Source organism: Pipistrellus kuhlii, unplaced genomic scaffold (assembly GCF_014108245.1).
Source record: "Pipistrellus kuhlii isolate mPipKuh1 unplaced genomic scaffold, mPipKuh1.p scaffold_m20_p_33, whole genome shotgun sequence".
In the NCBI taxonomy this organism is placed as follows: Eukaryota; Metazoa; Chordata; class Mammalia; order Chiroptera; family Vespertilionidae; genus Pipistrellus; species Pipistrellus kuhlii.
The window spans coordinates 106033-178121 of NW_023425533.1; the positions used below are offsets into that span (position 1 = coordinate 106033).

Sequence of the window (72089 nt, forward strand, 5' to 3'; positions counted from 1 at the left end):
AGTTCTTTTCTGTCAGCACTAAATAGTCAGAAGCTATGCAGTTGGCAACCCTAGCTCCTCCCTTCATGCTCCTTAGCAATATCTGCACTGAACTAGTAGCCTCACTACTTCTCCTCAGCTCCTCATCCTGAAAAGGGCCTGCAGATATGGTTGGATGATTCTATTAACTATGTGCAGACCCCCCAAAAAATCACAAGACACATCAACATAATACTGTTCTGCATTATCTGTGGGGAATATGTCCAAGACATCCATACTGAAATTGTGGATATCTATCTATCTACCTACCTACCTACCTATCTAACTATCTATCTATTTATCTATCATCTATCTATCTATAAAAACTGTTTTTCCCTATACATACATACTTTTTTTTTTTTCTTAAAGGAAGCACTTTTGCCAAATCTGAATTGCCAGCATGACTATTCCTGTACTTTGGGAACATTATTAAGTAAAATTAAGGGTTACTTGAAAACAAGCTCTAACAGTTGATCTGACAACCCAGGCAGCTACTAAGTGACTAAGGGGCTGAGAACATCTACAGCATGGAGATGCCGGACAAAGGGATTATTCACATCCCGGGTGGGACAGAGTGGGTTGGCATGAGATTTCATCATGTACTCAGAACAGCATGCAATTTAAAACTTATGAATTGTTTATTTCTGGAATTTTCCATTTAATATTTTGGGCCTTGGGTAACTGAAACTATGGGAAGAGAAACTGCAGATAAGGGGGGGGGCTACTTAGAGTGCTTCCCAACCAAACCACCTCCATACTCACAGACACACACAGATAAATTTTTATGAGTAAGGGTTCTATGCAACGTTAATGAGAGAATAATCAAGGTGGAGATGATATGCCAATATATCAACTAAGTTGCAACATATTGGAAAATAGAATTTTTTGGAGAATTGCCAAAAATCTAATAGAATCTCCCTTTAAAAGGCACTCTTTTGAAAGCAGCATGACATACCCCGAAGAATAAGTCCTGGGTTCTTGTGGGTTTCTCTGCTTATTAGCTGGGTAGTCTCAATTTTATTATTTGCAAAAGGGTGATGATTATGATTTCTTCCTTGTGGGATACAAGTGAAGTAATGTACATTATGTGGGTTCATGGAGCACTTCTGGATGGCGACTTAAGGGATTTTGGAGTTTAATGAAACGGAGCTTTGCATTGAATTGGATGTTGTCAGAAACCAGGAATAATTCTATAATTGGGTACCTCAATACATCTTATCTAAAAAGGAAGTATTAGACCAAAGATAAAGATGTAATTAAAGAAACAGTCACTCATATTGGGCAGAATAGAGGAAGTTTGGTCATTTCTATGGTTTAGATAATGTTCATGTTTTGTCTGTGTTCATATTTGATTACATAGTGATTTTTTCAGCCTGACACTCTCCCAGCTGAGCTATTTCAGCCCAAAGAGTGGTCATTTTTGGTATTGATCCATTACAGTCAAAGAGTGGCCTTGTCTAATGTTATATTTTCTTCTTTTTTCTTTTTTTTATTATTTAAGACCTTTATTAACAGGTGCTTGCAGTTTGTTGACTTTTTTGAAAAAATCAAGCTGTAAACTTTTATTACAAATTAAAAATGAGGTTCTTAAAAATCTCAACTTGACCAGATATGAAACAATTTAAAAACCTTTAAAGGTGTATTGAGAAAAACTAGGCTTTTTTTTCCCCTTAAAAAACACGTTTGTCATTACCAAAAAGAGATATCTTTAGATAAAAATAATAAAAACCCCATGCTGCATAGATAATGCAGATAGTTCTAGTTATCTGGTCAATGGGCAAAAAGCAAGCACTTAAGTTCTTCAGCTCCAATCTTTTGTTCATTTCTTATTGCTGGAATTTCTTATTTCTTCTTAAAGATGGTAAGCCGGCACTTTTTACTCAGCCCCGCCCTGCTCAGCCTCGGGAGCGGACGAATTCTCAGCTGGTGGATCCGCTGCTTTTGTCTCTGCCATCTTGTGGTTTAGGGTTTTCTGGGCATCTGCGGCGTTACTGACGTTGAGGTGGCTGCTGACCTTGGGTCTCATCTTCTTGATTTTCCTTATCTTCTTCGTTGCTGTCTTCTCTAGGCTGTCTTTGGCAAGGAGAGTCCCTGCGGAATTGTGGCCTATAGCCTCGATACATATTCTGTCTTACTGGTCTGCCTTGTTCTCCTGCACCCTCGTTGTCAGCACCCTCCATCACTTCTCCCTGTACAGGAGGGTTGGAATACTGTGGTCGATGCCCATAGGGTCTCCGCATGTAGTAAGGTGGGAACCATCGCCTGCGATAGGGCCGGCGCTGTTGGCCCTGGCCTTCAGGAGCACTCTGTGATCCCTCATTCTTTTCCCCACTCTCACTATTCTGGTAATTCTGCTGGTAATTGCGTGGAGGACCCCTGCGATGTGGAGAGTGTCTATAATGGTTAAGGTCTGCTGCGTATGTACTGGAACTCCACCAGGACCTGTAACATTTGCTGCCTCCGCACCGTTTTCTCCTTCGACATCAAACTCCACCGTCTCTCCATCTCCTACACTGTGAAGGTACTTCCTGGGGTTATTCTTCTTTATGGCAGTCTGGTGTACAAATACATCTTCCTTGGTGTCATTCCTGTTGATGAAACCATATCCGTTCCTTACATTGAACTATTTTACTGTTCCCAAAACCTTCGTTGCGATGACCTTCTTGTCCCCGCTGGCGGCGGGCGCTGCCGATGTGATCCCCCCCCCCCCCCCCCCCCCCGGGCCGCTGTTCCCTGCACTGCTGCCCCTGCATGGCTTGGTGTCGGCGGCGCTGAGGGTGGGGGTGCTGTGTGGGGGGGAGAGGGGCGGTGGGCCGCTGCTGGGTTTCGGCCTCGCTGCTCATGGTTGCAGTGATGGTGACTGGGGCCGGCTGTGGCAGCTGCGGCTCCTCCCGGGGTGTGATGGTAACTAGGCCGGTGGTGGCGGTGGGACTGCTCAGGGCTCTCTGGGGTCCGCTCTCCGCTCCCGCTACCGATAGAACTCTAATGTTATATTTTCTGAAACTTTAGTACCAGGCCATGTTTCAGCTGTCAGGCACTGATTCCTAGTTTCTTTCTTAGTGTTTCCCTATGGCCAAAGGTATACAAAGTCAGGCTGTAGGACATTAATCAATGATGTCCAGATTTTCACCATTGCCAAGATTCTGCTGATTAGGAATTTGTAGTCTATAGTAGGACTAGGGTTAGTCTGTTCTGATCATTATGAGTTGTTGAGTCCTCTGATGTAATAATGGCTGGGCAGCAGCATTTGAAACACAAAACAGGATACTATAATACTAACAATTATCAGAAACAAAATAAATGATTAGTCCAGGAAACAAATGACTTCTCCCCACCCCAACTATTTTACTTATCTTGTAGTATACAGACATAGCAAGAAGTATTTGTTACAGTATAAATTCCCCTTGATTAATTGAGAGGGGTAATGTGATTATCTGTAACAGCCCTGGTTACTGAATTTAGACTAGTTTGTCAGGCTTTCAGAATAGAGGTTATTGTTATTTATTACTTTTTGTAGGGCCAGAGACAAGATTTAGACCATATTTGCCAGCTGTATTATTCCTAATCAGGGGAATCACAGTTGGATGGTATAGGTACATGAAGAGGCAATCAGAACTCCTCTGGGAGTTCTCCAAAGTATCATTTGTATGCCCTGTTTAAAAAAATATATTTTATTGTTGTTTGTTGTTTCTTTTTTTTACAGAGAGGAAGGGAGAGGGATAGAGACTTAGAAACATCAATGAGAGAGAAATATTGATCAGCTGCCTCCTGCATACTCACTACTGGGTATGTGCCTGCAACCAAGATACATGCCCTAGACTGGAATCAAACCTGGGACCCTTGAGTCCACAGGCCAACTCTCTATCCACTGAGACAAACTGGTTAGGACTATATGCCTCATTTTGGAGATAATTGAGTAATTTGGGGGTAATTTAAAAATTATTTCCAGAGAAACAGGATCCTCTAGTATAAAATGGTAATTCTAAACATCTAGAAATTATCCTGAACACACATCCTATCTAATAAAGAGAGAATATGCTAATTGACCCTCATGCCATTGCAAAGATGGCAACACCCACAGCCAATAAGAAGGGAATATGCTAATTGACTGCCCCACTTTCAAAGATGGTGGCACCCACAGCCAATAAGGAGGGAATATGCTAATTTATTGCCATGTCCTCAAATATGGCAGTGCCCATAACCACAAGATGGCAGCACCCAGTCCCCTCAGCCTCGCCGTGGCAACAGGTTCACGGCAAGGCCACGCCTGCCCATAGGTGGGCCTGGCCACTCTATGCACCTGCCTCCAGAGTCTCCCAGTCCCCTCAGCCCCTCCCCTCCCCCCAGCCACCTAGGGCAGGCCTGAGGCACAGGCAAGCCTTGGATGGTGGTTGCCCAGCCACCCTAGGCTGGCCTGAGGTACAGGCAAGCCTCAGATGGTGGCTTCCCAGCTGCCCAGAGCCACCCAAGGCTCAGGTAACCAGGGCCAGCCGAGGCTTGTGCTGCTGGCAGTGGCAGCAGCAGAGGTGTAATGGGTCGTTGCTGTCCCCTGATTGCCGGGTTGTCTCCCAGACCTGAGGGTTTTCGTACTGCAAGAGGGGGCAGGCCGGGGTGAGGAACGCCCCCCTCTTCCAGTGTATGAATTTTCATTTACCAGACCTGTAGTGATAGATAAGTTAGTGTGTGACATTGATGTGTGATATATAGACATGAAGTAGTACCCTAGCGGGGCACATATGAGCAAAAGTGTCATTTGTAACAACACCAGTGAGCCAATTTTGTGTACTTCTAAGTTAACAGAGTTTTTGAGTCATGTTAAACAATTTTTACAAAGTAGGCTGAAATGTCTCTAATATGAAAAATTCCCCAACAGAAGTAAGAATAGGGAATGGGTTCAGTGAGCATCTGCACAGTTTCTGCCGCTCTGATCCCATACTCTGTAGTGCAATCCACCAAAGTATCAGCTCTGTTGAGTATTAGCTTGTGACTTTGACTTAGCCTCTGTGCCTCCATTTCTTCATGTATAGATGGAAGAGACCAGTAGTATTTGCTTTATGTAATGAGGATTATCTGATGATTAATACATGTAAAGCACTTAGCACAGTGGCTGCCGGTGGTCTTAATTCCACATCTAGAAGGGTTCAGCAATCTGAAGAAGGGGCTATGCATAAATTAAATAAGAGTCCAGAGATGAAACATAATTTTGAAAGGCATCATGGGGAGTCAGAGAAGACTTAGCTAAAGGAACTAAGTTCTCCTTGTCTCAGGACCCCTTGCTTTTTATTAACACAATTTGTCCTAAGGCAAGGTAGATATACACATCAAAGGGTAGGGTTTCATATACACAATCCATTGTCAGATTGGGGAAAATTACCTTATGCTGTTCAGGTATTTGGCCAGTAGGAGACAATAACATGTAGATTAAGATGCCCTTAGCCACCTGGCAGCAAGTGATCATTTTATGCATCCTTTTCAGGTTTGGGAAAATACACCCAGCCATCTCCAGATAATTCAGCTCTGCTGACATGCTGGAATTGGCTTCTGGCAAGTGGCAACTTATTTAACTCATAAAGCAAGTGTAGGAAATTTAGGAAGTTTGAATTATGAGAAATTTAAATCTGGTCTTGACACTAAACAAAGTAGTGTGCTAAAGACCCTGAATAACACCCAAATTCTTTAAAATATATATATGTTTTATTTACTTTCAAGAGAGAGGAAGGGAGAGGGAGGAGATAGAAACATCAATGATGAGAGAGAAACATTGATCAGCTGCTTCCTGCACATTCCCTACTGGGGATCAAGCCTGAAACCCTGGCACGTGCCCTGACAGGGAATTGAACTGTGACCTCTTGGTTCATGGGGTCGATGCTCAACCACTGAGGCACATCAGCTGGGCAAGCCTCTTATTTTCTTACAGCTATAGTAAAAGGCTATTTTATAAATACACTTTCAGTGCATATAAAAATTAACACAGTTAAATAAAATATTTTAGACAAATTTGACATCTTGTCTAAAGTGTATACAAAATAACTAAATTATATTTTAATAAGTTAATATTTAAAATTTCACAAAAGAGGGGACAAAAGAGAAAATGGAACAGGAATAATGAAAATTAAAGAGAGAGTTACTTATAGTCAAATATGTAATTATCACTGTAAAGGACTATATTTTTTTTCTGCAAGGAGAAAGAAGAAAGTAAACATGCAAAAATACAGATTTTAAGCTGTACACACCAAAGAGAGTAGCATATAACTGGTTTTGATAAAATATGGACCTTTGACAAATCTTTCAAGCTATATAATTAAAAAGCCAGCATTAATTAATCCCACAAATATGGAAACCAGGAAATGATATTTCCTAAGTTTAACAAACTGATCTCTCTTTTAGACAAACAAGACAATCTCATAAGGCTTCTTTTGCTTTTTGTTAAGTACTCCTCTTGTTTAGTCCCAAAGGGGTCATTGTGATTTTATTTTAATTTTTGTTGTGTATAAATATATATTTATTTAAAAATTTTTAATCTTTACCCAAAGACATTTTTTAATTGAGTTTTTTAGAGAGAGAGAAAAGGAGAGGAAGACAGAGAAATATCAATCAATTGCCTCCTGAACTCACCCCAACCAGGGATCCAACCTGAAACCTAAGTTTGTATGTTGATTTGGTATTGAATCTGTGACCCTTTGGTGCACAGGATGACATTCAAACCAAATGAGCCATACCAGTCAGTGCTGTATATATTTTAATGTAGCTGTGAACACATGGAATATCAAAATGGAAATATCAATATTTTAAAAATTAACATCTTATTTTAAAAGGAAAGCATACACATTATAGAAAACTTGGAAAATACTGAAATGTATAAAGTAAATTATATCACCTAGAATTCTATTAGCCAAAATAATCGTAGTTAATATTTTCGTATATTTTCTTAGACTTTTTTTTTAAACATACTCTTATTTTTTTTAAAATATATTTTATTGATTTTGTGCAGAGAGGAAGGGTGAGAGATAGAGAGTTAGAAACATCGATGAGAGAGAGTCATCGATCAGCTGCCTGTTGCACACTCCCTACTGGGGATATGCCCGCAACCAAGGTACATGCCCTTGACTGGAATCGAACCCGGGACCCTTTAGTCCCCAAGCCGACGCTCTATCCATTGAGCCAAACCGGTTTCGGCTCTTAGTCTTTTTCTACTATTTTTCTTCTTTACATAGGTAAGCTCATACTATACAAGGTTTTTAGTATGGTTAACAAAGACCTACATGGATGATGACAAAAAAATGCCACTGCATTTTTAAATAGTCTCTGCTGAACTGTTCTAATCAGAGAGATAAACATACAAGTTAGCATAATGGGGATAAGACATGAAAGAAGCAGGTGTTTAGTCTGAAATAGGTGCATTTTTTTAGATAGAGAAAACATCATCAGAACTCAATGGTCTGTGAAGATGATTATGGCAAACTTTGTGTCTCCAGAATTTGGCTAAAGGACAATCGTCAACAATTAGGGGCCAAACAAGTCTCAGGGAGAAAAAAAAAGATTGAGAAGTCTTTATAAGATTTTGAAATGATAACCTGAAATAAATTTTGTCTGAGAAAACTGTCTGAACTTCAGCCAGCTCAAGAACAAGTTTATTGAATTTATGCCATCTTCTCCCTAAAGACTTTTCCTCTTATAAACAAATAACATTAAAGACACTAGACAAGCAGACAGACTATAGGGGCATGTGTCAAAAGGCTAGAAAACAATTTCATCAAAGAATAGTGCAAATCCGAACAGATAACCAAAATTAGCTCAAAGGATCTCATTCCTAGGAAAGCTAAATCCTAAGCCAAAGGACTACAGTGAAATATCAGAACTCACTTCAGTATGAACTTACCTCCCATATATGGGCAAGTTGGCACCTCAAACAGGTAGACATAAGGAGTCTCACATGTGATTACTATTACTAAGTGGCCAATCTGGGTTGAAGGCACTGGAAGCTTCAGCTGAATCTCAGTGAGCCTCCATTTCTGTCAATGCCCTTCAGCCAAAGACCATCAGGAGCACACCTGGGGCTGAGCAAGTTGGGCTTATTGCTCATTGCTGCAAGAGAGACCAAGCACCTTTGGGGACAGTAGAGTGTTGGGGTGTCTCCCTTTGCTGTCATGAGCAATAAACCCAATTTGATCAATGTCATATTTATTTATGATAGTCTTTCGCTGAAGGTATTGACAGTACCTGAAGTCAGAGAGCCTGCATTTTGGCTTCTGCCACTTACTAGCTTGTGTCCTTGGACAAGTCACTTGAGTTTCCTGATACTAAGTTTGCTTGTCTGTAGATTGGACATAGTAACAGTATTCACTTCCTTGGGCTGCTGTAAAACATGGAAGTAAAATTTGTTTTAAAAGCAAAACAAACGTGTGATAGTTAGATCGTGTCTAAAGTGGCTCCTAGACTGAACAACTCAGGAATCCAGTGGCCTAGTGAAACTTCATGTCTGTGATTTTGCTGTAGACAGAGAGCACTGTTCTGCTGGCCCTAGAGCTAGCTTGAGGGTGAAGCTGAGAACTGGCAGGACACTCTTGACAAAGTTTTAATTTCTAAAATATATAAAGAATTCATAAAACTCAACTTCAAACAAACAACCCAATCAAAAAGTGGGCAGAGAATCTGAAAATACACCTCTCCCCAGAAGACATGCAAACAGTCAATAGATATATGAAAGGATGTTATACCTCACTGGCAATTAGGGAAATACAAGTAAAAACTAAAATGAGATACCACCTCTCACCTGTTAGAGTGGCCATTATCATCAACAAGACAAGTAATAACAAGTGTTGGAGAGGTTGTAGAAAAAAGGGAACCTTCATCCACTGCTGGTGGGAATATGGATTGGTATAATCACTATGGAAAGCAGTCTGGCAATTCCTCAAAAAATTTAAAATAGATCTACCATACAACCCAGCAATTTCTCTCCTGTGTGTATGCCTGAAAACCTCAAAATCACGTATTCACAAAGACATATGCACCCCTATGTTCATTGCACCCCTATATTCACAGTGGCCAAGACATGGAAATAACCTAAGGGTCCTGCAGTAGAGATCTGGATAAAGAAGATGTGGTACATATACACAAATTCAGCCACAAGAAAGGATGAAATACTGCCATTTGCAACAACATGGATGGATCTTGAGAACATTACGCTAAGTGAAAAAAGTCAGTCATAAAAAGCTAAGAACTATATGATTTCAATCATCTATGACAGTGTTTTTCAACCTTTTTTGGGCAAAGGCACACTTGTTTCATGAAAAAAATCACGAGGCACACCACCATTAGAAATGTTAAAAAATTTAACTCTGTGCCTATATTGACTATATATAAAGTAATTCTCTTTAATAGGAATCAAATAAACACAAAGAAAGTATTTTATAATTACTTTATTATGAAATATTAAGTAAACAAAATAGTGAAAAATTATAAAATTCTTGTCTTGTCTGCACCTACGGCACACCAGGCAACATCTCAGTGTGCCGCGGAACAGCGGTTGAAAAACGCTGATCTATGAGATACAAAATGCATTAACACAAACAGTAGTGTGGTGGTTTCCAGAGGGAAGGGGGTGGAAATGGGTCCTAATATATAGTGACAGGAGATTTGACTTTGGGTGGTGGGAACATGGTACAATATTAGTATATAGATCTTGTAACATAGAAACTCACAACTGAAACCTATATGTTCATGTTTCTAATCTGGGCCTCCTGTTTAGTTTGAGAAGTGCAGGGAGTTGGAAAGTCAGGCCATAGTAGTCTGAAGCTTGTCTATCCTCCCTCTGACTCTTCAGGCTCAGGGCAGAGATTCTCTGTTCAACGTTCTTTTGGAGCAGAACAAGCTTCCAAGCAACTTCCAAGCAATGCGAATCTGGAAAGAGGTATTCTTTGGAGGTGGCTCTGTTCCTTGCCTGCTGGATTGGCACTGGGAAAGCTGCCTTTGTACCCCATCAGGAAAATGGAATATATAACTTTGGTCCTCAGGAGTTAAGTATTTGACAGCCAAGGATAGTAGTAATGATAGATTAAATAGAGAAGGGAATCGGAGATCGGGATGGCAGGACACAGGCTTTATTGGAGGGAAGAGTACCGCTGTCGGCTGCTTCCAGAAAGAGGGGCGGAAGAGAGAGAGGGCCAGGGTACAATCACTTTTAAGGCTTAGGGCACTCAGCACATGCTGATTGATGATTAGGGACCTAGGGACTTAGGAATTGGGGGCTTAGGGTATTTGGCAGGTGCTGATTGGTGGTTCAGAGCTCAGAAATGTCTGGCCGCAGGTGAGGTTTATGTCTGTCCATCATCTGGAGGAAGGGAGGATCTATCATTCCAAGCTACTCGTAATATTTTTTTAAAAATTGAGAGTCTGGGAAAGGTCAGTGGGAGAAGGTCAGTCTTCTGTAGCTACTTCCAGCTGTGAGGGGGCATTGTCTTTTTAGGGGCATCTACCCGGGGTCTCAAAGATTCTGGTGTTCGATTCTGAATTCAGTACTAGATAGATCTCTCCCACCTTCTAGTTGGCGAACGCTTGCATTCTGTTCTGCAAGAGACTAGTAAAACAGTGCATGAAACAGGTGCCAAAGAGCAAAATTAAGAGTATAAATACCAGTGGGCCTAATAGTGGGAGGAGCCATGGGGTACGTGAGCAAAAAACAGGCAGCGTTTTTCTGTGCTGGTCGAGGGTTGTGCAGCAGCATGATTTCCCTAAGAGACTGGTTGGTGACATCTTGAGAGTGATCCTCTTGAGTCACTTGGGAGGTAAAAGCTGGTCATGAGGCTGCCATGGCATCATTTGTCTGGTTTTGCTGCTTTTCTGGGCCTGGAGCTGAAATACAACCTGGGGGGTAAGATTCCTGGGGAGGTAAAAAGGTGGGGCTCCTTGGTGTAGCCTGGATTCCAGTCAGGACCATGGGCAGAAGGTCTGGCTAGGAGCTGCGAATTTCTAGAGAGAAAGAGTTTAGTTAGATGGTCTTTAAGGAAGCCATTGCTCTTCTGGATCTTACCCGATGAATGTGGGTTTAGCCAGCAGGGGTCCTCAAACTTTTTAAAGTGGGGGCCAGATCACGGTCCCTCAGAGAGCTGGAGGGCCGGACTATATGAACTACTAATTCCTACTGTAACACCTCGGCTGCGCTCACTGCCCAAAAAACCTGGCGGGCCGGATCAGACTCCTCTGCGGGCCGCATGTGGCCTGCGGGCCATAGTTTGAAGACCCCTGGTTTAGGGTATATGCAGTTTCCAGGAGATGCCAGAGATTATGTGTGTTATAAAGATCTCAGCCACAACCTCAGCAGTTTTCTTGCAGGTAGGGAAGGCCTCTGTCCACCCTGTCAGGGTGTCTACCATGGTGAGTAGATATTTGGTCTTCTTGTGGGGAGGCATATGGGTGAAGTCTATCTGCCAGTCCTGCCCTCAGAGGTGTCCCCTTCATTTGATGGGTAGGAAAGTTGGGGTGCATTCCTCCCTGGGGTGAGGCAACTGCACACGTGGAACAGGAGGAGCAGGAACTCATGACTGCCTCTCGCAGTGTGGGAGAGGTGAAGAGGGATGAAGGCCATCTCCAGGAGTGTTACAATCACGTAGGAGGCTTTTCGACGTTCCTGGGGGTCTAGACACAAGCTTTCATCCACAAACAGAGTTAAATCAGGATTAGAGAGAGGAAGATCTGAGAATCCCACCTGAGGTTGAGTGAGGCCCTCTGAAAACCTCGGGGCAAGAGTGCTTTGCTGCAGTTTGGGTGGAGGCAGCAGAAAGGAAAGTGGCTGGGTTCAGGGCTGGGGACTGGGTTAAGGAGACATCAGGACTCTCGAGGAACAGGAGATGGAGTTCCTGTATGCGAGAGGAGGCAAGGAGTGATAAGTATCTTCTGTGACAGAAGATCCTGTGGTCTATGGGTGGAGAAGACCTGTAAGGGTTGCTGGAGGTAGATATTCTTGGCCTCCTTGATGAGAACAGCAGCTGCAGCCAGAGCCCAGAGGAAGGGCTGCAGTCCCAAACTGTGGGATCAAGCTGTCAGGACAGGTAGGCTATGGGGGTGAAGGCTGGCCCTAAGGGCCGGGTGAGGACCCCCATGGACAGAGAGAGACAGACACTAGAGGGGTGTCCCGGAGTTAGAAAAAGCTTGGCGAATGAGGGAAGGTGAGGAGACCTGGTATAAGGGCTTAGCTAGGAGAGAAAAATTTGGGATCCAATGATGGAGAAATCCTACCAGTGGACACCAGCTGTATGCCTCTGAGACGTGTAGTGCATTCTCTGGGTAAGGACTGGCCAAACAGATGACTGTCTCTGAACCCCTGGGGCAGAATTGTCCAGGTGAGTGGGTCCTTTAAAAATTCTTGTGAACAGTTAACTTTAGAACTTCTTTCTTTCTTCTTCCATTATTGTATGCTATTGAAAATATTTAGAAAAGGCAGAGGGAGGAGGGAACGCTGAGAGGCAGAGGACCCGTCACTTTTCCAAGGGCAGTTTTGACCGCACGCTAGGTGAGCAGTGGTTAAGCTCCCTATGGCAGTTCAAACTCCTGCTGTGATGTCAAGGGTTAGAAAGAGAGGGATGATCTGGACTCCTCTTTTGTCAGATATGATGGGTTACGGCGACAGGTAAATACTGATTATTGAGACTTCATCTATGTTGGGTGAGAGATAGATGAGAGTACAGGTTCCTGTCCAGCTGATGGGGAGACGGATGTATGAGTTTTCCCTACAGAGGGAGAAAAATCCCTGATGATGGAGACAAGCTGATAGGTGTAAGGAGAAGAGGCAGACTAAAGGGTATGATATTCCTTTTTCTAGTTCGTACTCCAAGCTGAGAGAGTAGTCACATGGCGCTACCAATAAGAGATGGCAAATGAGTGACTGAGACTGTGTTGCAGTGAAAGTCGGAGGGAAAAGGGAAGGAAAGGAGTAGTGAAAGCCAGGGACCTGGATAGTTGGATAAGAGGTGAGAGAGCTTAAGAAGTATCCAGCAACCTTGTCCTGTCAGGCTTGGAGACTGAAGCCTCACTTTCTTGCTTAGAAAAGGGGTAGGGGTCGGGGGAGGGAACAGGCTTGGCAGCTCTTCCCAGGCTAGCCAGGCCTCTAGCGCTTAAGTTCCAAAGGGCACATTCTTCCTACAGATAAGAGATAGGGTATTTATAATTTACAGCCCCAGGAATGGCTCAGCCTTGTGGGAGGAGAGTGAAACTGAGGTAGATGACTGTGATTTGAAACAACTGGGTTTTATGAGGGGATGCACAGTAGCCCTGGCGGGGTACCAGGGTACCGAGGTAGAATGAGAAAAGAGTGAATGGGGGAATTTGAGGTGGCTAATGGCTGTGAGACTGATCTGTTAATCCCCATAATAGAGACTGAGAAGGGGACAAGCAAGGGTCCCAGCGAATTCAGAGGGCAGAATGAGTGGCCTTAATGTCAATTAAAAAGGAGATGGCATACCTGCCACCACAGTCATTACCTGAGGCTATGTCCTGGTGATGTAAGTCTGTGGGGCCCTGTCAGGGCCTGGGCAGTTTCTTCGGTCTGGAGCTCCAAACTGGATCCAAAGGGTGACCATGCTGGACTGGCTGAGGTCAGACTGCAGGGCCAGATGACAGTCTGATTTCCAGTGGCCTTCCCTTCCGTACCTTGGACAGGGCCCAGGCAGGGATCTTGGGTTTGAGCAGGACTTGGCTCAGTGTCCTTCCTTGCTGCATTTGAAGCATGGCCTGGAGGAGGCTTAGTCCCTGACTTACCCGAGGGAGGACTGGCACTTCGTTTGGGGTTCGTGAGAGTGGTGGCTAGGAGCTGGAAGGCCTCCTAATGGGCCTCAGCCTTGGCCTGATCTCACCTTGTTATTGGATTTGGGTCTTCTTGTCTCTATTATTAAAGACCTTACAGGTCAGGTTAATGAGGTCTTTTTGAGGGGTTTGGGGACCTGAAGTTGTGGCCTATGTCGGAGACTAAAGGTGGTCAGTCAGTGGAAAAAAGAAACCTGAGATGTCTCTCAGTCTGTGAGGCTGGACATAGAGAATGGAATGTAGACTCAGGAGGAGGAAGAGGAGGAGGAGGGGGAGGGTGGAGGTGGGTGGCCACACCAAGCAGAGCCTGTGGAGGCAGGACTTACTGGTTTAAAATGGCGGCCATCTACCTGAGACCAGGTGGTTAGAGAGGGGCGGGACTTGTCGTGCCAAGATGGCAGCGGCCACATGGAAATCACATTTAGCTGTTTGGAGCTCAGGTTCTCAGGATTTGAGCTCTCAAGGACTGGAGAGAAGGCAGCTGCTGGTTAAATTTGAGAAAGATCAGAGAGTGAGAAGGGAATTCAACCACCTGTGAATTCCTTTGCTGGAGGCCACAAGAGCAGAGATTAGGCTGGAGAGCACAGAGGAAGGCGGAGAGCACGGGAAGGTGGACGCAGTTAGAATTCTCAGGTAGGAATGCCCCACCCTACAAGGGCGGGACTAGGAGGAGCTGCGCAGGGAGGGGCCTGCAAACGCCAGCTGCCGCTTTCTGGCTCCGTGGCCACCGCAGCTGAAGGGAAAAAAAATGAAAACTACTCCCTGAGTCTGCCAAGGACTCCCACACTCCGGCGCCGCACCAACCTGGGAAAAAGTGCTTAGTTAGAGAGGGACAGGTTTAAGGTTGTAAGGAGGTGGCAGGAGTGAGCCACGTGGAGAGAAAGAGCAGTCAGAAGACAGGGAAAGGGGTTTGAGAGTGCAGAGAGGATTTCCAGCTGATAGAAGAACATGAGGAGTAAAGCGAGGTGGGGAGAGCAGGAGTGAGAGGGGGAGGGGAAGCATGTTCGTAGGAATCTCTGAGGCTTCCTTGTCCGGTGGCAAAATTATCTAGATCAGGATATCAGAATGCCCATTTACAAGGAATCGAAAGTGCAGTTTTAAATGAGCTTTTTTGGTTCGATGTAGACAGAAAGACCAAGGGTCGAGAGATTGGCGAGAAGACACCTCAGGGGCGTCTGGATTGAGAGGTTCCCATGACGGGAGGGGAAAGGGCCACCGAGAAGTTGGGGAGGGAATAAGAAGTGACGAGAAAAGGTCCCAAAGTCGTCACCCTGAAACCTTTCCCGTGGAGTAGAGCAGAGTTTTCCCAGTCAGGCACCTTGGCTTTTATAGAATGTGAATGGAGAATGTGTAGCCGAGTAGACAAGAAAACTCTGAGGCCCTTCCAGGTCAAGGGAACCAGGGTGGGGAGGGGGGAGGTCTCTGAGGCCTACCGGTAAGAAAGCAACGAGATTCCCACGTGTCCTGGTATGGCAGGGTTCCAGAGGTGTTTTGAACAGACCAATCAACTCAGGTCCATGCCACCGAGCAGGGCCAGAGGATTTTCCATGTTCACCCAGGTTTGGCCCCATCATGATAGATTAAATAAAGAAGGGGACCAGAGACCGGGATGGCAGGACACAGGCTTTATTGGAGGGAAGGAGTACCCCTGTTGGCTGTTTCCAGAAAGAGGGGTGGAAGAGAGAGAGGGCCAGGGTACAAGCACCTTTAAGGAAAGGGGACTGGGCTTAGGGCACTCAGCACACGCTGATTGGTGATTAGGGACCTAGGGATTTAGGAATCGGGGGCTTAGGGTATTTGGCAGGTGCTGATTGGTGGTTCAGAGCTCAGGAATGTCTGGCCACAGGTGAGGTTTATGTCTGTCCATCAACTGGAGGAAGGGAGGATCTATTAAGTAGTATTTCTGCTGTGCTCAGAGATCGTATCAAACATGTCACCTTTCTTCATGGGCTACTGTGCCATACCTAGCCATGCTTTCATGTCGGTGAAGATAGATTATGTGGACATCTGTTTTCTTCACATTGCTAATAGCTGTTTGGTTACCCCCCCCACTCCCGGCACTTCTTTTCTGAGTATATTAATCTGATTATTTTGCTTTCTTCTCTACCCTTCACTCTACCACAAGCCATGGGCATCTCCCCCTCTCAAATAGTCAACTCATAACTAGCCTCCATCTGTCCTTGTACTTCTCCCTGAATCTTCAGTAGAGGAGAAGACCAGCCTCCACTTTCCCTGCTAGTACCAGCTTAAAGTATTTGACATCTCTGGCCCTCAGCGCTTTTCTTGTCCAGAAAGACATGATCAAGCCTATTGGTATGAAGTTGGGTGTGAAAAGTTTTATCGGCAAGTACATAGGGCATAATATATTGCCTGCTTACCAGCCAACCAGTCTTCTGTGCCCAGGCTCAAAAAGTTTTAAGTTTGTTCTGAGAGGACATTATCTTATGGAGGAGAAGCAAAGCCTCAGCTCTAGAAACCCAAATGCTAGCAGGTGACCCCTGGCTTTTATTGATACCATGTCTTCTCCATTCACCTTTATGATCTATGTGGACATAGAGAAATAGATCATGCCCTCAAGTGCTCAAATTGGTCACTTGAGATCTTATTTAGTTTTCTAGGAGAAATTCACTAGAATTCCTTGAGTTTCAGAATTTAGGGTATATATGGAGCAAAGAGAGTCTCCTTGCCTAGGGCCTTTTACGAATCAGGTACTATGGGATAACAGAGCAGAGAATGGAAGTAATATCCAAGTGTTTTGGAGTTGTTTGCAAGAAAACTATACAATTAAAGCAAGTTATGATCAAGGGGGCCCAGATCCTCTGAGAACCCTGAGAATTGCATACATCAATCTGTTTACTGGTTTCTTACAATCCTGCATTGTTCCCAAAGGCACAAAGTGCAGGCAGGAGGCTGCCACCAAGAAAGCTGGTAGTGCCCTCTTGAGGAATCCTTGGGCACTGCCAGGGACCCAGCTGGACTCAAGGACATTTTGCTAACAACACCCAGCAAAACCATTGGAAACAGAATCACAGAAATTGTAGGGGTGGGTGGATTAAAACACCCTTGTGGGCCTGGAAAGAAACCCTATGAGGGTTGTGGGAAAGGATCAGGAAAGGGGTTATTAGTGGTGCTGAGGCAGAGTGTTAGGACTACAGAGTGACTGCAACACACTACATTCTGGGGAGCTGGGAATCTTAAGGCACTGGGGAAGTGAGCATGACACAATCATCTGGCCGAGCCCCTTTCTCATCCCTGGGCTTAAGAACAGGAAGACATGCTCTGTAAAGAAGTGCAGAGAGAAAAAAAAAAGAAAGAGAAACAAATACATAGAGAGAAACATAGACAGAGATGGAGAAACAGAGACGTGAAGAGATTGATCCTTGGGAAGAAGACAAAATGTGTAATAAGGCAATAGAGATGGAGGAAAGGAAGAGATACAGTATGTGCGTTAGGTGAATGTGGTTGAAAATTTGGTATCTTTGGGTTTATTTGGAACACATTTTTTTCTTCTGAGTAGTTCCAAGAGCTGCTGCTGAGAGTCCAGGGCAGATTTATGAGAAGGCTCAGCCTGAGCAATCTCTCTTGCATGCAGGGCTATCTCATCTACTCAAGCTGTGAAAATCCATCTCTCTCATCCCTAAATCAGAAGCCCCAAAGTTTGGACTCCTTTCTTTCTGTCATCTGAGGAGCTGAGGGCACACATTTGGGGACTTCTTGCTCTTGATCCTCCCTCTCCTCCAGGGTCATTTTGACAAGAACCATTCAGAAAGTAACCTTTGTCACAATGCTATGTATGACTCAGCTTCCTCAGCAGGCAGAGTCTATGGCTGAAAAGCAGGGCTGGTGTAAGGTCAGGGGTCCTGGGACCTTCTACCTTAGTCTCATCTGTTTTGGAAAGCTACTTTTATACTGTTCTATAGTAGGAGCAGCACTTACAAGGGATCCTTTCTCATTGGGGCTGGTATAAGAGCAAAGGATCTATGGTTCTAAAATTCTGAACAAGCCTCAAACACTACAGGACACAGGACACAGGTGAACCCACAAGGGCATCTGTAGAAGACTCATCCTTCTAACAGCAAAGCCCAAGCCAGAAACAAGTCCAAGGTCACAGCTCAGAGAGAGAACTCTGAGACACAATCTTGCCTTGCTCTCTCCAGAAAAAGAGTCTAGGCTCTGCTCTGCACCTCCTGCCTCTCCTCTCTGACTACAAGGCAAAGCCATAGGAAACATTCTGGTAGCCTGTACCTTCTTTCCATGAAGTCTTCCAACAGGTACTCCTCCAGTTACATGCCAACCAACTTCTTTACAGGCCATCAACGGGAGGATGTAGGCCTCAAATACAAGAGAACTATGCCTTTCTGAGGCTCCTGAAAGGATAAAGAACAATAACAAAGAGCCTATATAGACACTGATTAAGATTCATCTTGTTTAGAAAACCTTCCTATGCTAATCTAACTTGGCACTCAAATATCCTGATAGTCTTTTTAAAAAACCTATTTTTATAAGGCATATTTAATATATTAGTCCCATATTTTTGCTGCTTTGCCATTTTTTCTTAGTATTTCTTTCCCTGAGGCAAGCATGATATTTTCTTTCTCTTTCTCTTCATTCTCATTGGCATCCACTGCTTCGACCCAACCCACACCCTCCCTAGGCTAGTCTCAGCTCTCACCAGGCTAGTCTCAGCTCTCTGATGATACTATATTCTCAGGATGGGATATTGACTATCTGGTTCTCAGATCATATTCCTAACTTTTCTCAAAATCAATTATCCTCCTTGGAAATCACCCACATACCTAACTGACCTTTTTTTTTTTGTCTATTCTGTGAATCTGAACTGGTCTTGTCCCCTCTCTGGGTCTCCGTTATCCCTTCAATAAAATTATACAATCCTAGCCTCCCCCTGCTTGGTCACAGTCTGTTTATGGAATCAATAGCTTGTATTTTGTCCTCATTCAGCTGGAGGATTTGGAGGATATTATTTAAAAGACAAATTTTTTCCCCCTCTATTGTGTTTCTAAAGCTGAGTGGAGGGGAGAGGGTGCTTATTTGCCAAGGAGTAGGGAGAGGGGAAATGTGGACAGAGTCAAAGGAAGCTATGAGTGAGGGTTGCGGTTGGGGTTAGAGTTGGAAGGACTCTAGAAGATAGCATCTAAGTTTTTTACCTTGACCCCTCACCAAAGCTACCATTTTCATGACTTCTGACACTGGTGCTGCCACATCCTATAGCAAATAGATCCAAGTATCAGTTGTAGGCTTCCAGGACCTCTTTATTTTATTTTTTTAATTTCTAGCCCCAAGCCACATTTCCAGATGTCTCTGCAGCAAAGTAAAATTCCACATAGGCAAGTCTTAGAAAAATAAAAAGAAAAGAGAAAGAAAAAATTGGAAGTGAAAGGCAGAAAAGAGAAGATGGAATCCTTAAAGAAGGGAGTATCCCTGAGGAGGTGGGGACAAGAAGAGGAAAAGGGGAGGAGGAGAGGAGGAGGAAAGTGGGCCTGTCCCTTTAAGGGGGTTGGCTGTCAATCAGAAAGCCCTTTTCATTGCTGGAGAAGAGGACAAAGATACTCAGAGAGAAAAAGTAAAGGAACGAAGAAGGAGAAGGAGACCGGAGAGACCAGGATTCTTCCAACTGAACAAAGACGCAAAGCAGACTAGCCAGCCGGGTGCAGTTGGAGTCAGAGTCCAAAAGTCATGGGTGAGTTTAAAAAACTTTAGCATGGAAGATTTAAGCAGGCACAGGAATATGCAATAGTATTTATGAGTTTGGGTTTTGGGGTTTTTCAATGGTTTAAATGAGTTGTGCTTTGGCACTTTTTTTTTTTTTTTAATTCCTTAGTACCCAATTTGATAAACTCTGTTTCTACTGTATTGAGATCGATGCTTTATTGCCAAATAATTCCAGCAGCACGTGGACAGTTCCACAGATCCATAGAGAGAGTGCCCAGTGGGCTGGATGTGATCATGTGTATTCTTACCCTCCCACTTCCTTCTACCTTCTTTTTTCCCCTGGTTTCTGGGCTCTGGTAATGGCCAGGTCAGCTGACATCCTGGCTCTTCTGGAGGCAACGGATTGTTGGGTACCCCTCAGATGTACTAAATAACTGCTTGCTTCATACAAAATTTGAACCACATTTGGCTATAGTGGGAAATTGGAGAACAAGGCAAGATGGATTCAGGATTGGCCATGGCCAAGGAGGTAAATCTTAAGTTCAGAAAATGAAAATAAAGTCTTCAATGGCTTTACCATGGGGAATGGATATGAGTAAGTGTGTATGTATGTGTGTGTGAATGTATGAACATGTATGGTTGCCCATGTTTTGCAAATATAACAGCGTTAGCCTTCCTGAAGGCATAGTCCAAACTCTAAATTCCTCTATGATAAGGAGGCTTCTGGGTTCTTAGGACTCTTGTTGATTTGGTTGAGTACCAAGGGCTTCTACAGGTTTCATAAATAAAGAGATAAGCTAGGAGGTCTTGTCTCTAGTAGTGTCCACTCTGAGCAAATTGTGACACAGGGTGCCACAGATACATGTAGACATTGCTTATATGTGGCAAAAGCTTGAATGCAGCCTACATAAAATGAGAATCAATTTCTCTGTGTATTCACCATCTAATGTAGTAGTATCCAGAAGATTCCAGCAACATCCAGGAAGATAGGTTTTCAACTCTATTAAGCTGTGCCAGCTTTTAGGTTATTTTATCCTGAAACATGCTCTTTTCATCATGTATTCAGGTAAGATTATTAAGAGGGCAGAGCACTGAGTTAGAGACAATACAATTAAGTTTAAATCCCAGATCTGTCATGTATAAACTTCATGACCTTGGGTGGGTCATTGTGAATTATCACTTTTTCATCTGGAAAATGGGGATCACAATAACTGTTTTGTATACTTTCAAGGTTGTGAAAATCATGTAATACTGATGTGAAAGTCCTTTGAAAATGGTCAAGCTGTATATCCATTATAAATCATGATGATACCCATTATTATACAATAGCTCATGTACAGGATGACTTGTATTTTCTAAAGTGTTTGGTTTTTCTTTTTCTGTACTTTGTGCAGTTGAGTAAGAATTATTTGATCAATTGAATGTGGCCAGGTAAAAGGTGAATGTTCAAGAAACTCAATTCTTGCCCACGGTAATATTGGAAAACCTACCTGATATCATGGAAGCTGTTTGGGTAGGTTGTGATTTAAAAATGGAGAGGGAGCAAAGAAGGGTACTGAATATTATTTCCTCTGGGGATGAAAGTGTGTGGCTATTTAACAATTTTGAAAGTAAATTGTTAAATTTACTTTGTCAGTGCTAGTAGATGAATTATATCATGAAATCTGTGGTTAGAAGGAACTTTAGAAGCTGTCTGAGCCAAATCTTAATGCAATAGTCCCTTTTACAACAGCCAATTAAATATTCCCACAGCCTTTTGACTTAATTACCTCCAGAAATAGTGACCTCAATACCTCAACCATATAGAATCCTGTAGGATTGGAAGCTTTCTTTCAAGATTTAAGAGGAACACTGAATTCAGTAGTGTCTGCACAAAAGGTTTATGGGGGAAATGGTAGTTCTTTAAAACTTGTCCCAATTTTGGAGGAGGATATTCCAAATGAATTTTTGGGATGACAATGGAACCAGAAAAGAGTCGAAGAGCAGTAGCTGATTATTCTCTGCTCAGTAATACAATGCCATTACTGAACAGCAAAACATTGGCTATTGTACATCTGTTGTCTGAGAACAGTGGCTGTCACCCTGGTAACAGCCTGTGATGTTTCCCTCCAAAGGTGGCTGTTTGCTGAGCAGTGTAGTTTTGGCTGGCTCGGAGTGAGTGGGTGTAGCTTAAGCAAAAAGAGTGGAGGCAGAGCAGTGGTCCAGTTTTACAAAATGCCTGAAGACTAACTGAATCCCACCCTGATTCCAAGAATGCTACAAGAATGCCAGGAGCTAAAAAGAAACCAGATCCAAACCAGCATATTCACTTACTCTTCTTAGAGACACTTACTGAAATGATCGTGGATAGCCTTACACACCCCATTCCTCACCTTGGTCCTACAGAGCCAGAGGAACTCTTAGAGAGCCAGACAGATGTAAAAATCTGCTCTGCTTCAAGGGGCTTTCATCTTGGCTCTGCACTATGAAAGCCAGTTTACTCAATAGTCTGACAATTAGACCTATTCTTTCAAAGCTATCTAACTAGTAACAAAGCTCAAGAAACCCCTGGGAGATGGATTGGAGGGGAAATAAAGTCTTCAAAACCATCAAGGCAGACCCCCAAGTCAGAGGCATCTTTTTTCTCTTGTTGCATTTTTGTGTAATATCCTGAAGCCCTGAAAACTATCATCAGGGTATAGTTCTAATCTTGACAGAAAGCAACAGTAAAAACACCGTCCTTGCCCATAGATATTCAGGTCCAGGGAAGATCTAGTCAGGGTAGTGACATGATCAGGAAAGGTCACATCAATAATGGCAGGCAAACATAGCAGCTTTTCCTTCCTTTTCACTGTCAGGGCCTAACCAGTGCTAAACTTACATCAAAAGCTCAGCAAGTACTGCTGGATTAATTCCTCGTTGGCTATTTTAAATGGTCCTAAGAGTGATCTCTTACTCTGTGCTGGCCTCTGAGCTCTCTTCCAGGATTGACTCTGAAAAAGAGTCAGTGATATCCCAAGGAAGACAACAAAGTTCCCCAGATCAGATTTGCAATACAACCAATAATAGAGGAAAAATTAGTATGAGACTGACCTAAGGAATAAGGTGTGGAAACTATAGTCTCTTAGCTTAGTGTCAGTTGCTTCCTTTTCACCTTTCCATATGTGGGCAAGTTGAAGACAGTGCATGGATAGAGTTTAACAATAAAGCTTCTACTCCAGTCTCCCAAAGTTTGGATATAAATGGTGTGTGTGTGTGTGTGTGTGTGTGTGTGTGTGTGTGTGTGTGTGTGTGTTGGGAAGGAGCAGGGAGTATAGGAAACAAGGTGCTCCAGTTGCTGTTGCCATGGTAATAGTAATACCCGTTCAAAGAGGAGGCTGAGATTCCTTTTGATTTAACTCTATCCATATGACTTGTTTATTTAGCAGGCTTGTATTGTCATGTCCCGTGACTATAGGGCCCTTTTCCAGCCTTTAAATGTTGTATAAGTGCTGATTTCACGTAGGAAAGACAAGGTTATAGGCAGAGCCTTGTCTGACCAGGATAAGACCAGAAGCAAATGTCTTTGCCACTAGTACCTCCTGCTGATTGTTGCTTTATTCCTAGTACCCACCCCCCATCCCCATTCATCCCCAGTACCAGTCACGGCTGCTCTAGCATCTTGGCCCTGTCAACTGGTTATAGACCCTGATCAAGGAGGCCTCTGTTCATGGGGTGAGGTTAAGGGGTGGGTTCTGGGAGGAGGATAAGTGCAGATTAGAGACCTAGGGAGATAGGGCCAGTTTTTTACTCAATAAGTCTGCCTGTTGTTTAGTTCAATTGTATAGGGTTCTATCTCTCCCTTTGTCAGCTGGATTAAAGGGACAGGCTGGGCCTGTGCAAAGCACAATCGGTCTCTTTCTACCATCCCTTTCAATGAGGCCCTTCCTCTCCTCCCTTTGATGAGTTCCCAGATTCACACAGAATTACCATCATGGAGCTGGTCCTTGAGGCATGCCCAGTGCATGGGAAAGAATGGAGGGCTTGTCTGATTAAAGAGACAGCATCAGGGTCAACACAGTCTCTTGGATGGACATGGACCTGAGTAAGAGTCACAATAATGCTGTCAACCTTTTTCAGACTCCTGTGAAGAACATTGGTGAGAAAGGCTTAAAGTCCTATCACAGATCGACTATACTAGTTTTGGGAGTTTGCAGATAAATCTAGCCAACCATGAATATTTCCCCTTTGCTTGCATTTTGCCCACAGGGTTTGGTTATATACATTTTAACATAAGATGATAAGTAGCTTTGGTCTTTGAATCACAGACATAAGTTTGTTTTCTCTAACAAGACTGAAAGAAAATTGAAGAAAATGACTGGGCCTTATAATTAATTCCCTTTTGTATCTTATAGGATCTAGGTAACTGCTAATGTGCTTTTAATGACTGTACTGAATCTACATAAATAGAAATGAAAGGAAAACACTGGATGTGGGTCATTATTTTTCTCTATGACCTCTAGTCAAACTTGATTGGTTTAATTGAACTGAGTTACATTGGATAATATTATTACTATATATATTTTTATGCTAACTCTATTATGTTGCAGACTGTACTTAGCCTTGAAAATGTAAGACTGTCTCTTGAGAGAGATAAGGAACTTCTCCAAAATTCCTCCAAAATAGCCTTCCTGAATCACACTAGTACCCTTCCAGCCATGAAGGATTCTGAAATGGAGAGCCTATGGCTTTAGGCTCTTGTTCCCACATTCCCATGGACATTTCTTGGGCTGTGAAAAATGAAAGTATACCAATGGACCCTTCTCAGAATATTTTGATTGTCAACTACTTTGATTAAGACACAATTTCTTGCATGTTCTGAGTTTTTCCAAGTTGGAACTCCAAATTTGATTTTATTTCAATTGGATTGACAAATTCTTCACTTCTGATTAATTTAAATGCCCACAGAACAAACACTTCATTTCAATTGTGAAGAGATGAACATCTGATGCTTATGCCAATATTGTTGAACTGTTCATAGCTCAACAATGATAGATTTATCCAGGGTCATTTATATTTTTGACTTCATGTTAGAGAATCATTAAAACCTATGTCCTTCTTGTCCCTTGCTTTGAGTGCCAGTAGATCAGAAAGGAACTTACTAAATTATTTGAGCTCTAAGAAAATAGATGAAAAACGGACATGAAAAGGAAGAGTATCAGTTGGTGATTCAGAGTTGCTTCCAAGATTTAGCCTTTTATCACCCAGTAAGAACAATACATATGATACTCTCTGGTTAGGTGGAGATGATCAAGGGATCAGATACACTAAGAGAATTTTCCTTCATCTTTACAACACTGGAGTGGGCATTAGCTAAAACTTAGAGTGGAATTCTCTGGTTAGCAAGTGTTCAAGTTATTCCATCCCTGATTACACCTGCACCACCATTTAGCCATTCGCAGGGTGAAAAAGCTGGGGTGAGTGAGTGGGCACAGGATAGTCACTTGCTAGGGTGAATGGCTCTCCTTACTCTAAACAAACAGTTCTGCCATTGTTCTCTGGGCATGACCCCACCCCACCCCCAGGCCTGTGGGCCCCTACAGAATACCAATGAGGCTCCTGAGATCTCTGGGAGAAACAAGGCTTCTTTGTTTGGGGGAGCTATGGAGGGCTCTGTCCAAGCCCTGACCCTGTGCTAGGGAGAGAGGGAACAGTGGGGTCACTGACCTTCCCCTCCCCTAAACCCAGGCTTCAGAGAACTTCTTTACTAGGAGAGTCTAAGAGTTTGGGGGCGGGGAAGACTTGGAGAGACAGAGAAGGAAGATGGCAGCACTATTTATTTCAAAGCTCCTTTTCTTGACTTACAATATGTATTTAGTATGTTTCTTAAGAATAATGATCAACTTCAAATGTGTTTTCTTTTGGTATACACATGCATATGTATTCATATTTGCATGTATGGGCGCGCACGCGCGCGCGTGTGTGTGTGTGTGTGTGTGTGTGTGTGTGCGCCACAATCTCACTTTGATGAGACACTCTTACCAGGAACTGTTGTAAAATTCATGCTAAGCAAACTCTGCATTCACTTATTGTATCACAGCTACATATTGCTTCCAATAGAGGCCAAGTTTTCTGACAACAATTCTTGGGGGAAAATTCAGTTCTGCTACAAATGTCAACTACTTACTTTTCTTGGCTTGAGCTTCCATGCTTAATCTCTGCTATGATATATAAGAATCTTTGAGGAAGAGACTCTTTGAGGACTAAGGAAGGACTGTCATTTTAGGGGATGGTGGGTGTAGGACTCACTCATTTTGGGAACAAACAAATGCATCTATCTCAATTTTCCATGATAGAGATAATTTGGTCCTTCAGAAAATGTTCACATTGATGTAATTCTGACATGAAAATCACCAGAGGTTAAGCACTCAGAGATAAAAGGAAGCTGTACTGATATGAATAGGGTTGGGCAAAGGAGTCCTCTAGTCCCCGCTACCCTGGTATAGACAAGTGAGCTTTGGATGAAAATCCAAACCTAAAAATTAACACAATTTACTTTCTTTTGTAAGAAGTCCCAACATGTTCTTCTAAAATAGCACTTTTCAACACACTTGCTGATTATTTGTGTGTATGTACTAGTATATATGTACAAATAATTCATATATCATATACACATATATATCATATATACATATATGATATATGAATATATATATATATAAAATCTGTGTATATATTTGTATATTGTGTATGTATATATACAAATAACTTTTCTAAAGAGATTAACATTTTTATTTCTTGAACCTTTTGGGGATCAGGCCAAGAGACCAGAGGGAGCTATCCTCTACCAAACTCATTCTTCTCAGTAAACAAGATTCCCATATGACTGAATCTGTTGTTTATGTCTTCACATCTCATATAACACCTAGCACAATGCTAGGCACATAGTAGGTACTCCATAAGAGTTGATGGATGACTAAAACAAACAAATAAGAATGATAAGACATGAGGGAATGATTGCATAATCTCTTTGGCTTGCTACTTGAATTATTGATTATTAATATCCCCCCCTCCCATACACACACAAATTCTGGGAATTAAAAGAAAGGACTAATTTTCAAGAATAGAACAAAGTATGGTTCTGGGGTCAGTCTCACATTGCAGTAGCCTAAAGTTCTAGACTCTCCTGATTTTGGGCTCTGGGGTGAGACTTCATTCATGCATGCTAGCACAAGTCTGGCAGAGAGGTAAGAATGGCATTACCTTCCTTTTGTGCATTCCTGATTGTTTCCCCTTCTTCTTCCCCAGGTTTGTTAGAGTGCTGTGCAAGATGTCTCGTAGGGGCCCCCTTTGCCTCCCTGGTGGCCACTGGATTGTGTTTCTTTGGGGTGGCACTGTTCTGTGGCTGTGGACATGAAGCCCTCACTGGTACAGAAAAACTAATTGAAACCTATTTCTCCAAAAACTACCAGGACTATGAGTATCTCATTAATGTGTAAGTACCTGTCATTCCATAAAAATCCCTCTCTTTTTCTTTCTATCTTGGAGATACAGAACTCAAACTTAGTGACAAGCAGGGGATTGATGTGGCACTGGAAAGGATTCCTGAGTCTTTCCTCTGGGTGCAGATTCCACCTATGCCACAACTCCACATCTGAGCCCCCAAATAAGAAAAATGTGCCAAGTTCAGAAAGTAGAGGTCTACCTGCTAGCCAATCTCTTACCCTTTGTTTTCTTCTATGCATTATAAATTTTGCTCAGTAGGGTTAATATTGACTGAGTTGGAGACTCCAAAGTGATAGATTTAGAGAACTCTGGGGGAGGTAAAATGCCTGGACAAAGTAGGGCCACTGTTCTTGGTTTGATACCCCACTTGAGTCTGCACATACCCAGTCCTAGCTTCTCTTATTCCTAGTGCTAGTTAGATTCCTGTTTCCTCATCACTTTAAAAAAAAAAAAAAATATATATATATATATATATATATATATATATATATATATACCCAGTTTTAGCTTCTCTTATTCCTAGTGCTAGTTAGATTCCTGTTTCCTCATCACTTTAAAAAAAAAAAAAAAATATATATATATATATATATATATATATATATATATATATATATATATGTGTGTGTGTGTGTGTGTGTGTGTGTGTGTGTATGTATATATATATATATATATATATTTGTTTATTAATTTCAGAGAGGAAGGGAATGGGAGAGAGAGAGAGAGATAAAAACATCAGTGATGAGAGAGAATCTTTGATTGGCTGCCTCCTGCATGCCCTTCACTGGGGACCAGCCCACAACCTGGGCATGTACCCCTGACCGGAACCGAACCAGGGACCCTTCAGTCCGCAGGCTAATGCTCTGTCCACTGAGCCAAACCAGCCAGGGTCCTCATCACTTTTCTTGTCCAACTCCTCTCTCCTCTGAAGGAGCATCTTTAAAAGGTCAGGCGAAGGAGACTAGGGCTCGGGTTGTTCAGGTCATAGGGTGAGTAAGGTGTGGATTGAGGAGCATGTGTTTCTGGCTGCCCATTCCCTATCTTCTTTTACTTCAATCCAGACAAGGTGGAAGCATGGAGATAGAGATTTGTGATCCCTCTAAAGACTTCCTAATCTTGTTTAAGTGCTCACTTAAATGTCCATCTCACTTACGCAGGAAGGGAACTGGTTCCTCAATTAATAAGATTTTTCTGGTCTCATTTGTTTATCTGTTAATGCAGGATCCATGCCTTCCAGTATGTCATCTATGGAACTGCCTCTTTCTTCTTCCTTTATGGGGCCCTCCTGCTGGCTGAGGGCTTCTACACCACCGGTGCAGTCAGGCAGATCTTTGGCGACTACAAGACCACCATCTGCGGCAAGGGCCTCAGTGCAACGGTAACAGGGGGCCAGAAGGGGAGGGGTTCCAGAGGCCAACATCAAGCTCATTCTTTGGAGCGGGTGTGTCATTGTTTGGGAAAATGGCTAGGACATCCCGACAAGGTGATCATCCTCAGGATTTTGTGGCAATAACAAGGGGTGGGGGACAATTGGGTGTGAGTCTGTGGCCTCACCCTCACCCAAGACTAGGCCCTTTCTAGGTGCCTGGCCTTTCAGTGAGGAAGTGATGGCTGCAGCCGAACGAGGTCAGGAAGAACGTGGTGCCTAGCTGGCTTAGCCTCACCCTTGAAAAGTTCCCTAGAAAATTTCATCTCAAAATGAAAAGCATGAGTTTTGTAGGTTACTTTGTACAATCAGACCATTTCTAAGCCATCTGTTGATCCCTTTACTCCCCTTCTAGGAGGGACCAAAACAAGAGATATGACTACCCAAGAATCTAAAATGCTACCCATAGGACTGAAATGTAGGTAGCTAATCTTAGAGGGAAGATGGATCATGGAAATTAAATAATTGACTCCAAGGTGGAATTCACAATATTCTGGGATTCTATACTGTTGAAGGTCCCAGGGGAACTAGGATAAATCTACATATTTAATGCTTCATCTTTGACTGGGGCTATTTATGTTTCTACTGAGGCACACATTGGTTTTCAGCCTCTAGAGTTAAAGGTTCCTTTGGGGGCTAAACTTCTGTGGGTTGTGGTGATGTCTTTTGTGGTCAGCAGTTGGCTTAGAAAAGTGTTGGTTTTTTAATCTGAAATTTAAATTTCCTATTGGCTTTGTTTAATGACTAGGGATCAAAAGTTCTGTGACAAGAAACATTTTCTAAGCTCAGCCTAAGGCAAGAAATGGCACGACTTTCTTTCAAGATCTGTTTTGATTTTTTCACACTTTATCTGCCCAACAAATCTCCTGAAACCTCTCTAACCCAGGGATCCTTCTCACTCCAATCCCCACCCATTCCTGCCACCCGCTGTCACACCCAGGGCCAGCTCTCTAGTAGAAACTGCCAATGACATTTGGCAGAGATGCCCTGCTTACTAATTTCATGTGGTAGAGATCTCTGGAATTTGGTTCAATTTCTGACACATACCATTCCAGGATCTCCCAGTTTGTGTTTCCATGTCTACAGGCTAATGCTCATTTCTAATCACACCATGTCAATTGTTTTAGTTTGTTGGCATCACCTATGCCCTGACCATTGTGTGGCTACTGGTGTTTGCCTGTTCTGCTGTGCCTGTGTACATTTACTTCAACACCTGGACCACCTGCCAGTCTATTGCCTTCCCCAGCAAGACCTCTGCCAGTATAGGCAGTCTCTGTGCTGATGCCAGAATGTATGGTGAGTTAGTGCATGGGTGTCTTGGCTTCTCAATCCTCTTATGGAAGCATATTAATTTAGTTCTTTATTTGGGGTAAGGGGGGGTGATAATTATGGGGGAAAGAAGAGGGATGCTTGGGACCTTCATTTATTAAACCCTCACCACTCAAACTGGAGAGATTTCTTCCCTTTGAAAGAAACTTCTTGGAAGGGGGGGTATTTCTTGACTGTATACACTGCTCTACCCTATTTGACTGCTGTTCCAAGCAGTAAATTTCAATAACAAATATAAGATTTCACAACTGTTCAATACCACTTTCTATTTTTTGGTAAATCCTTAGAAAAGAGAATCCTGATTGTTAGTAGGATCAAATTTTCAGCCAGGATGATTAAAGTTGGAAGAAAGACTCTGAAGGAAAGTAGCCATGTAGCCCTACAAGTCCATGAAGCTCACCTTAGTTTATTTGGGCATTTTACTTAGGTGTTCTCCCATGGAATGCTTTTCCTGGCAAGGTGTGTGGCTCTAACCTTCTGTCCATCTGCAAAACAGCTGAGGTGAGTGAGCCGTTTGGGTTACTTTACAGTGGAATGGCTAGTACCATACAAGTTCCTCCCCATGGCCTTTAATTTTAAGGACCACAGTTTCTCTTTGCTCGATTTTGAGTTGGCAGATTGTTTTCTACAAAAATATTGATTCAGTGTGCCTGATCCAATGAGCATAGGTATTAAAATATGTATGTTCCCTAGAGCTGCATAGAATGCTTTCCATTTTAAGACTTTGTGCCTTAAAAAAGAAATTTGTAGCATTAAGTATAGACAGAGCTTAATGGTAAAATCCCCCAAATGGAAATTTTTATTCTTTTAGTTAAAACCTTTATGAAGAAAATGGGTTGTGCACAGAAATATTTATGGGTTTTACAAAAACACTTTCAGTTTGGAATTTCTCAATCTCCAATGTGAAGTAAAAACAGTACATTTGAAGAATGAAAACATTGTATTGAGACAGGATCTTGTACACAAATGAATCAAAGGATTAAAAGTAATCCTGAGGAAGAAGGCGGTGAATAATTTCTTTGAAAACAAGATGCTGAATTTAAATTTTGGGACCCTGGGCACAATTATAAGAAACCAGTTGATTAAATATTTTATATGTATTTTATGAGTATTTTGTGTTCTGAGTATTATGATGTACACTTAGGAATGGAAGGCCTACACTTAAGGGAGTGACAATTTAGAGATGCATAATTAGCACGTAGAAAGATATCAGCATTTATTCAGAAAGCTGTGTTTGTGTATTCAGCAGAGCATATTTTTACTGTTGCAAGAAATAGTTCTTCCTTTTGCATTTCCTTGTAGTTCCAAATGACCTTCCACCTGTTTATTGCTGCATTTGTGGGGGCTGCAGCCACATTGGTTTCACTGGTAAGTTGCCTTTGAATTATCTTGGGCAATAAATGGTCTTGGGATAGCTGGTGTTCAGCTATGCTGCAAGGCAAAAAGGTAGACTCCTTCTAACCTTGAAATGCTGGAGAGAAGCTACTGGGAAGAGACAGCAAAGTGTAGAGACTGTATACCTCTATTTCGGTTGGCAGGGCATAAAAACTTCAGAAATTAGGCAGGGACAAGAAAAGTGGTATGAAGAAAGGGGAGGTAAGAGATTCACAGACAAGAATGAAAATATTTGGCATTTATAGAGCATGTAATATTGCCAAATGCTTTGCAATCTACATTACAGTTAATTCCCAACCCATCCTGGTCAGATCAGTTTCAAGAACACTGAAATATTACTAAACATAATATTCCAAAGCTTGAAATTCTATATACTGTAAATATGACTCTATCTTGTACACTTTCCAAGGGATTTAGTTACTCTCCTGAAAAGATGGGAAAGACTCCCTAACAGTATGAGAACTGTTATTGCTATAATGTGATTCTATGTCCCAAGTTCGTTGTTGGTGTTACTACAACACAGTGTCAATGTAGTGCATTCACAGTTCACATTAAAAACCTAGTGCAATGAAGGGTGAGACAATTTATCTGAAGTCATTGAATAAGTGGTGGATGTGCAAGGATAATCTCACAGAATTCTGGGCCCTTACTGCTGAGGTTTTTTATTTTTTTATTTTTTTTAAGAGAATGTTCCCTTTTTTTTCTTTTTTTTAAAATATATTTTATTGATTTTGTACAGAGAGGAAGGGAGAAAGATAGAGAGTTAGAAACATCGATGAGAGAGAGTCATCGATCAGTTGCCTCCTGCACACCCCCTACTGGGGATATGCCCGCAACCAAGGTATATGCCCTTGACCGGAATCGAACCCGGGTCCTTTCAGTCCCCAAGCCAACGCTCTATCCATTGAGCTAAACCGGTTTCGGCACTGCTGAGGTTTTTATAAAGTCTAATTGTTTCTCGTTTTGTAAAATAAATTGATGCACTGGAGGGCTGTGTTGCACAGTGTGGCTGTGTGTCTGCAGCAAGCACTCTATGATTCCAGGCTACTCAGACATGAAAGTAAGATGATGGCAAACCTATGTATTATTTACATTTCCCTCAGGAAAAGTCAGTGCTAGGCCAAGTGTAATATGGAATAAATCAGGCTGAGTTGTTCTCTGGACCTGCGACATTGGAAGAAAATATTTCAGAAAGGACTTCTAGTCAAGTATATAGGACAAAAACCTGGGACATGCTGCATTTTATAGAACAGGGATTTTTCCTTTATTTAAATAGCTATGATTTTATTTCATCACTTCTTTTTTAAAAATGTATTTCAATTGATTTTAGAGAGGAAGGGAGAGGGAGAGAAAGATAGAAACATCAATAATGAGAGAGAATCACTGATCAGCTGCCTCCTGCACTCTTCCCACTGGGGATCTAACCCACAACCGGGACATGTGCCCTGACCGGGAATTGAACACATGACCTCCTGGTTTATATGTTGACAGTCAACCATTGAGCCACTATGGCTGTGCTATTTTATCACTTCTTCATTCCCAAAAGGACTGGAGGAGAGAGAAAGCTTCCTTTTCTACTCTTACTCATATTCTCTCTCTGTTTCTTACAGCTCACCTTCATGATTGCTGCCACTTACAACTTTGCTGTCCTTAAACTCATGGGCCGAGGCACCAAGTTCTGATCGTCTGTAGGAACTTCCCTTTTTCTAACAGCAAGGCTCTAACCACACAGCCTACTTTGCTGCATCTCCCATGTTAACTCTTTGCCTTTACCACTGACTGGCCCTCTTCTTACTTGATGAGTGTAACAAGAAAGGAGAATCTTGTGGTGATTGATGTCTCTCTGTGGACTCTCCCCTCTTATATTCCTCTTTTAGTCATTTTGCTTCACAGCTGTTTCCTGCTAGAAATGGGAAATGCTTAAGATGGTGACTCCACCACTGAAAGTCACAAAGAAACAGAGGCTCTACTTCAACTTACAAGCATCTCCTGAGGACCAAGAAGTGTTTTCTTCTCAATGGGCACTTCCACTGATGGAAACAAAGTGGAAAGAAAGATGCTCAAGTAGAGAGAAGGAATGTACCTAGCACCATTATCATCTATAGGAACCAAATATCTTTTTGGTGTGCAAAACAGAGAGCTCAGTCCTGTCTCCCTATTACCGCTGAAAATAGAAGGGGGGAAAAAGAATGCCAGTAAAACAATAAGAGCATTTGCCCAAATCTACCTATTGCAGCTGGGAGAAGGGGGTCAAAGCAAGGATCTTTCACCCATAGAAAGAGAGCACTGACCCCAATGGCAAAGGACTATTTAAGCCCTAACTCAGCCAACCTTACTTACAGCATAAGGGAGCATAGTGTCTGTGTAGACAGAGGGGGCACCTTGCCTTACACCTCGTTAAAGAAGAGAAACGGTGTTGTCAGCATTGTCTCATTCCTTTCTACTTGAGAACAACTACCAATGACAACCCTGTGATTTCCAAGGAGCTGAGAATAGAGGAAAACTAGCTCAGATGAAAAAAGACTGGCTTAAGTAACAGCAGTTGTTAGTGGCTAATGGTGTAAATGGAGCCAGCCCTCTGGTATACACAAGATAGATAACTCTTTGGATAGCATGCGTTTTTGTTTTTTCTTTTCTGTTAATTACTTGTGTACTCTGGCCGCTGTCATATCTTCACAATGGTGCTCTTCTCATAGGGTATTATCTATTCAGTCATTGTAGATGATTTGAAGATCTTGATTTGTTTCAGATTGATGTATATTTCACATTTTCCAGTTTTATCACTTGGTCAGGGCTGTATCAGAAAGGTCTGGAGAATGACCCTTTGAATATGATTCTTTAATGAAAATTGGACATTAAACATCACAAATGATATGTAAAATTGGCTAGTTCCGTACATCTACTGGAATTTTCTGTAAATTATTCTGCCTTTTGCAGAAACAGATTTGGTGAATTTTAATCTCAATTTGAATAACCTTTTTATTTTAATAATTAATTGATTGTTCTTTCTAGCTAGTGAGGGATGATTTAATTTAATGATGTTACCTTGGTGTGTTAAAGAGTCAGATTTAACATGCAGGTTATTCTCTCCTGGTATAGATCACTAAACGGAATACACCAGCTGTTAGTTATTCATCTGGCAAGCTTCCACAGAAAAGGAAAGGTGGAAAGATTTTGAAACCTGAATATCTCCCAGGCTTTAGTCTTCTCTTTCTTGTTTATTAACTTTGGGTTAAAATATAAAAGGCTGATTGGTCATTGTTGAAGGAAAGGTTTTATGGGTATGACAGTAGACAGCTCTTTTGTTGTAAAGAGTTGCATATTTTTCTCCCAAAGTGGTTTCAGCAATGTTTAAGGAGGTGTAAGGTCTTTTAAAAAAGACACTTGATATTTGTTTTTAGACCAGTATACCAGATAAGCTTCTAGGCTGCATAGAGGGAGGAGATGGGAAAAGTTCTGTAAGAAACCAATCAAGATCAAGGAAAGTGAAATAATCCATACCTTGTGTTTTGTTTTGATTTAATAGCATAACAAATAACCAACTCTTCCCTAAAAACCTCCCGGGCATATATACACACATACACACACACAAAGAGGGTTAATCAACTGCAAGAGTTTCCTTCATTTCTGATATAGAATTTCAATTTTAACACACATAAAGGATAAACTTTTAGAAACTTATCTTACAAAATGTATTTTATAAAATTAAAGAAAATAAAATTAAGAATATTCTCAATCAAACATTGTGTCCTCTGAGTGAATTGTTCTGTTTAACCCATGATTTGATTTGAATAATTGTATCTTTATTGTGCTGTGTTCAAGGATTTCATTCATTTTTTTTTTTCTTCAGTTCATCCAAGTCATTCTCACAATTCTCTAAAATAAAGTTGATAGCCAAAAACTGGTTTGGCTCAGTGGATAGAGTATTGACTTGCGGACTGAAAGGTCCCAGGTTCAATTCCAGTCAATGGCATGTATCTTGGTTGTGGGCACATCCCCAGTAGGGGTTGTGCAAGAGGCAGCTGATCGATGATTCTCTCTCATCGATGTTTCTAACTCTCTATCCCTCTCTCTTCCTGTCTGTAAAAAAATCAATAAAATATATTAAAAAAATAAAAAGGAGTTGATAAATTACTTCTGTTTTTATAGCTGGTGACACTAAGAAATAGAGGAAAAATAAGTTAACCTCAAAAATACATTTCTGAGCTTGGACTAGAATTCAGATCTTGATACCAATTCATTGCCTATTATAGGATTTATTTTCTCCTAAGTTGGGTTTTAGAGTGGTCTGATAATTTGAACTCAAACATGGTTTCTTTAATAGAATAATAGTGCCCATCTCCAGTGTCTTTAGAATTATGTTATTGTTAGCTCTTTGAATTTTTCAATAGTGAGCCCTTAATGTTTCATACATGAGTAATTCTCATGTATCTGGAAAGTATTGAATGAAAGGCTTAATGTCAAAGCAGAGTAAATATGGTAAGAGCAATATAAATTTAGTTCATGGCAGGACAGTATTAAAATGATTAGTGACATCTCCCCTAACCAGTTTGGCTTAGTGGATAGAGCGTCGGCCTGTGGACTGAAGGGTCCCAGGTTCAATTCTGGTCAAGAGCATGTACATTAGTTGCAGACACATCCCCAATAGGGGGTGTGCAGGGTGCAGCTGATTGATGTTTCTCTCTCATCGATGTTTCTAATTCTCTATCTTCCCTTCCTCTCAGTAAAAAATCAATAAAATATATTTTAAAAAATAAAATGATTAGTGACATATAGTACTATGATTGGCCAACCCACTAGTCATTGGGACATAGCATTAAATGCCCAGCTAGCATTTGGTACTTTTGGGTAGTACTCTAATGACCAGCCTAAAGAAAACTCGCTTAAAATTCATTATAGATTCATTGTCTCATAGTTGCAGCTGGCAAGGAACATGACTAGAGATCAAGGAGACTTCAGCTGGGGGCAACAAGTCAATCATCACCTAAGGAGCTCTGTTCAAAAATAGTTTCAATTTAATCTCCTGATTTCTGCTTCACTACAATTAATATTCTGCAAGCAAGTCTGGTTGGATGACTTTAAGACTAAAAGAATAAAAATATGACAAGGACTTATTTTTATACACTAGCAAAGACACAGCACTGTATTTTAAAGAATTGATTCAGAATGTTATAGAGTGAATATATTTTTGCCTCAGAACAGCAGAAAGCCAGTTCCCAAGAAAGCTGTGTTTGTCTATCCTTATTTGGCTCTGCCCTCTGGGACTGATCTATAGATGAAGTTTACAGGCTCTCAGAAGCTGAGAGCATCTCCAGTGTATCAATTGAGCCCATTGTTCTTAGCTCTCCCACACATCATAAACGTCCTTTCTCTAAATTGAAAGAGCTTTCTTTGTGCTTAGATCAGCCAAAGATCGAGATGCAGCCCTATAAACAAGAAACATTTTCTTACAACATTGGTTATGTTGCTTTTCCTATCTTCATGGTCAGCACTGCATGCAATTATGCAGGGTGTGGAAGCTGCAGGTTTGGCCAGAGCAATATTGGTTCATTCATTAATTCAGTCTACAAACATTTATGGAGCATGTACTAAATTTTGTACTATCAATAAATCCTGGGAGTCTCAAGTTTTGGGGTGGTGTGGGTAGAAAGACGATAAAGATATGATCTTACATTCAAGGATTTCATTCAGCCTTAATAAGAACAGAGAGGTCTACTAGGGTAGAGCGAAGTGGAGGCAAGAAACAATCTGACCAGAAGACTGCAATGGGCTTCTGAATTCTCTTCTCAGTATGTGGGTGAGGGGTGGTTAAGGGCCATGACTTCACGTGGGTTTGGTTCTCTTGGGCCCTGATTAAAACAAAACTTCAATTTAGAGTCCTGACAACTTGTATGTAACTTGCCTTCTCTATGTAACTTGCTTCTGGCCTTACACGTGACAGTATTTATGCACACACTGTCACAATCCATGCGCATGCTTCCACCCACTCAGTCATTTGTGGAGTCAGAGGGCACATGGATCAGGATTTACACAAACATGGGCTATTTATCATTGCTTTTTCTCTCCATCAAGGCTAAATATAGAAGCTGTGGAAAGGTATGTGGTAATGACACAAGGTACTTCTCTCTGAATTTCCTTACTGTGAGCACACAGAGTGTGTCTATTTTGCAATTAACTTTTGAATATTAAGTAACAAATGGAACAAGAATTGATTCTTATATAAACAAAATCAAATGAAAACTACAAATTGGGAAAGATTTTCCTTGTTCACTCACTTGCATTGAAATAAGCAACCATGCTTTTCACAATTTTTGTTGTCCTGCAAAGTTTGTTGTATGTGTTCCTGCTCTGAGACTCCTTGAACTGATTTACTTTATTCCAAAGGAAAAAAAAAATAGATAAAGGAATAAATATTTTCCAGATTATGAGATAACCAAAGGAAATCCAACTGTAACATTTTATTCAAACCTCCAACAAATATTTATTTAATAAATTTTCTGTGTCAAGTATTATGTTAGGTGCTAGTAATACAACAGTGAATAAAACAAAACACAGTCTCTGTTCTCATAGAACTCAACTAGACACACACACAAAAAAAGGCTAGGGAGTGTCCCAATTATTCCATAAGGGACTTATGCACAGGTGACCTAGGATGCCTCAGCCAGTAATCTGAAACGTATGACCCAAGGTACTTAATAATCCACCAAGCATAAATTACACAGGAGACAAACATGCAATTCACGAATCACACATGGTTTATTTACCAGAGTCCTGATGGATTCCAGACCTCGGCAGGCCACCCGGGCATCTGCACTCTCTCTCTCTCTCTCTCTCTCTCTCTCACACACACACACACACACACACACACTCACACACACATGCACACACACACGGTTGACGGAGGACGTTGCAGCTGTGGCTCGGCTTCAGTTGAGGCCTCTCGCGATGGCTCACGGTCTGTGGCTCATGGTTCGGGGCTCGTGGCTCCGGCAGAGCTTGACAGGTGCAGGCAGGGAAAGTGGAGAGCGACCGTCTGTGGAGGAGCAGAACAAGAGTCTCTAATTTTCTCTGGGGCTTGCTCTTTTTATATGCTCAGCTGTGTCTTCAGTGCTCAGATGTGTTATCAAGCGGGTCCCAGGAGCCTTGCTATCTGATCTTACATATAGGGTACAGATCACTTTATCTATTTTTTACATACAGGCCACTCAAGGGTGCTTATCAATTTGGTTACAATACATTCCATACTTTCAGATATTACACTTCAATTCCACACTGTAATACTTATTCTATATTGTATTTTATCCTTATTACTATCGGGTCTAGTAATAATTAATGTCGTTTTTAAACATTCGTTTAAAATCTTGCTTGGCGTTGACTTGTATTGACATAACCTTCAAACACGTGGTATCTACAGAACGTGTGAAGTGCAATTAACAAGTTTTGCTTGAAAAAGTTTGTGTTTGGTTTGGTTTTTGTTGCAAAACTAGGGCTAAGAAGATGGCGGATGAAGAGCATATTCGGCACTGCATGCTTTACGAGTTCCAATTAGGAAGAAAAGCAAGTGAGGCTGCAAAAAACATCTGTAGTGCTCTTGGTCAAGATGCAGTTAGCGCCAGAAAATGCCAGCATTGGTTTGAGAAATTTCGTGAGGGAAATTTTTCGTTAGATGACAAGAGTGGTCGAGGCCATGTGTCCAATTTTGATCAAGAAGCTCTTCAAGCTCTTTTGGTGCAAAATCCTCAAATTACCCAACAAGAGCTTGCGACAACTTTAAATTGTTCACAAAAAACAATTTCCAATCAATTGCGTGCACTTGGCAAAATCCAAAAGTTTGGAAAATGGGTTCCTCATGAGTTGACCAACAACAACCGTAATCAAAGAGTCACAATTTGCAGTTTGCTCCTCTCTCGTCAAAACCGTTTGCCGTTTTTAGAGCAAATTGTTACCGGAGATGAAGAATGGGAGCTGTATGTTAATTTGAAAAGGCCGCCTCAATGGTTGGACAAAAATGAGGCTCCGCAGCCCACGCCAAAACCTGACTTGCATGCGAAAAAAGTGATGTTGTGTGTTTGGTGGAATTTTAAAGGAATTCTTCATTATGAACTTTTATCATCTAACCAAACCATTACAAGTGCAGTGTATAGTGCCCAATTGGAAAGGTTAGCCCAAGCTTTAAGAGAAAAAGAACCCGCGCTGATTAATCGGAAGGGCGCAATTCTTCACCACGATAACGCACGACCGCATACTGCAAGAATCACTGCTGAAAAACTGTGCCAGTTGGAATGGGAAGTTCTCCCTCAACCTGCATATTCTCCTGATATTGCCCCTTCCGATTACCATTTGTTTCGTTCTTTGCAAAACTTTCTTCTTTGAAAAAAATTTAATAATGAAGAATGCCTCAAAAATGCATTGACCGAATTTTTTGCATCAAAATCACAAGAATTTTACAACAGAGGGATTAAAATGCTTCCTGAGCATTGGGCACAAGTAGTAGAAAACAACGGCAACTATATTGTTGATTAAATTTTGTTGTATTGTTTAAATAAATTCGACTTAAAAAAAGTATTAGAAAACGACATTAATTATTACTAGACCTAATATTACTGTAACATGGAGGGTGATAGGAAGTGTGGTGAAGAATGAGACTAACATCCTTTGACTGAAAAGTTAGAAAAGATAGAATTGGGGAGAAACTTGTACAGTTCCATGAAAAACAAAGGGTAAAGTAAAAGTAGATATAGGCATGCAATTCTATATCCAGAGAAAGATGCCTGACATGCTATGGTATTTAGGGTCAAAAGATGTTAAAAATAGCCTCTTTCTCTTTTGCTCACCAGTGTGGACAGTAAGCCAACTCTGGGCTTCAAAGAATGAGCTTTATTGATAGTCCATGTACTATGTGAAACTCTACCTTTCAAACATGAAAAGGGAAAACCACAAAGCTGAATCAGAGGGCTACAATTTATTTTAATTTTTGTTTTACTTTTTAAAAAATTGAATTTATTGGGGTGACTTTGGTTTGCAAAACCATTCAGGTTTTAAGTATACAACGCAATAAAATATCATCTGCACACTGCATCATGTGTCCCACCCAAAACCTTTCTGTCCCCCTTCCTCCCCCTCTACCCCTTTCCCTCTGGATATCACCACACTGTTGTCTGTATCTATGTATTATTGTAAATGGACAATCAATGGGTCCGTGCTGCCTGTCACTACTTGAGCCACCGTAATTACAAAGATTACATGGGAAGTAGCCAAAGAGTATGCCAAATGGGCAGTTAACAGGTAGGCAGAGGGCTGGGGATCTTCACAGGGCTAGTGATATGCAAGGGCTGAGGATCTTCAAAGGGCTGGCAAATCTGATTTTTGCAACCAAGTTGTTAATATTTCCGTGATAATAGCTCCCTGATGAGAAGGATGGGCTACATTTCCAGGTTAGCTCCCAAGTCCCCAGTGCAGCTGTCAGCCAGGTTGGAATGTGCCTTCTTAATCAGAATAAATCAATCATAGTTAACAGGGCATGATTAATATATATATATATATTTTACAATTTTAGCTGGTTCCCCAACATGGTATTTCTGCCCTTATCATTATGTATGTGTGTGTGGGTGTGTGTGTGGGTGTGTGTGTGTGTATATATATATATATATAATCCCTTCACCTTATTTCATCCAGTCTCAGAACCTCTCCCCTTCTTTTTTCCCCAGCCATTGTGTAAATGTACCACAGCTTTTTATTCACTCATCTACTGATGGGTATTTGAACTGTTTTTAGATCTTGGCTAGTGTAAATAATGCTCTTATAAACTTAGGGGTGCATATATTCTTTCAAATTAGTGTTTTGTGTTTCTTAAAATATATTCCCAGAAGTGGAATTGCTGGGTCAAAAGGCAGCTCTATTTTTAATTTTTGAGAAAACTTCATACTGCTTTTCACAGTGGCTGCACAGTCTGCATTCCTATCAACAGGGCATGAGGGTTCCCTTTTCTCTGCATCCTCTCCAGTACTTGTTTGTTGATTTATTGATGATAGCCATTTTAGCAGTTGTAAGGTTTTATTTTGTGGTTTTAATTTGCATCTCTCTGATGACTAGTGACATTGAGCATTTTTAATTTGTCTATTGGCCATCTGTATGTCCTCTTTGAAGATATGTCTATTCATCTCCTTTGCCTATCTTTTAATTGGGTTGTTTGTCTTCCTGGTATTGAGTTATATATGTTGTTTATATTTTTTCAAAATTAACACTTATGAGATGTATCATTGGCAAATATGTTCTCGCCTTCAGTAGGTTTTCTTCTCATTTTGTTGATGGTTTTTTTTAGTTTGATGTAGTCCAATTTGTTTATATTTTCCTTTGTTTCCCTTGCTTGAGGTGATATGTTGGCAAAATATTGCTACAAGTTATGTTTGAGATTTTGCTGCCTATGGTTTCTTCTAGAATTTTTATGGTTTCATGACTTGCATTCAAGTCTTTTATTGATTTTGAATTTATTCTTATGTATGGTATAATTTTATTTTTTTTGTCTAGTTTCATTTTTTTTGCATGTACCTAATTTCCCCAATACCATTTATTGAAGAGACTGTCTTTACTCCATTGTATGCCCTTGCTTCCTTTGGCAAATATTAATTGAGCATAATAGCTTGGGCCAATTTCTGGGGTTCTCTGTTCTGTTCCATTGATCTATATGCCTGTTCTTGTGCCAGTACCAAGTTGTTTTGATTACAATAACTATAATATAATTTGCTTCTACTTTGTTCTTTCTCAAGGTTACTTTGACTATTTAGGGTCTTTTGTGGTTCCATATACATTTTTGGAGTATTTGTTCTAGATCTGTGAAATATGCCATTGATATTTTAATGTGAATTGTGTTGATTCTATAGATTGCATTAGGTAATATGGACATTTTAATTATGTTAATTATTCTAATCCATGAACACAGTATATTCTTCTACTTGTTTGTATTGTCCACTCTTTCTTTGTTCAATGTCGTGTAGTTTTCCAAATACGAGTCTTTTACCTCTTTGGTTAAGTTTATCCTTAATTATCTTATTTTTGTTGTTGTTGCAATGTAAACGGAATTGAATGTTTTTCAGTTTCTCTTTCTGAGAGTTTATTATTGTATATAAAAATGTCACTTTTTTTTAGGAAAAGTTAAGAACATTTTTTTCTTTTTTTAAAATTTAATAAATCTTATTGCTCAGATTATTACAATTATCTCTCCTCCCCCCCACATAGTTCCCTTCCACCTGGTTCCCACCTCACCTTCTGCCCTTACCTCCCCCCCCCCCCCCGCATTGTTCTTATCCATAGGTGTACGATTTTAATCCCATCTCTTCCTGCACCCCCACAGCCCTTTCCTCCTGATAATTATCAATCCACTTTCTTTCTTTGCCCCTGATTCTATTATATTCACCAGTTTATTCTGTTCCTCAGATTTCAAATTCACTTGATTTTTAGATTCACTTGTTGATATATATGTGTTTGTTGATCATAATTTTTATCTTTACTTTTTCCTTCTTCTTCCTCTTCTTAAAGAATACCTTTCAGCATTTCTTATAATATTGGTTTGGTGGTGATGAACTCCTGCTTTTTCTTATATGTAAGCTCTTTAGCTGACCTTCAATTCTGAATAATAACTTTGCTGGGTAGAGTAATCTTGGTTGTAGGTTTTCACTATTCATCACTTTGAATATTTCTTGCCACTCCCTTCTGGCCTGCATAGTTTCTGTTGAGAAACCAGCTTATAATCGTATGGTTGCTCCCTTATACATAACTGTTTTTCTCTTGCTGCTTGTAAGATTCTCTCTTTGTCTTTTGCCATTGGCATTTTAATTATGATGTGTCTTGGTGTGGTCCTCTTTGGATTCCTTTTGTTTGGGGTTCTATGTGCTTCCTGGACCTGTAAGTCTATTTCTTTCACCAGGTGGGGGAAATTTCCTGACATTATTTCTTCAAATAGGTTTTCAGTCTCTTGCTCTCTCTCTTCTTCTGGCACCCCCATAATTCTGATGTTGGTACACTTGAAGTTGTCCCAGAGGCTCCTTACACTATCTTCAACTTTCTGGATTCTCTTCTCTTCTTGCTTCTCCAGAGGAGTGTCCTTTGCCTCTTTGCATTCCAGATCTTTGACTTGATTCTTGTGTTCCTCTAGTCTGTTGTTGGATCACTGTATAATATTTTTTATTTCAGTCAGTGTATGTTTAATTTGTAGTTGGTCCTTTTTCATATCTTTGAGGGTCTTGTTAAATTTATTGGCCTTTTCTAGGAAATTCTTGAACAAGCTTATTACCGTGGTTTTGAACTGATATCCAGTCTTTTGTTCTCCTCCATTTCTTTTGTTTGAGATCTGATTCCTTGTCTCAGCATTTTCACTGCTTTCCTGAGTTGGTAGGGTGGCTTTGTGTGCTTGGTGTCTTATATGGCCCAGTTGGTCAGCATCCCCAGTTACCTGAAGTAGACACTCTTGGTGCTCCCCTTTGTGGACTGTGTGTACAGCCTTGTTGTAGTTGTCTTGATTGTTGTTGGTATCACTGGGAGGAATTGACCTCCAGGCCAATTGGATGTGAGTATCAGCTGTGTCTACACCAGGATACCTTCTGTATTGGAGACAGGGATCAGACTTGCAAAATTGCAAAAGCCTCTATGCTCAGCTTGAATGGGGTGGAGTCTCAGGGCTGAGCTGACAGTTTTGGCTTCCTGTCAGTCCTGCCCTTGTGCATGCACCTCAGATCTCTGCCTTCCAGGGATCCCCTTAGTTTCTGCCTGACAGTCCAGATTCCTCTTGTAAAAGCATGGGTGCCCCAGGGGCTCGCCTGGAACTGGGTTGGGTATCTGTATAATATTTTTAATCCCAGTGCAGTTGGGACTATTATTCAGTACAGTCTGGAGCTTCCAACTCCTTCAGCTATGGAGAGGCCTCGGCAAGCTCCACAGTCAGACCTCTCTGCATGCACTCACTCGCACCCTGCTCACTGTGGCTCCCAGCTCCCCCGAGTATCCCAGTCTCCGGATGCCTTTCTCTACAGTCCAGACTCCACCATATGAGCCTGGGTCCACGGGGTTTCGGCCAGGGTTGGGGTTCAATGCAGTCAGGGGCTTCCTTTCCCCTCCCTCCAGCCAGGCACTCGGCTGCCTTTCCTCTCTGCATGTACATCTCCCTACGTCAACGCTTTGCAACTCCTCTGATCCGTGAGTCTCTCTCCTTCTTTTTAGTTGTAAATTTCCCACTTAGACAGCTTTCCTGTGGTTTTGGATGATGTTTGTTCTTTCTTTTAGTTGTTGTTTTGAAATTGTTGTGCAAGGTGACAGCTTAGCTGCTTACCTAGGCTGCCATCTTGGTTTCTCCCCACCAATTTTTTAATATTAATTTTGTATACTTCTCCTTTGCTGAATTTATTTATTAGATCTAGTAGTTTTTTGGTAGAGTCTTTAAGGTTTCTATGTACCATATCATCATCATGTAAATAATGACAGTTTTACTTTCTCTTTTTTGATTTGATGCCTTTTATTTCTTATCTGATTGCTGTGGCTAGGTCTTACAGCACTATGTTGAATAAGAGTGGTGGAAACAGTCATCCCTGTCTTCCCATTGAGTATGATGTTGACTGTGGGTTTGTCATATATGGCCTTTATTATGTTGAGGTATGATCCCTCTATTACCACTTTGCTGAGAGTTTTCAGCATAAATAGGTGCTGAATTTTATCAAATACTTTCCAGCATCTATTTATATGATCATGCTATTTTTATCCTTATTTTTATGTGATATATCATGTTTATTGGTTTGTTAATATTGTACTAACCTTGCATCCCTGGAATAAATCCAATTTGATAATGGAATATGATTTTTTTTAATGTATTGCTGGATCGAGTATGCTAATATTTTGTTAAAGATTTTAGCATCTTTGTTCATTTGGGGATATTGGCCTATTATTTTCTCTCTCTTTTTTAGTGTCTATCTGGTTTTGAAATTAGGATAATGTTGGCCTCATAAAAAGAGCTTAGAAGTCTTCCCTCCTCTTGAATTTTTTGGGATCCTTTTAGAAATATAGGTGTTAGTTCTTCGAATGTTTGGTAAAAGTTGCCTGTGAAACCATTTGGTTCAGGGCTTTTGTTTGCTGGGAGGGTTTTTTTTTTTTTTTTTTTTTTGTTATTGTTTTAACTATAACTCATGGACATGTTTATTGATTTTAGAGAGAGGGGAGAGGAGAGAGGGAGAAACATCAATGTGAGAAAGAAACAAGGATCAGTTGTCTCATGTACCCAAAGCCGAGGTATGTGCTCTGATCTGGAATTGAACCCACAGCCATTTTGGCGTACAGGATGATGTTCTAACTATCTGAGCCATCTTGTCAGGGCTGCTGGGAGTTTTAAAAATTATTATTATTGCTTCAATTCCATTAGTTGTTATAGGTCTATTCAGGTTTTCTGATTCTTCCTGATTCAGTTTTGGAATATTGTATATTTCCAGGAATTAATCCATTTTGTGAGGGTTACAAGTTAAAGCCAAAGAAGCCAGCTGATATTTGAAAATGTGTAGATGGTCTAATTCTATGTGATGACTTGAGCTCGCATGTAGAGATACTTAAAATATAGAAGGGAAATGTGGCCCTTGCAATCAAAGCTCTCTTTCATGTGCTCGAATGTGCCAGATATCAATTGTATGGGCTGTCACTTGATTTAAAAGCTGAAATCAACCCAATTAATAAAAAAAATGTTAACAGAAACATAATCATTGTTCCTTATGTATCAATATATGATATTATAACAAGGTAGGAGTGGTCTTAGTAAACCAATGTCTCAACTAATTATTGCTAGAAAAAATGCCTACATGTCAAATTTTCTAAAAACAAAATTGTAATTTTCAGTAGCTGTCCACAGCTTCTTATTGGTAAGTAGCAGAAATTATTTTGTAGGGCACATACCACAAGATATATTCTGCAGCTAGTGTATCTAGGAAGACACAAGTAAGTTCCATCTCTCAAAGCCAGGTTTTTATGGGGCTTACTGAATTTGTGTGTGTATGTGTTTTTGCTATTATTGTCTGTTTATCTTCTGTTTGTTTTAGTAGCTAAGATGGTAATAGCTACTTTGAAATATTTCCAGATTAAAAATATTTTAATGCCATGTGTGAAAAGCCACAGCCAGCATGGCTTTCAGGTTCAAAGGCTTGGAGAAAGAGCTGACGTGCAAATTAAAACACAAGGCAAGAAATAATAATTTAGAAATTATGGGGAGAAGCCAGGGAAAACTTAACTGTAGTAGTCAAGTTCCACTGAGTCTCAGTTCCCCTCTGCTTTTATTTACTATAATATACAATTGCCTTTTAGGAATGCAGACAGACATATCAAAAGTGATTGTTTAGTAAACTAAGATTATCAGGTTAGGGGGCAGTTTGCTTTAGGCCATTAAGTCAGCAGCAGGCAATAAAATGCAAATTTACTCTGAGAATATTAAAGGAGTTCAGGTCATCCTTCTGACAGACTTCTCGCATTTATATTAATTACTGTTGATCTTGGTTTCCAGTAGCCATGGTTTAGGATGTGGGGTTTTGATCATCTGTTTGTCTCAATGTTAAAGAAGATCTAAAATAACTGTCAGAAAAATAAAATTTTGGCCCAGTCCACAGGCAGCCATACCTCCAACAATAATAGATACACCTTATTGAGCCCTCTACAAAGTACTTTAGATGTCTTTTTTCATTTAACCCTCATGTCAGTTCTTTGAGGTAGAAGCAACTATTATCCTTCAGTTCCAGGCTGGAACACATGCTATTGTTGATTACATCAGTTTGAATTTAAAGATGTCAATTCTGTTTCAGTTCAGCTGACTGCTAAGGTGGCAGAGAGGAGCTAAATCCAGATGTTTGTTAGGGAGGGTGGGCAAAACTTCAGCCATTGTAGCTCACTCCTTACCAGAAACTTCCCTGAGAGAAGCAGTGGCTATGGAGGATAACTGAATGGAGTGTAGTCCTTTCATTCACTAGTCATAGCCAAACATTTTCACTGTGCTGCCCTATCAGTTAAATACCATGTTGGAGCCCTGCCTCCCTACCCCATGACCTTGCTTCTCGACATGTGGTCTAAGAACAAGCAACATCAGGATTCCCCAGGAAAGCTAGTTAGAAATGCAGAATCTCAGGCCTAGTTCTAGAACTACTGAATCAGACACTGCATTTTAACAAGATCGCAGGTTGATGTGTGCACACACTAAAATTTGAGTAGATTTGTTGTATGTAATTATGTAAAAATGTATTAAAATATATAATAGGCTTGTGTTTAAAATATTAATGTTATATTCATGTACTACTATACTAAGATATTATATACATTATAAAGCATGAACAATAGAACATTTAAAAGTATGAGATAACTATGAAATCATGTTTTTAAATAAATTTTAAATTTTGATTTATATATAGATTTATTTTTATCTTATACATATTATTAATATCTTAGGGAGAACAATGTAATTAAATATGCCTCATTAATTTTAAAATGATTTAACATTTTGGAATACTACTGAATTCAGTTGTAGCTAACACTTGGCTCCAATGGATATCATAGCTGAAAACAATACCTTGCCAAGATTACATATCTAAATGGCTACCGCACGGCATTAGTTGTGCTGTATAAATCATGTTACTAATTTTTCATTCTCACTCTGCAGTTACACAAAGGTTTTTGTTAAAATTCAGTTATTCAATTTCACTTTCCCTGACATCAATCAGTGACTCTTGCAAATTAAAGTATCTTTACAAATGAGTTCAAGAATTATTTTAGGAAAATGGCGGCCGAACAGATGTACCTGTTCTGAGCCTAGTCCCAGAGCAGATAGAAGGAGCACCTGAGAGCTGCTTGGGGAGTGTTAGTTGGCAAGCTAAGGGGTAGCAGAACTCTAAGAGAAGGTGGAGTATTGCTGGACAGGATTTCCTGACCAAGCAGCCCACACTGCAGTGGAGACCTCTCACAGAGTTATGGGCTCAGAGGGAAAACTACTCCATCTTGCAAAGAAAAGAGGATCTTATCTGAGGCCTGAAAAACCCACAATAGTGGAGACCACCAAAGAGCTGTGATGCCCCAATTGGCACAAACACATGGATTCAAGGGAGTTCTTCAATCACCCACGGAAAGGTCAGAGTTTGCCGGGGATAACGTGAGGGATCTGGGTCCCAGCAGCAGGAGTGGTGGCTGCGGCGGCTGTGCAGTGGCAGCAGCTGCAGAGAGAATTGCGTGCTGCAAGACCCACTGTTGGGTCTGGCTTGATCTTTCCAAAAATCGGGACTTTTTTAAAACGCCAAGGGAAGGGGGATAAACTGTTAAAAATTGGGACTGTCCCGCCAAAAGCGGAACATCTGGTCACCTTAGCACAAACCCATCCTGCACCTGTTCCCCTTCATCCCCTTGCTTCTGAGTACTAGGCAAAGACTACCCAGTTTGGCATATCCTGGGAGACTGCAGGGGAAATTGCCTTCCTGGAAATGGGATCAGAGCGGGAAGAGACCATCTGGGAGCCAGCACCTAGGCAGCCCACCTCCATAAACCATAGAGAGTGCCTTAGAGAGAGAAGGCTAGAGCAGCCAAAAAGAAGGGGAAGTCAATCCAGAAACAGTGCCACATAGGGGCTGAATTACAAACTGACTTTTTTATTATTACTTTTAATTAATCAAAAATAAAGGAACACAAGTAACTAAGAAATAGCCTTCTTAAAATTAAGGACTAGCTTACAAAACTGAGGTGCAGTGCAACGCAGGGAACTGCAATAATGTCTGGACTGAGAAACAGGCGTGCCAAATAGGGTAACAGAGGAAGTGAATGACCTTCACTACTGCACATTTTTATGCTAATTTTTAAATTTTGTGTTTTATTTTCATTTTTTACACCTTTTATTTTATTTTCATTTTTTACATCTTTTACTTAAGAAATGAATTTTTTCTTTTTTCCTCACTTGATTTTACCTTTTCATTTATTACATTTTTTAGTTTCAATCATCATTATTACTACTGCTATTTTGCATTTTTGTTTCCTTTTTCTTTTCTTTTTTCTTTTTTTAAAGTACCATTTTATTTTCTCTTTATTTTACATTGGGATTAGTGTTCTTCATTTTATTTTCATCTCTACTATAGCATCTTTCAACACTATCTTAACTCGACCTTTACACCATCACTCTCTTCCTAACCTTTCCCCCTTTGGTGTCCTGTTTATCTTAACCCTTTCCTGCTTTAGATTTTCCTTATTCTTTCTGTATACCCCCTGCTAAAATTTTCACCCTACTTATATACCCAATTTCCAACCCCCTGCTCCAAGTGCATACATACCACTCTCTTTGCTATCTTAACTATTATTCTTATTCTTAAAGAAGACCCTTCAACATTTCATGTAAAACTGGTTTGATGCTAATAAACTCCTTTAGCTTTTTCTTGTCTGGGAAGCTTTATATCTGACCTTCAATTCTAAATGATGGATTTTCTGGGTAGAGTAATATTGGTTGTAAATCCTTGCTATTCATCATTTTGAATATTTCTTGCCACTCCCATCTGGCCTGCATATTTTCTGTTGAGAAATCAGTTGACAGTCGTATTGGTGCTCCTTTGTAGGTAGCTTTTAAGATTCTTTCTTTGTTTTTTTTTTAAAATATATTTTATTGATTTTTTTTTGCCCCCCTCCTTCCCTCCCACACATCCCCTCCCTCTCCAGAGTTTTGTGTCCATTGGTTGTACTTATATGCATGTATAAAAGTCCTTCAGTTGATCTATTATCTCTCCCAGATCTTCCTCCCCTCCCCGCTGTAATTTGACAGTCTACTTGTTGATATACTGTCTCTATATCTATCTTTTGGTTCATCAGTTTATAATGTTCTTTATCATCCACAAATGAGTGAGGTCATGTGGTGTTTCTCTTTCATTGATTGGCTTATTTCACTCAGCATGATGCTCTCCAATTCCATCCAGGTTGCTGCAAATGATGAGAATTCCTTCTTTTTTATGGCAGCATAGTATTCCATTGTGTAGCTGTACCACGGTTTTTGGATCCAATCATCTGCTGATGGGCACCTAGGCTGTTTCCAAATTCTGGCTATTGTAGATTGTGCTGCTATGAACATAAGGGTGCATATATCCTTTCTGATTGGTGTTTCTAGTTTCTTGGGATATATTCCTAGAAGTGGGATTAGTGGGTCAAATGGGAGTTCCATTTTCAGTTTTTTGAGGAAACTCCACACTGTTCTCCACAGTGGTTGCACCAGTCTGCATTCCCACCAGCAGTGCACGAGGGTTCCTTTTTCTCCGCAACCTCGCCAACACTTGTCGTTTGTTGACTTGTTGATGTTGGCCATTCTGACAGGTGTGAGATGGTACCGCATTGTTGTTTTGATTTGCATCTCTCGGACAATTAGTGACTTTGAGCATGTTTTCATGTGCCTTTTGGCCTTCCTTCTGTCTTCTTTTGAAAATGTTCTATTTAGGTCCATTGCCCATTTTCTAATTGGATTATTCATCTTCCTTTTATTTAGTTGTATAAGCTGTTTGTAGATGTTGGAGATTAAATCTTTATCAGTGGTATCATTTGCAAATATGTTTTCCCACACAGTGGGCTTTCTTGTTGTTTTGTTGATGGTTTCTTTTGCTGTAAAAAAGCTTTTTATTTTGATGTAGTCCCATTTGTTTATTTTCTCTTTAGCTTCCATTGCCCTAGGGGTAGTATCAGTGAAGAAGTTCTTTTGGCATACGTCTGAGATTTTGCTGCCTGTGGATGCTTCTAGTATTTTTATGGTTTCCCGTCTGATGTTTAAGTCCTGTATCCATTTTGAGTTTATTTTTGTGAATGGTGTAAGTTGGTGATCTAGTTTCATTCTTTTGCAAGTGTCTGTCCAATTTTCCCAACACCATTTATTGAAGAAACTGTCTTGACTCCATTGTATATTCATCAAATATTAATTGAGCATAGTGATTTGGGTTGATATCTGGGTTCTCGATTCGATTCCATTGATCTATATGTCTGTTCTTGTGCCAGTACCAGGCTGTTTTGAGAACAGTGGCTTTGTAATATAGTTTGAAGTCTGGTATTGAGATCCCTCCTACCTTACTCTTCTTTCTCAGGATTGCTGTGGCTATTCGGGGTCTTTTATTGTCTTTGTCTCTAACCCTTGGCATTTTAACTATGAGGTGTCTTGGTGTACATCTTGTCTGGAACTCTGTGCTTCCTAGACTTGTAAGTCTATTTTTTTCACTAGCTAGGGAAAGTTTTCTGTCATTATTTATTCAAATAGGCTTGCAATTTCTTGCTCCCTCTCTTCTCCTTCTGGCTCCCCATGATGATAATATTGGTAGGCTTGAAGTTGTTCCTTACACTATCTTCATATTTTTGGATTCTTTTTCCTTTTTGCTTTTCTGATTGGGAGTCTTTTGTTGCCTCATATTCCAAATAACTTAATTATTGGCATTCTCTACTCTACTGTAAATTATTCTTCATTTCAGTTAGTGCATCCTTCATTTCTGACTGGTACTTTTACAAGTATTTTATATTCTCACAAATTTCCTTGAAATTCTCACTAAGTTCCCTGATACTCCCACTAAATTTCTTGAAGCTTTCATAAGCTTCCTTAAACATCATTATTAGCATTGTTTTGAACTCTGTATCAAGTAGTTTGCTTGCTTCCATTTAATTTAGTTCTTTTTCTGGAGCTTTCTTCTGTTCTTTTATTTGTGACATGTTTCTTTGTCTCTGCATTTTTGGTGCTTCCCTGTGTTTGTTTGTATTTATTAGGTAAAGCTTTTATGTCTCCTGGAATTGGTAGTGTGGCCTTGTGTAATAGGTGTCCTATAGAGCTCAGTGGCTCAACTTTCCCAGTCACCTGAGTTGGGCACTCTAGGTGCACCCCTGTGTGGGCTGTGTACACTGTCATGTTGTAGTTGAGCCTTGCTGGCTGTTGACGTCACTGGGAGAAATTGACCCCAGGTCAACTGGCTGTGATTACAGCAAAATAACTGCTGTGCATGAGATACCCCTATGGAGCAGAATTTGCTTTAATGGGCCTTTGGTGCTCACTAAGTCTGTCTCTTGAGCATGTTACTAATGGATGTGTTAGAATTATAGTCTGGATGGTCTGATGCTATTCACGGGGTGCACTGGCCCTGGGACCTCCCAAGAGGTACAAAGTCAGACACTTCCTGTGCCCTGCCTGGGGCCACCCAGCACTAGAGTGATCTCTAGATGGCAGTTACTTGTGTTGGGCTTGGAGATGCCCAGGAGAGGCCAAGCTGTGAACTTTGGCAGGCTGCTGCTATTGCCGAGCTTGGGGTCATTTACTGAGAGGTACAGGGCATGCTGAGTCCAGCTGCTAGTTGTTTCAGAGATTTTAGGAAAGGCCGAAGCCCTAACCAGGTTAGGTCATTCATTATGGTAAAGCTACTGAAAGCAGTTTGGGTGGGGCAGGATCTCAAGGAATCACCAGGGTGGGATGAATAGTGTGGGCTAGGTTGATGGTGACTCAGCAATGGTGCTTGCCAGTTGGCAGTATGGAGGTCTCAACAAAGGAACAGTGACCTTTTCCAGCACTTTTGTTTGGGAGAAAGCTGCCCCCACCCACCCCAGTTCTTGCCCTGATGCCAGACAATTTAGTTCCTCCCTATATGCCCTTGGATAGTTTTAAGCTGTTGCCCCGGTGCTGTAGTTCAGAGGAAACGAGTTTCAGTAACTCAATTCCCAGGCCCTGGGAACTGCCTGGGTCTCTGGCTACCTCTGTGTCACTCAGCCACAACCCCTGCTGGTTTTTACAGCCCAAAGTTACAGGGATTTCTCTTCCTGGTACTGGAACTCTGAGCTGATGATTTCTGTGTGGGGTGGGACCGCTTGTTCCTCACAAGAGACCTCCTCAGCCAAGATATCCCTCCCAATTAAAGGACAGCATTATGCTAAGTGAAATAAGCTAGTCAGAGAAAGATAAATATCACATGATCTCACTCATTTATGGAATATAATGAACAACATAAACTGATGAACAAAAACAGATCCAGAGACAGAGAAACATTAGACCATCAAACTTCAGAGGGAAGGTAGTGGAGGGTGGGGGTAAGGGGTAGGGATAAACCAAAGGACTTGTCTGCATGCATATAAGCCTAACCAATGGATACAGACAACAGGGATTGAGAGCATGAGTGGGGGGTGGGGTAGGGGGCAATGGGCGATAAGGACTCAAATGTAATATCTTAATCAATAAAGAAAAAAGGGCCACATGTGGGTGTTGGAGCCATTTCTTCTTTAATTCTCTAGTTGTAGGGGTTTCATTCTACTGGTTTTAGGTGGTTCTGAATGATGGTTGTTCAGTGTTTTAGTTGTAATTTTGATATGGACATGGGAGGATGTTTACCTACACCATCATCTTGGTTCCTCCACTCCAACAAATTTAATTAAAAAATAAATTGTGAAAAAATAAACAGTTAAAATACATAATACATAAAGTACTAGTACATAATTTACAAGGATACCAGCATGTTTAAAGACTATATTAAATTATTAAATATTTTGGAGTGGGTGACTGGGGTGGGAGTGGAAAAAAGGAGGATGGACCATGAAAGAAAGAACAGAGGAGAGAGAGAGAGAGAGAGAGAGAGAGAGAGAGAGAGAGAGAGAGAGAGAGAGAGAGAGAGAGACCTCACTTGGAATGATGATGAAAATTTACTAATAACTAAGGAGTGTGACCAATTTAATTCTCAGCCACCTGAAGCCCAAATTAAACAAATGAGTAGTGGCCCTACAATAGAAGCCTTTGCTCTTGAGGTTGTTCATAATTTTTCTGGTTGGATATATAGAGTTTCTGATACATCTTAAGGATAAACAGGACTAAAATATAGGAGGTGGCTGCACGGAAAGGCACCTTGATGTAGCCTTTGCGTTACTGGAAAATAATGAAGCTATTCTTCACCTTTCCTTTTCTTTGAAGTTAGATGTGAAAATAAATCCAGGCTATAAGTGCATGATAGATTACTTTTATGGAGATATAAGTCACATGCAAACAACTGACCCATTTAAACTGTACAAATCATTGGGTTTTATTTTAGTATTTTCACAGAGTTCTGCAACCATCTCCACAATAAATATTAAAACATTTTCATAACCCCCACAAGAACCCCATACCCATTAGCAGTCACTCCCAATTCTCTCACTCTCTCCCTCTCAGCCCCAGGCAACCACTAATCTATTTTCTGCTTCTAAGAATTATCTATTCTGAACTGTTCATATAAACAGCATCATGAAATATGTGGTATTTTGTGATTGGATTCTTTCCATTAGCAAAACATTTTTAAGTTTGATCCATGTTGTAACATATATAAGTATTTTGTTTCTTTTTATTGACATAAATATATCTACCAATTGCTAAACAATATATCCAATTACATATATATATATATATATATATATATATATATATATATATATATATATATATATGGTGGGGCTAAAGTAGGTTTATAGTTATGAGTTCAGAAAACAGAGTTTATTCTTATATTATTATTTATTAACTAGAGGCCCGATGCATGAAGATACATGCAAAAATGGATCTTCCTTCCCCTGGCTGCTGGCACCGTCTTTGCTTCTAGCCAGAGCAGCCTTTCCACTTTGGCCCAGAGCTACCTTTCTGCCTTCCCACACTGCTCAGAGGCCCAAGCGGCTGAAGTAGTGTGGAAAGCCTGCATCATCGCCATGGAGATGACACAAGCATTCTGCCCTGTCCCTGGCCGCTCAGTGCCTGCATATGCAAATAAACCTGCCATCTTTGTTGGGTTAATTTGCATACTCACTCCTGATTGGCTTGTGGGTGTCATGAGGTATGGCCAATTAGCATGTTACTCTTTTATTAGGTAGATTATTGTATTATTTTCTATATGAACAACTATAAATGTACTTTTGCCCTACCCTGTATTTCTCTGTATGAATATACCACGTTTTAGCCATTCTACAGATATAGACACTTGTTAGTTTGTTTTCTCACTTTTTGGCTATTATGAATATTGCTGCAATAAACATTCCTGAACAAGTTTTTGTGAGAACATGCCTGCAATTCTCTTGGGTATATACTTAGGTGTAGAACTGGTGAATCATTTGCTAATTCTGTGTAACTTTCTGAGGAACTGCCAGACTGTTTCCCACACTGGCTGCAGTACTCTACATTCCCAACAGCACTGTATGAAGGTTCTTATTTCTTCACTTCCTCCTCAACATTTATTATCTGACTTTTTTTATTGTAGCCATGTAGTAGATATGAACTGGAGATATTTCATTATGGGTTTGATTTGCACTTTCCTGATGACTAGTGATATTGAACATCTTCTCTTGTACTTGTTGGCTATTTATATATATCTTTAGAGAAATATCTATTTGCCCATATTAGGGGGGTTATTTGTCTTTTTATTATTGTACTGTAAGATTACTTTATATATTTTTGCTGTAAGTCCCTTATCAGATACATGATTTTCAAATATTTTCTCCCATTCTGTGGATTGCCTTTTCACTATCTTCATGGTAGCTTTAAAGCAAAAAAAAAGTCTTAAACTTTGAAGTCTAATTCATCTAATGTATCTATTAGTTTGGTTTTTTTTTTTTTGGTTTTTTTTTTTGCTCTTGCTTTTAGTAGCACAGCTAAGAAACCATTCCATAATTCAAGGTTACAGATTTTCCCTTATGTTTTCTCCAAAGAGTTTTTAGTTTTAACTTACATTTAGATCTATGATTCATTTTGAGTTAATTTTTGTATATTCTGTGATGCAGGGGTACAATTTTATTATTTTTCATGTATGTATCCAGTTATACCAGCACCATTTATTGAAAAAAAAAACCAACAACATTCTTTCCCCACTAAAATATCCAAGCACTCTTGTTGAAAATCAGTTCACCATAAGTATAAGGATTTATTTATAGGTTCTCAGTTCTAGTCCATTAATCTATGCATCTGTTGTTATATAAATACCCCATTCTATTGATTACTGTAGTTTTGTAGTAAATTTTTTTCTTTATCGATTAAGGTATTACATATGTGTCCTTATCGTCCCATTGCCCCCCACCACCAACTCATGCCCTAAACCCCCTGTTCTCTTTGTCCATTGGTTAGGATTATATGCATGCAAAGAAGTCCTTTGGTTGATCTCTCCCCCTTATCCCCACCTTCCCATACCTTCCCTCTGAGTTTGATGGTCTGATCGATGCTTCTCTGTCTCTGGATCTGTTTTTGTTCATCAGTTTATGTTGTTCATTAAATTCCATAAATGAGTGAGATCATGTGATATTTATCTTTCTCTGACTGGCTTATTTCACTTAGCATAATGCTCTCTAGTTCCATCCATGCTGTTGCAAATGGTAAGAATTCCTTCTTTTTTACTGCTGCATAGTATTCCATTGTGTAGATGTACCACAGTTTTTTTAATCCACTCATCTGCTGCTGAGCACTTAGGCTGTTTCCAAATCTTAACTATGGTAAATTGTGTTGCTATGAGCATAGAGGTGCATATGTCTTTTATGATTGGTGTTTCTAGTTTTTTTGGATATATTACTAGGGAGTTCCATTTTCAGTTTTTTGAGGAAACCCCATACTGTTTTCCATAGTGGCTGCACCAGTCTGGATTCTCAACAGCAGCGCACGAGGGTTCCTTTTTCTTTGCATCTTCACCAGCACTTGTCCATTGTTGATTTTTTTATGACAGCCATTCTGACAGGTGTGAGATGGTACCTCATGGTTGTTTTGACTTGCATCTCTCAGATGGCTAGTGACTTTGAGCATGTTTTCATATGTCTCTTGGCTTTCTGAATGTCCTCTTTTGAAAAGTGTTTATTTAGATCCTTTGCCCCTTTTTTGATTGGATTGTTTATCTTCCTTTTGTTAATTTGTATGAGTTCCCTGTAAACATTGGAGATTAAAACCTTATCAGAGATAAAACTGGCAAATATGTTCTCCCATGTGGTGTGTTTTCTTGATGGTTTCTTTTGCTGTGCAGAAGCTTTTTCTCTTGAAGTGATCCCATTTATTTATTTTCTCTTTAGTTTCCATTGCCCTAGGACAGTGGTCGGCAAACTCATTAGTCAACAGAGCCAAATATCAATAGTACAATGGTTGAAATTTCTTTTGAGAGCCAAATTTTTTAAACTTAAACTTCTTCTAACGCCACTTCTTCAAAATAGACTCATTAAGGCCATGGTATTTTGTAGAAGAGCCATGGTTTCACGACCATTGCCCTAGGAGGTATAAAAATATTGTTATCACAAATATCTGCTATTTTGTTGCCTATGTCTTCTTCTAAGATTTTTATGGTTTCTCAACTTACATTTAAGTCCTTTATCCATTTTGAGTTTATTTTTGTGTATGGTGTAAGCTGGTGGTCTGGTTTAATTTTTTTCAAGTATCTGTCCAGTTTTCCAGACACCATTTATTAAAGAGACTGTCTTGTCTTTGTTGTATGCTCTTGTCTCCTTCTTCAAATATTAATTGAGAATAATGGCTTGGGTACATTTATGGATTCTCTATTCTATTACACTAGTCTATATGTCTGCTCTGGTGACAGTACCAGGCAAATTTGAGAAAGTGGTTTTGTAGTACAGCTTGATATCTAGTATTGTGATCCCTCCTACATTGTTCTTCTTTCTCAAGTTTGCTGTAGCTATTCAGGGTCTTATTTTATTCGAGATGAATTTTTGGAGAATTTGTTCTAGGTCTTTGAAGTATGCCATTGGTATTTTAATGGGGATTGCATTGAATTTATAGATTACTTTTGTAGTATGGACATTTTAATGATGTTGATTCTACCAATCCATGAACATGGTATATTCTTCCATTTGATTGTGTCTTCCTCTCTATTTTTTTCATGTTATGTAGTTTTCTGATTACAGGTCTTTTATGTCCTTAGTCAAGGTTATACCTAGGTATCTTAAGTTTTTGGGTGCAATGGTAAATGGGATTGTGTGTGTGCGTTTTCTCAGTTCTGTTTCTATGAGGTAATTATTAGTGTATAAAAAGGCCATAAATTTCTGGGTGTTAATTTTGTATCCTGCTACTTTTCCAAATTCATTTATTAGGTTCAATAGTGTTTTGATGGAGTTTTGATGGGTTTTCTACAATATGTATAGTATCATGTCATCTGTGAATAAGGACAGTTTTACTTCTTCTTTCCAATTTGGATGCCTTTTCTTTCTTCTTCTTGCATGATTGCTATGGCTAGCATTTTCAGTACTATATTGAACAGGAGTGGTGAAAGTGAGCATCCCTGTTTTGTTCCCTTTCTTAGGGGAAATTAATTTAGATAGTTTTTGCCCATTGAGTATGATGCTGGCTATAGGTTTGTTGTAGAAGGCTTTTATTATGTTGAGGTATGATCCCTCTATTCCCAGAGGTTTTTTATTTTATTTTTTTATTTTGTCAAATGCTTTTTCTGCATTGATTGATATGATTATGTGATTTTTGTCTCTCGTTTTGTTTATGTGATGTGTCACACTTATTGATTTGCAGATATTGTACCACCCTTGCATCCTGGAATAAATCACACTTTGTGTATGATCTTTTAATGTAACCAGTGGCCCAGTACATGGATTCATGCCCATTGAAAGGAAATTGATTAGAAGAAATATTTTAGTATCACTATTTGCCCTTCCTCTATAATAGAAGTGTCAACCAAATTCACGGTCAACATTGAGTGATGGAATATGCACCTGTGATTGGCACCAGTGAGAGCTTTACATATATAGATAAATTTGCTTAATTAGACCTGCTTTCTGATTTAGCTAAACTTTTTCAAGCCTAGTGAAGCAGCCCAACTTCTCTTGCAGGTAATTATCAGTAACACAGAAGTAAATATCAACATGAAGGAAATTATTATTGTAGATCACACAGGGAGAATAAAGGGTAACTGCAGCAGTGTTTGACTATATTCTGCGCAGTGAGAAAACTTGAAGTCATTTTCAAGGTCCCCCATTTCTTGCTTCTTTTCAGTTGAGTCAAATTTCTAAGTCTCAATTTTCTGGTTAATTAAAAGAAAATAGAATTTCACCAAGTCTCCTATCTACCTACTTCAGGACTTCTGTGAGGCACGGAAAAATGCTTCACACACATTGGTTAAAGTATAAAATGTTTCCACCTGGATATAAAGCAAGTCATATTCTTAGGCTGAGGAAACAGCAAAGAGGCTAATCTCTAAGGAGAGGAAGCCAGGCGTTGCTATGTGAGGTCATTACCTGGATGGACACTTAGCATATTAGCAATTTATATATATAGATGCTGAATTCGATTTGCTAGAATTTAGTTGAGGATTTTAGCATCTATGTTTATCAAGGATATTGGCCTATAGTTCTCTTTCTTTGTAGTGGTGTTATCTGGTTTTGGAATTAGGGAAATGCTGGCTTCATAGAAAGAGTTTTTGATTGAGTTTTGGGAGCTTGTATTTTCTTAAGAATATGTCCATTTCATCTAGGTTGTCCATTTTGTTGGAATAGAGTTGTTCATAATATGTTTTTTAACAATCCTTTGTATTTCTGTGGGATCTGTTGTTATGTCACCTCTTTCATGTCTGATTTTATTTATTTTGGTCCTCTCTCTTTGCTTCTTGGTGAGCCTGGCTAGAGGGTCATCAATCTTGTTTATTCTTTCAAAGAACCAGCTATTGGTTTTGTTGATCTTTTGTATTTTCTTTTGTCTCTAAGTCATTTATCTCAACTCTGATCTTTATTATTTCCTTCCTTCTGCTTATGTTGGTCTTTTCTTATTGCTCTCTTTCTAACTCTTTGAGTTGTAGGGTTAGATAATTTTCTTTTCCTTCCTTCCTTCTTTCCTTTCCTTTCCTTTCCTTTCCTTTCCTTTCCTTTCCTTTCCTTTCCTTTCCTTTCCTTTCCTTTCCTTTCCTGTCCTGTCCTGTCCTGTCCTGTCCTTTCCTTTCTTTTTCTTTTTCTTTTCTTTCTTTCTTTTTTTTTTTTTTTTTTTTTTTTTTTTTTTTTTTTGTGGTAGGCCTGCAGAGCTGTGAACTTCCCTCTCATGACTGATTTTGCAGTGTCCCATAGATTTTGGATTGTTGTGTTTTCATTGTCATTTTTTGCCATGATGCTTTTTATTTCTTCTTTGATCTTTTTGGTAACCCAATCATTGTTTAAAAGCATACTATTTAGCCTCCAGGTGCTTGATTTTTTTTTTTATTGTAGTTGATTTCTAGTTTATGCCATTGTGATGTGATAAGATGCTTGATATGGTTTCTATATTCTTGAATTTGAAGAGACTTTGTGCCACAATATGTGGTCTATCTTTAAAAATGACACATGTGTACTTGAGAACAATGTATATTCTGTGGCTTTGAGGTGAAATTTTCTGAAGATGTAAATTAATTCCATCTGATCTAGTGAGTCATTTAGGATTGCTGTTTCTTTGCTGATCTTTTGTCTAGAGGATTTATCTAGTGATGTCAGTAGTGTATTAAAGCCCCCTACTATGATTGTATTGTTGTCAATCTCTCCCTTGATATCTTCCAAAAGTTTTTAAATGTATTTGTGTGCTCCTTCATTGGGTGCATATATGTTTACCAGAGTTATATCTTCTTGTTGAATTGTTCCCTTTAGTATTGTGAAGTGGCTTTCCTTATCTCTTGTTATGGCCTTCATTTTGAGGTCTATTTTGTCAGATATAAGTATTGCTATCCTAGCTTTTTTTCATTTCCATTTTCCTGAAAGATATTTTTCCATCCATTCATTTTCAGTCTGTGTGAGTCTCTTGTTCTGTGGTGCACCTCTTGTAGATAGCATATATATGGGTCATGTTTTTTGTTTTTTTTTAATCCATTCAGCCACTGGATGTCTTTTGATTGGAGCATTTAGTCCATTTACATTTAAAGTTATTATTGATAGGTACTTGTTTGTATCCATTTTTATTTTTTGTGCATGTGTTCCTTCTTCCCTTTTTATTTCTTCATTTTACACCTGTCATTTTAGCATTTCTTTTATTTCTGGCTTGGTAGTGATAAACTCCCTTAGCCTATCTTTGTCTGCGAAGCTCCTGATTTCCCCTTTAATTTTGAATGATAGCCTTGCTGGATAGAGTATTCTTGGTTTTAGTCCCCTGCTTTGCATCACTTTGTAAATTTCCTTCCATTCTTTTCTGGCCTGATGTGTTTCTATTGAGAAATCACTTGATAATCTAATGGGAGAACCCTTATATGTAACTTTCTCTCTCTCTCTTGCAGCCCTTAAGATTCTCTTTGTTGTTAACAATTTCCATTGTAATTATTATGTGTGTTTGTGTGGGTCTTTTGATATTCATTTGTCGTGGGGCTGTCTGTGCTTATGTGACATTTTTCTTCCCCACATCAGGGAAGTTTTCTGATAATATTCCTTCAAATAGGTATTTTCACCCTTGTTTCTCTTCCTATTGTTCTGGAACCCCTATCAATAATATATTGCTTCAATTCATGCTGTTCCAAAGCTCCCTTAGGCTCTTCTCCTCTCTTAATTTTTTTCTCCAATTATAGTTCATTTTGGGTGTGTTTTGCTTCCCTGTCTTCTAATTCGCTAATTCGGTCCTCTGCTTCTCCTAGTCTACTGTTGAAACTTTCCATTGTGTTTTTTATTGCAGCTATATCACTATTTCTTCTTGATTTTTACATTAATTTTTGATTTTTTTTCACCCAGCCCATTTATGAAATATCTGACCCTTAGTCTGAATTCTTTTTCTGACACATTGCATGCCTCTGTTTCACTTAATTGCTTTTCTAACAATTCCTCCTTTTCTTTCCTTTGGGGGCTTCTTTGTCTACCCATTTTTGTTCTCATGAAGGATCTATGTGTCAAGTTGTGCAGGGGCTGCTCCTTGTGTGGCAGTGGCTCCTCTGGCAGTGGTTGGTTCTCAGATGGTTGCAGCAGTGGCTGCTCCTAAGTTGGCAGCAGCTCCTCTGGTGGTCATTGTTCAAAGCAGTGGTGGCTCCTCTGGCTGGTAGTGTGAGGCTGTTCACACAGCTGCTGCTCCTCAGTCTGGGGTGGGCTGCTCATGAGGCTACTGCTCCTCATATGAAGGCAGGCTGCTCATGTGGCTGCTGCTCCTTGGACAGGGGTGGGATGCTCACAGGACTGCTATTGCTCAGATGGGGGCAGGCTGCATGTGGTTGCTATTCCTCAGATGGGGGTGGGCTGTTAATGTGGTTGCTACTCTATGGATGGTGGTGGGCTGCTCATTGGGCTCCTGCTCCTCAGATGGGAATGGGCTGCTTCTGAGGCTGCTGCTCCTGGGATGTAGGCAGGCTGCTTGTGAGGCTGATGCTCCTTGGACAGGGGCAGGATGCTCACAGGGCTGCTGCTCCTCAGATGGGAGAGGGAGCACTTACACAGCTGCTGCTCCTTGAATGGAGGCAGGCTGCTGGCACAGTTGCTGCTCCTCAGATGGGGGTGGGCTATTCAAGCAGCTGCCGCTCCTTGGATGGGTATGGGTTGTGTGCGGCTGCTAATCCTTGGACCGGGGTGGGCTGCTTGTGTAGCTGCTGCTTCTCAGACGGGGGTGGGCTGCACACACAGCTGCTGCTCCTCAGATGAGGTGGTGGTCCACTCACACAGCTGCAGCTCCGTGGACAGGGGAAGGCCATGTGAGGCTGCTGCTCCTCTGCCTGGGGCAGGCTGCTCACAGAGCTGCTGCTCGTTGGATGGGAGCAGGCTGCTCATGTGTTTGCTGCTCCCATGGTTACAGTGCCCAAGATTAAAGCATTGGGCTAGTCAGAGGGGAATTCTGGAGACTCATTGACTGTGGGACCACAGCCAAGGTAGCAGGTCCCTGGCAGGGGTGGCTGTAGAGTCCCAGGTGTTATCTGAGGGCACCCTTGGTGGAGGTGAGGCTGGGATTCCAGTCACAGCAGCTCTACCTGTCAAAAAGACAAGGCCTCTGAGGAAGAGCTGGCCACTCTGTGACTGTTTGCAACAGTAGCAGAGGTTGCCTAGTTAGGTGAGCCTGGTTAGCCTGCCCCACGAAGGTCCTGCGGGATCTAACTGTGCCTCAGTCACACACACACACACACACACACACACACACACACACACACCACAACCACACATTCCTCTTTTGCTCCCTCACACTCTCTTCCTCACTGTTGCCTTGTTCCTGCCTCTGTAGTTGGTTTTGGAGTGTTATTGACCCATTTGTGGATGGAGTCTCCTCTCCGGGTATCTGGTTTTGTGGCTCACTCTCTAGTACATTGGACAAATGGGATAAAATTCACTTTGATAAGACACATAAAGGAAACAAAATACAAATGTTCTCACAACAGCAATAACCCCAATATAAGTGACCACCAGAGAAAATAGAATTAGGGGAGAGAAAAGAGAGCAAAAATTATATCAAAGAGAGAAAAAAAATGGTATGGGAGGGGGGAAAAGCAAGAAAAAGGAAGGGGAAAATATATACATATGGAGAAAATACCAGGGAACAAACAGGTAAACCAAAACACACAAACACCAAATTCCCAATAAAGAGGGTGGGGGCAGAATCTTATATACAGAAAGTAAGGTTAAGAATTGGATGAATATGGGTACCACCTCAGTTCATTATAGGGGAAGTAGAAAGAGGATGAGTGGATAAAAAGAGAAAGAGAAGAAAATAATTCTATATAATAAAGAGTAATATGAAAATTGACCATCACAAGATGACAGTGCCCACAGTGAGGGCAATGCCGGCTGCTCTGTGCACCTGACACCAGAGTCACCTCAGCCCTTCTGGGGGCCTCAAGTCCTCCTGCACCCCCCACTGACTGACAGCTCACCCAGGCTCCTCCAACAAGCTGCCCATCCCTCTCTTCCTCCCTCCACCAGAGCTGAAGCCTGACTGTGGTGTCCAATAAATTAGAAGTTATAACTTATGTCATTGAGAGTATCCTCCATGACTCAGCTGGGGCCAGCCGCTATATGCACCTGCCTCTGAGGTCCGCTTAGCTCCACTGGGGGTCACAGGTCCTCTAAATTCCCCACTGACTGAGGCTCAGGCAAGCAGGGCCAGCCGAGGTGCAGGAAAGCCTTGGATGGTAGCTGCCTAGCTGCCCAGGGCCGGCCCAAGTCTCAGGTAACCAGGGCCAGCTGAGGCTTGCTCTGCCAGCAGTGGCAGATGAGGACATTGCCTTTCCCTGATCTCCAGTTCACCTCCCACTCCTGAGGACTCCCAGACTGTGAGAGGGGGCAGGCCAGGCTGAAACCCTCTCCAGTGCATGGATTTTCATGCACCATGCCTCTAGTAATAATAATAATAATAATAATAATAATAATAATAATAAAATGTAAATCAATTTAAAAATAAGATTTAAAAAATGAAGTAAATTAGAACAATGGAAAAGTAATATGAATAGAAATCCTACCTTATAAAAGAGTAATATGCAGGAGAGAACCAAGATGGCAGCCTAAGTAAGCACCTAAGCTGCCGCCTCGCACAACTATTTCAAAACAACAACTAAAATCAGAACAGACACCATCCAAAAACACAGGAAAGCTGGCAGAGTGGGAAATCTACAACTAGAAAGAAGGAGAGAGGCCTATGGATTGGATTGTGAGCCACAAAACACCGAGGTAGGGAGACGCACATGCAGAGAGGAAGTGCTGCCGAATGCCTGGCTGGCGGGAGGGGAAAGGAAGTCCCTGATTACACTGAATCCTTTCCGACTGTACTGAACCCCAACCCCAGCCAAAACCCCGTGGACCCATGTTCATACGGGTGGAGTCTGGACTGTAGAGAAAGGCACCCAGCGACTGAGACTAGGAGACTGGGGGAGCCAAGAGCCACAGCCGGCAGGGTCTACACTCTCTCATGAGTGAGTGCGAGCAGAGAGGTCTGACCCCGTGGAGGTTTCAGCGGCCTCTCCATAGTGGAAGGAGTTAGAAGATTCAGACTACAGAGACCCAACCTAATTCTGGGCGAGCCCCTGGGGCACCCACACTCTGCATGGGGAATCTGGGATGGTCAGGTGGAAGCTCAGGGGAGCCACGGAAGGCAGAGGTCAGGCAGAAACTCAGGCAAGCGCATAAGGCCAGGGCCGAAGGGAAGCCAAGACTATCAGTTCAGCCCTGAGACTCTGTCCCATCCAAGCTGAACACAGAAGCTTTTGCAATTTTGCAAGTCTGATCCTATAAGACTGTCTCCAATACAGAAGGTATCCCAGAGTAGACACAGCTGATACCCACATCCAATTGGCCTGAAGGTCAATTCCTCCCAGGGATACCAACAACAATCAAGACTTAACTACAACAAGTCTATACACGCAGTCCACAAAGGGGGACACCAAGAGTGTCTATCTCAGGTAACTGGGGAGGCTGACCCACTGAGCCATATAGGACACCAAACACACCAACTCTGGGAAGCAGTGAAATGCTGAAAGCCATCCTACCAACTCTGGGAAGCAGTGAAAATGCTGAAACAAGGAAATAGATCTCAAACGAAAGAGATGAAGGATATAGAGTTCAAAATCACGATTATAAGGTTTTTCAAGAATTTCCTAGAAAAGGTTGATAAACTTAATGAGACCCAACTAAAAATTAAACATAAACCAACTGAAATGGAAAATAGTTATGCAGAGATCCAACAGCAGAATGGAGGAACAAAAGAATCAGGTCAAAGGTTTGGAATACTAAGAGCCAAAAGACACTCCTCTGGAGAAGCAAGAAGAAAAGAGAATCCAGAAAGTTGAAGATAGTGTAAGGAGCCTCTGAGACAACTTCAAGTGTACCAACATCAGAATTATGGGGGTGCCAGAAGAAGAGAGAGTGCAAGATGCTGAAAACATATTTGAAGAAATAATATTAGGAAACTTCCCCCACCTGGTGAAAGAAATAGACTTACAAGTACAGGAAGTGCACAGAACCCCAAACAAGAGGAATCCAAAGAGGACCACACCAAGGCACATCATAATTAAAATGCCAAGGGCAAAAGACAAAAAGAGCATCTTATAAGGAGCAAGAGAAAAGCAGTTGGTTACCTATAAGGGAGCACTCATACAACTATCAGCTGATTTCTTAACAGAAACTATGCAGGCCAGAAGGGAGTGGCAAGAAATATCCAAAGTGATGAATAGCAAGAAACTATAACCAAGATTACTGTACCCAGCAAAGTTATTATTCAGAATTGAAGGGCAGATGAAGAGCGTCACAGATGAGAAAAAGTTAAAGGAGTTCATCACCACCAAACCAGTATTATAAGAAATGCTGAAAGGTATTCTTTAAGAAGAGGAAGAAGAAGAAGAAAAAAATAAAGATAAAAATTATGATCAACAAATACATATATATCAACAAGTGAATCTAAAAATCAAGTGAATTAAAAATCTGAGGAACAGAATAAACTGGTGAATATAATAGAATCAGGGGAAAGAAAGGGAATGGATTGATAATTATCAGGGGGAAAGGGGTGTTGGGAGTGCAGGAAGAGATTGGATTAAAATCGTACACCTATGGATGAGGACAATAGCGGTGGGGGGGGGGTGGGAGAGGCAAGGGCAGAGGGTGGGGTGGAAACCAGGTGGAAGGGAGCTATGGGGTGTAAAGGGAGAAACAATTGTAATAATCTGAGCAATCAAGATTTATTTTAAAAAAATAAAAAAAATAAGAGTAATATGCAAATCAACCATCACTCTGCTCAAGCCACGCCCACCAGGCAATCAGAGCGAGCAAGTATGTAAATTAATCCCAGCCAAGATGGCTGCAGCCACAGAGAACAGTTGAGAGAGGCTTGGGTTTCCCCGGCAATGGAAGCCAAGCTTTCTACACACCCTGGCAGGCCTAGGTCTGCACTCAAGGCTACAAAGTTTCAATTATAGAAGGTAAATAAGTTCCAGATAACAGGGCCTCCTCTTGGGTCACCAGGGCGTGTGGCTGGCCTTCAAACTATCATAGACCCCTCACCCAGGCTGCCCCATGCCCCAAGGGAACCCCCACCCTGATCTGGGACACGCTTCAGGACAAACCAGCCAGCCTCCACCCATGTACAAGGACTCTGTCCTATCTAATAAAAGAATAATATAGAGATTGACCATCACTCCAACACACAAGATGGCTGTCCCCACCCCATGTGGTCAAAGATCCTGCCCCCATGTGGACACAAGATGGCCACCACAAGATGGCCAGCAGGGGAGGGCAGTTGAAAGGGACCAGGTCTACAGGGGAGGGGAGTTAGGAGTGGCCAGGCTGACAGAGGAGGGAAGTTGGGGGCAAACAGGCTGGCAGGAAGCAGTTATACATCAATCAGGCTGGCATGGGAGTGATTAGGGGGTGATCAGGCTGGCAGGCAGAAGCGGTTAGGGGCAATCAGGAAGGAAGGCAGACGAGGACTGGGAGCCAGCAGTCCTGGATTGTGAGAGGGATGTCCAACTGCCCATTTAGATCTGATCCCACCAGGCAGTTTAACATCCCTTGAGGTGTCCCAGATTGGAGAGGGTGCAGACTGGGCTGAGGGACACCCCCCTACCCCATGCACAAATTTCGTGCACCAGGCTTCTAGTAGAAAATAAAGGAAGAAAAAAAAAGGAAAATAAAGAAAATAAGAGATAACAAAATAATAAAAAATAAACAAAAATAAAAATGAAAAAGTGAAGTATCATTCCTTTGGCTGGTTTAAGATCCCATTTTCCTGTACTATCTGGTTCTGAAGGCATCTGCTTGGGCCAGTCCCTGTAGACTCTTAGGTACTTTTCAGATTTTTTCCCCCCTTTGTACCACTCTGGGTGTAGTCTGGGGGTGGCTGTATTGGTTGTCTGGAGAGAACAGGGAGGGGCTATCTCTTCAGTAGAAAATGGCTACGTAGGTCCCAAGCATCAAGTCTACTTTGCCAATATGGGGTGAATGTTATTTGATTTAGTTGCTCATTCTATCTGCTCCAGGAAAAGGCTTGGGACACGTCCATCTATTCTGACACCATTTTGTCTCCCTGGACAGACTTTTTAGGTGCCCACAGCCAGGACAAACCAGCCAGCCTGTCCTGGCCTCCACTCAAAAGGGGCTGGAAAAAAAAAGGAGGGGCTGGGAGCCTGGGTCGCCAGGGGACATAGCCAGCCTGAAAACAGCCCTCAGCCCCTCACCCAGGCTGGCCACACCCCATGGGGTGAGGGTCCTCACTGGGGGGAATGGAGAGCCTGCAAACAGCCATCAGTCCCTCACCCAGGCTGGACAGGCACCCCAGCAGGGACCCTCACCCACTGGGGGGCATGGCCAGCCTGAAAACCACCACAGGCCCCTCGCCCAGGATGCCCAAAACCCCAAGGGAACCCCCAACCTGCTCCAGGACACCCTTCAGGGCAAACCAGCCAGGCAGCATTCGTCCCCCAGGCCTCTATATACACTAATAAAAGGGTAATATGCTAATTAGATTGAGAAACCTTCCAGGAGACCTTCTGGACATTTGGACAAAGCTATGGTGGCAGAGCCAAGGTAGAGACAGTTAGAGGCCAAGAGGAGAGGGCAGTTGTGGGTGATCAGGCAAGGGTGGAACAGCAGTTGTGAGTGATCAGGCTGGTGGGGAGGCATTGAGAGTGATCAGGCCAGTGGAAGAGGCAGTTAGGGGTGAGCAGACCAGCAAGGGAGGCAGTTGGGGGCAAGCAGGCTGGCGGGGGCGGGGGGGGGGAGTTGGGGTGATCAGGCTGGCTGGGGGGCATTTGGGGGCAATCAGGCTGGCAGTGGCGGGCAGTTGAGGGTGAGAAAGTCAGCAGGCAGAGTGGTTAGGGGGAATCAGGCAGGCAGGCAGGTGAGTGGTAAGGAGCCAGCAGTCCAGGATTGTGAGAGGGATGTCCAACTGCCAGTTTAGGCCCAATCCCTGTAAAACAGCAGTAGGACATCCTTTAAGTGGTCCCAGATTGGAGAGGATGCAGGCCAGGCTGAGGGACACCTCCCTCACATGCATGAATTTCATTCACTGGGCCACTAGTTATAAATAAAATTGTCTTTTAAATTTACTTTTGGCTGATAATTACCAAAGAAATTGAAGCAGTGATAAAAAATATTCCAGCAAACAAAAGCTCTGGTCCAGATAGCTTTACAGGGGAGATCTACTAAGCATTAAAAGAAGAACTAAAACCTATCCTCCTCAGACTATTCCAAAAAAATTTAAGAGGAAGGAACACTTCCAAGCTCTTCCTATGAAGCCAGAATTACCCTAACTCCAAAACCAGATAAAGACACCACAAAAAAAAGAGAACTACAGGCCAAGATTCATAGTGAACATAGATGCAAAAATCCTCAACAAAATTCTAGCAAATTGGATTCATCATTACATTAGAAAGATCATACACCATGACCAAGTGGTATTTATTCTGGGGATGCAAGGATGGTACAATATCTGCAAATCAATAAATGCAATACATCACATAAACAAATTGAGAGACAAAAATCACATAATCATATCAATCGATGCAGAAAAAACATTTGACAAAACCCAATACCCTTTCTTTAAAAAAAAAAAAAAAAAATATATATATATATATATATATATATATATATATATATATATTATTGATTTTTTTACAGAGAGGAAAGGAGGGGGAGAGAGAGACATAAATCAGCTGCCTCCTGCACATTCCCCACTGGGCATGTGCCCGTAACCAAGGCACATACCCTTGACTGGAACCAAACCTGATACCCCTAAGTCTGCAGGCCTGTGCTCCATCCAATGAGCAAAACCGGCCAGGGCCCAACACCCTTTCTTGATAAAAACACTTAGCAAAGTGAGAATAGAGGGATCATACCTAAACATAATAAAAACCTTCTATGAGAAATCCTCATAATACTTAATGGGCAAAAACTAAACTCATTTCTTCTAAGAACAGGAGAAAAACAGGGATGCCCACTTTCACCACTCGTGTTTGAAAAGTATTGAAAGTGCTAGCCATAGCGATCAGATAAGAAGAAGAAAGAAAAGACATCCAAATTGGAAAAGAAGTAAAACTGTCCTTTTTCGCAGATGACATGATACTATACATAGAAAGCCCCAAAGACTCCATAAAAAAAACAACTACTAGACCTAATAAATTAATTCGGCAATGTAGCAGGATACAAAATGAACAACAAGAAATCTATAGCCTTTTTATACACCAACTAGTGGCCTGATGCACAACATTTGTGCATGGGGGCGGGGGGGTCCCTCAGCACAGCCTGCACCCTCTCTAATTGGGTACCCCTTGGGAGATGTCTGACTGCCGATTTAAACAAATCCTACAGGTATTGGGCCTAAACTGGCAGTCGGACATCCCTTTTACAATCTAGGAACACTGGCTCCTAACCACTCACCTACCTGCCTGCCTGATCACCCCTAAATGCCTCTGCCTGCCTGCCTGCCTGATTGCCCCTAACCCCTCTGCCTGCCTGTCCAATTGCCCCTAACTGCTTCTGCCTGTCTGATAAGCCCTAAATGCCCTCCCCTGCCAGCCTAATCTCTCCTCCAACTGCTCTTTTCTGCCAGCCTGATCTTGCCCCCAATGGCTCTCCCCTGATGTCCTGATCTTGCCTCAAACTGCCCTTCCCTGCTGACCTGATCTCGCCCCCAACTGCCTTACAACACCTCAGCCTCCACCTTAGGTTTTGCTTTTGCATTTCACCCAGATTTGGTTCTGATTGGTTAGTTTTGATGCCAGTCAGTGTCTCCAGACCTATCTGCAGACCTGATCAGAGAGGTGGGGCTGATCAGCAGCCTTTGTGGAGGCCCGAAGAGAAAGAGAGGCACGCTGTTGGCCAGGCCCAGAAAGAAAGAGAGAGGCAAGGGCTGAACAACAGCTACCACGGAGGCTGCAGATCAGAACCTGCTTCTCTCTCCAGGCCTGATCTACAGTTCCCTCAAGAGTAAGTGTTGGGTCACCACGCTGACTACAGGACTGACTTTTGGTGTTCAGTTGAGCCTTTAATAATCATTATGGTCATAGCCTTTTTATATATATAAATAATGAACTCACATAAAGAGAAACAACAAACAAACAAAAAATACAATCTCATTTACTATTGCACCAAAAAAATTAAGATACATAGGAATAATCTTAACTAAGGACATAAAAGACCCTTACTCGGAAAACTATGAGACATTGAAAAAAGAGATAGAGGAAAACATAAACAAATGGAAGAACATACCATGTTCCTAGATTGGTAGAATCAACATTATTAAAATGTCCATACTATCTAAAGCAATCAAAGATTCAAATGCAATACCCATTAAAATACCAATGGCATATTTCAAAGATCTAGAACAAATTCTCCAAAAATTCATCTGGAATAAAAAAGGTACGCTGGATAGCCACAACAATCCTGAAAACAACAACAAAGTTGGAGGGATCACAATACCAGATATCAAGCTATATTACCAAGCCATGGTTCTCAAAAATGCCTGGTGTTCGCACAGGAACAGACATATAGACCAATGGAACAAAACAGAGACCCCAGAAATTAACCCATTGGGTAGATGTACCATAGTTTTTTGATCCAATCATCTGATGATGGGCACCTAGGCTGTTTCCAAATCCTAGCTAGTGTAAATTGTGCTGCTTTAAACATAGGGGTGCATATATCCTTTTTGATTGTTGTTTCTAGTTTCTTAGGATATATTCCTGGGAGTGGGATTACTGGATCAAATGGGAGTTCCATTTTCAGTTTTTTGAGGAAATACCATACTGTTCTCCATAGTGGTTACACCAGCCTGCATTCTTACCAGCAGTGCACGAGGGTTCCTTTTTCTCCGCATCCTCACCAGCACTTGTAGTTTGCTGATTTGTTGATAATAGCCATTCTGACAGGTGTGAGGTGGTACCGCATTGTCGTTTTGATTTGCACCTCTCAGATAATTAGTGACTTTGAGCATGTTTTCATGTGCCTTTTGGCCTTCCTTCTGTCTTCTTTTGAAAATATTCTGTTTAGGTCCATTGCCCATTTTTTAATTGGATCATCTTCCTTTTATTTAGTTGTATAAACTGTCTATAGATATTGGAGATTAAACCTTTATCAGTGATAAAATTTGCAAATATGTTCTCCCAAACAGTGGGCTTTCTTGTTGTTTTGT

The 72089-nt window shown here is 41.1% G+C and overlaps 1 protein-coding gene and 1 pseudogene across 2 annotated transcripts; one reads left to right on the forward strand and one right to left on the reverse strand.

The window, feature by feature from the left end:
* Window positions 1-1687: 1687 nt before the first annotated feature.
* LOC118731880 lies at window positions 1688-2991 on the reverse strand (annotated as a pseudogene).
* A 16357-nt stretch (window positions 2992-19348) lies between these two features.
* Window positions 19349-34837, forward strand: PLP1 (proteolipid protein 1). Of its 2 annotated transcripts, none has more exons than XM_036460772.2 (7): window positions 19349-19513; window positions 26752-26938; window positions 28168-28429; window positions 29500-29668; window positions 30129-30202; window positions 31004-31069; window positions 32707-34837. In XM_036460772.2, the coding sequence occupies exons 1-7, from the start codon at window positions 19510-19512 to the stop codon at window positions 32776-32778; spliced, it is 834 nt and encodes a 277-aa protein (XP_036316665.1). In that variant the 5' UTR covers window positions 19349-19509; the 3' UTR covers window positions 32779-34837. The 2 variants fall into 2 exon arrangements, with proteins under 2 accessions (XP_036316665.1, XP_036316666.1); XM_036460773.2 differs by having other exon boundaries at window positions 28168-28324.
* The last annotated feature ends 37252 nt before the right edge of the window (window positions 34838-72089 follow it).

Coding starts and splice junctions, on each gene's coding strand:
- PLP1 (XM_036460772.2), top strand. Junction 26,939..28,167: donor TATGAGTATCTCATTAATGT/GTAAGTACCTGT, acceptor CTGTTAATGCAG/GATCCATGCCTTCCAGTATG. Junction 30,203..31,003: donor CCATCTGCAAAACAGCTGAG/GTGAGTGAGCCG, acceptor ATTTCCTTGTAG/TTCCAAATGACCTTCCACCT.